The following is a 63584-nucleotide window of genomic DNA, read 5'->3' as shown; positions in this document are numbered from 1 at the left end:
CCATGGTCAGTCAATTCAAGAAAATTGTAAAGATGTCCTTTCTCCATTAAGGTCATTATAGAAGGCATTGACTAGGTTACATCAAGACCTTGCAAACACTTGTTCATCCAATGAGAATCTTCTTTGGTATTTGTATACAACATCAATACAAATTTGAACAATGAAAGATCATGGAAACCACTATAATTGGTTTCTACATAAGGATTGATATATTGAATCTCTTGATCTTATAATATACATAAACCATGCTAAGCTTTGCAAATAATGAAAGTACATGGAAAACATGGTATGCATACCTCAGGCCAAACGTATCATGGTATTCATTTTTATCAAATGTAGCTACAACTACCTTACTAGACATGATTATCAAATGTTGTGTTTCCAAGAAACATGTAGAAACATAAATGTATGCCCATATAGCAATGACTATAACGATCTCTAACAACATATGGAAAAACAATACAACTATATTCAAATCATTAAAAATAAACAATGTCAACATAAACATATGTTTTATATTCATATCCAAAAATTATGGCAAATAGTTGCCAAAAATATGAAAAATCCTTGCTCATATCTATCCAATGGGATGTGAACCACCAAAATTAAGCAAAATCTAACAGTTATAAAACTGATCTAAAAAGTATGTGAACAACAATAAAGGTACTAAAGCCCTAGAAACTTTATTTGAATGTATTCTCCTCTCTCTTCTTGGTTCATTATCAAGAACCCTTTGGCTCTATTAGGATCAACCACAAAGGTGTCAAATGTCGCAATCAACATACTAATACCAAGTCTAGAGTGGCTTTTAGTGTAGATTAGACATCTTGCAAATATTTTACCCTATGCTCTTCACCCAATTCGATAATTTGAGGCTTAAGGAGGGTCTCATTTAGATTATCGATGGAAAGAGAGTTTCCATCAATGGAACTAGCCAAACTTGCCTTCTTCCTCTTAGGCCTCCTTGATGATGATGTTGAATGGGTATGTTTGCCACTTGTCGCACTACACTAATTGGACATGGGAATAATCATATCTTCTTCATCCAAATTAGTAGCAGCTCAAATAGGTGTATGAATATCCTCATAACCATCTTCAACATCTACAGTCTCATCCATAGTGTGCTCCTCTTTCATTTCTTGGGTTGTTGCAGCAATGGAACCCTTAGCCATGTCATTGTCCACAATCAAGGCAAAGTCATTATAGTACTGAAATGACTGCCACTTAAACACTTTGGCAATTTTAAACTAATTCCTCTGCATGTTGGCATAAATATTGAATTACTTATTTGATTATCATTGCTAATAACGTAGATTTAAATAAAGACAAAACATTTGAACGGGCATGTTACCTTCAAGAGCTCTTCCCAAACACTGTTAATAACATCCATAGATTGTGTTGACTCGTTCAAAGCAAAACCACTTGTACTTTTAGCTCTTTCATTATTTTGTACCCTTGCTTCCATGTTTTCAGCTTGTTCTTAAAATCATCCCTGGACAAGTTCATGTTCAACTCTCCATTGAACTTTAATTCAATGCCTGTCCATGCTTTTTTTTTGAAGCCTCCCTCAACTTTCATTCTAAGAGTGTCTTGTTCATGAAGCAAGTCTAAAAACTTTCACTCTGTGAGTGGCTCCTAAAATACCTTCTTGGAAGAAGGTGTTTGAGCAACTTGATTCAAATAAGGTGTTTCAAGTGACATGAACATCATCATTTTCCACACTCATCGATAATGTTGTGTATGACATCAAGAGTGCTCAAGAAAATAGAACAAAAGACATGAAATTATTAAATCAAAACATCAAACATGAATGGCTGAGATGAAGGCTATGAATAATCAATTGCACGATGAAATTGACACCAAACAGACAGGGGTGTTGTATTGACCCACTCTAAAATAAATGAGTAAGATGAAGGCTATTAATAATTAGCTAGAATTAAACAAGAGATTAGATAACTTGTATCTCAACATAACTGGCAAGGATGAAAAGAGATTAGAATTCAACAAGAATGAAATATTACAACTAGGTAATCTAAAGAACAACAATAACCTACTAACCACAATAACTAACAAGATAAATTGTTGAGGTGAAACAATGTTTAATCTGTTCAACAACATCCACAATAAAAATAGCATGAGCTTAAACAATGATTATTTAGTTCACATAAAAAACAAAGGCATGAAAGCCTACTCACATACAAAATAAACACAAATGGATCACAGTTGAAGATCACAAACTAAATGACAACGAAACTCCTTGTTTGATATGAAGAACATCTGTTGATAATTTTAATGATGTAATGTAAATAAAAGAAATCCAGTATTCCATGAATGCATAAAAGAAAGGTTTCTTCATTGTTACTTTTCTCAATTCTAAGGATAGGAAAGCTATTCCCTATGATCAGGTCTTTTATTAGGAGAACCGCTTTCCTTTAATGGTTAAACCATGGCATCTAGATTTTAACCCTCAAAAAATCTTTCAAAATCCCAACTTGGGTAAGGCTTCCTAATCTTCCTCTTCATTTTTGGGTGAATTCTATTTTTATGGAAATTGGCAAGGCTTTAGGGGATTTCTGTATGGTTGATTCCCAATCTTTTGAGCATTTTCATTCTACTTATGCTAGGATTCTAGTGGATATTGATGTTTCAAAGGGTCTCCCAACTGAGATTATTTTAAGTTATTCAAAGGGCTCTTGGACTTAGTCACTTGATTATGAGGGCCTCCCTTTTAGGTGTAAAAAATGTTTCAATACTGGACATATGGCTGCTAAGTGTGAGACTGGAAAAACTAGAAATAAAAAACCCTCCTCCTAGTGGAAGGGTGTATTGGAGTAGCATTATTCAATAGTCAAATCATCTATTTCGGTGGATGAGGTTTCTAGATCTGTAGAGGAGGGGGCTCCATCCTCTATATTGGAAATTATTCCTTCTAAGATGGTGAATGCTAATGATTCCAAGATGGATGCCCAAGTTTCTTATGGGGTTGGTCCTTTGTCTGCTGGTAGTATTAGAACCTTTCAAAAGGAGGTTGAGACTATTTCTGGTCAAGGTGTTAAATTTGGTGTTCTTGGTGCAGACTCTGGTTGAGATAATTCTAGTGGTTTTGGTGTTGAAACCGCTAATTCTGGACAAGGTAAGTTGCATTGTGCTACAACTGTTGGAGCTGGTCATTGTATATCTGCTGGCTTTGGTAATATTTCTTGTGGTTTTGCTCTTTTTGCTATTGGAATTGGTAATCAAACTGCTATTATTAGTTCCAATCTGATGGAAGAAGTGATGACAGATAGTCCTTGTCAAAAGGATGAGTTTCATACTACTGGTATTAGTTCCAATCTGATGGAATAAGTAATGAGAGATAGTCCTTGTCAAAAGGATGAGTTTCTCTCTATTGTTGTTGTTGGAATTGGTAATCAGACTATTGGTATTAGTTCCAATCTGATGGAAGAAGTGATGACAAGTGGTCCTTGTCAAAATTTGGATGAGTTTCCCTCTATTTTGGATTCTCAAAATTGGCAGTCTAAGGCTATGATGGTTGAGGAGGGGTGGACACCTGTGACTAGGAAATGATCTAAAAAGGCCCTTCCTCAAATTAATATGAATTTACATTCTCACAAAAAGGGAGTGAAATGGAATTCTTAGTCCCCTTGGTTGGTTAAGAAGTTCTTATTGGTTTCTTTTCTGGTTTTTTTGTTGGTGCTGCTAGACATATAATATTTTTCTGTTGCAGCATGCTTTTGGTTTGGATCCCTTTGGGATGTTTGGGCTTTCTTTGAATATCTTTTGGGTCTATGATGTGAAAGGGTTTTGGGTCCCCTCAAAACCTATTTTTACCTTAATCTAAAACAAACATAATAATCACTCCTTTAAAATATTTGGACACAAAAAATCAAAGTTCTTAATCCTTAATTTTTTAAATGCTTTCTTGATTATCAGCTATTGATAAGGTTCTTTGTGTTTGCATGGAACATTATGTGTTAAAAAAATGGGAGAATCTATGTTTATTGTGACTCACCAAAGAAATCACTAACAAGATGAAACAAGTTTGTAATCTTCTTTTGTGTGGCTATTTTGACAAAGTCAATTAATAGTTGTATTTCTTTATCTTAACAGTGAGTTACAACAATTCAAAAATGATGGTTTTAACAATAGTTTTACATCTTTATTCATTTTTCCCCAAACAAGATAAAAACCTAAACAAAATAGTTGTAAATTAACTAGACTGTACTAAAGTTTATGAATGTATAATATTAAAATTATACATTTTATATGATAGTTGAACTACAATAACAAAAGTAAAAATAAAGAATTGAATATATTATATCAGAATAGAATTATTGTATTACAAACATGTATATAAACTTTTGAACACATGACATTTTTTCGCATAATTATGCTAGTCTATTTGATATCTAGCTAAAGATTCTTGACAAAAAACTCAATTAACTATGTTATTTTGTTTGACATCTAACTAAAGACTCTTGACAACCAACTCAACTATGCTCAACCATAGAAAGCAAAAATTAAACACAACTTGAGTATATTTCAGTTACAAATCATTTTCTATAGAATCAACAAATATGAAATAACAAAACACAGTGAAGTATTACAAAGAAAATTGTGGTATTCCAACAAGGAAGATGGTAGTTGATTTCTTTAACAAGATGCACATAGTTTACAACTAATACAAAATAGTATGCTTTCATGACTAAGATCAAGATTTGTAATCATCCCACATCCTTTTTCCTATTTCATCTCTAAACTTCCCCTAATCCTCTCTATCATGTTGAGTCATCCCATATGTCTCAAGCATTGGTACATGTATCCCCTCACAATCATCTTCCTCCTCAATGTTTACTTTGGAAGGAATCTCATCTTTTATGGTAATGAAGTTGTGCAATATGCAACATGCCAAAACAATCTTCATTTGGGTCATGATTTTATATGATGTTGCATGCCTTTGATAGGAAAGCATCACTTCAAAATTCCAAATGTGCATTCTATTACATTCATGAGCGAGGAGTGGCAATGGTTTAAAAAATCTTTAGGAGTGTTATGGGGTTTGTTCTTGAGAACTATTTTAGGTGGTAACATATTCAACAATAAGGTATGAGAAATCCAAGTACATTGGGATATCCAACATCGACCAAATAATATTTACCTACATAAAATAAAAATATCTTAAAATAACTTTGTAACGATTGTCATGTGCATCACTATATAAATATATTTGACATACCTGAGAGAACTCCTAATGGATTGACTCTTGACAAAGCCGATGTTAGAACATGACTATTTGCATCTGACCCTTCCCATCCAACGAGGATGTATTGAAATTTATAATTAAATAAAGACACATCCATAACATTCTTCGACAAGTCCCCTTTTCTATCACGATATGGAGCTTGATTGTTGACATCAACAGTGACTGGAATACGAGTCCAATCAATTACTCCCACACAATCCTACAATAGAAAAATTTATAACCCAAAGGGACATGCAATAATAGGATTTAGAGTCAAGAAAACAAAATTGTACAAATAGGATATCTACCTTGAAGTACGAATCAAAACGATCCTTCCCAGTAATGTTTGGAGGAATGGTTAGACCAGGATGATCGCCATGGATTGTTGAGATTGTTGTCAAAACCTTGTGGAAGTATCGACTGATTGTCTCTCCCAAGTGACCAAATTTATGGGCAATCTTATGATTCCTCAAATTATGGCCAAGGGTACGGAGGAACATCACTAGTTCTTCTTCCAAAAATAAGTGCACTGTATTTGTGATGCTTCCTTTTTCCCTAAGAATAGTTGCTAGATGAAAGAATGATCCTCTACTCATTTGAATTTGATCATGACAATCAGTCTCATTCAAATAGATAATATGTTTATAAAATGGAATCTCTCCTCTTTTGCGCTTATATATTGCTCTTCTACATGCTTGTGCAAACATCACTATAGATGTAGCAAAGGTAGCTAGACCAACTACAAGAGCACAAATCACTCTTCTCTTCCTAGCAATGTGTCCTAGAATGTGTTTATCTTTAGTAGATCCATCAATGACCTAAAACCATTGTAGAGACACATTTCATTATATCTATGAAATTAGTAAAATACAATTAATCCCATAAATAACAACTTTTGATCATTGACAAATAATTCAATGATGAATACTTTTCATGCAAGTCCAAGAGCCCCAAGATAGGAAGATGGCCTAAGGTAATATACTATATACCATACTATATAATATAGACTATAGAATAGTGTAAGGTAATATAATATAGTGTTAACATTATGCTAACATCATATTTGGATATGGAACCAATTTGCAAAACATTACAACTAACATGAGCTTTATCATAATTTTCATAGTAATGCTATTGTGTGACATTAAGATTGGTCTTAGAAAACCCTAATTTAGTACTATGTGAATTGGACCAATGATAGAAATTTTCTTATAAAAGTGTCATTTGTATCAAAAACCCAAATAATTTATAAGCATGGCTCATATTGGGTGTAACTTTATATGAATTTTTTTAATTTTTAAATTATGATTTGCATTCATGTGCTATAATTGTTAGCATACTTTCAACTTTATACTTTATCCTAATATACAAGATAATGATGTGTGATGTTGAGGATGAGGATTTTTTGGGTGGCTAAGGATGATCAACATATGACGATGGATGGTGCATGTTTTTCATCTTGATCTTTTTATGTTTCAAATAATTTGAGCGATTGGTCTAAAAGAGGCCCTATTGAGTAAAAACAAGTATAATCAATCAATAGGAATACATAACTGACCCTAACTGAGATTTGTCATTTCAACAAGGGAAGAGATAAGAGGATGCTTCTAGAGAATTCATATAAATCTATAGTATCAGGATATTTGAATTAGCACTACTATATATATTACTAGTGTTTCAAAATTTTAGCGTCAACATTATCTTCGATAAGCCTTGTGAATTGTAGCAAGTTTTGGTGTGCAAAAACATATTTTTAGCTTGAAAGACTATGGTAGCATTCATATCTTGTATCATTGAAGACTTAGGACTTGTGCAATAGTTTGTCAAAATAAACTCAAACCTATGAATTTTTATATTTGGGAAAGTTTATGTAGTCAAAAGCTGAAACAATAGAAGTTTTGGAGTTCTAAGTTTTCTAGAGGGATTGCCCTTGAAATTTGAGTTCTTAGAATTCTAGTGTAAAACTTTCTAGTCTACTTTTCAATCAATGAAGGGAAAACAATGCATACATGACATATGATTCACATACCTGAGACCATAAGGAGCTATATGCATTATGCAGGAAGTAAATATTTGTAATACACCTAAAGAACCTATAGTCCTAGTCATTGATACTCAAATCCAAATAGAACACGATGAGATCAATTCAAAATTGCTATGAAAAGGAGTTTTTAAAGGGATCTAGATCCTTATGTTTTTTAACAATGTAAGAATCTAGATGGAAAGAAAATAGTCTGACAACCTATAGAAGAGTCTTGGCTTACATATTGTTTTATTCTTCTTAAGGAGGAAATTGGGGAACAAAATTTAACACTAGAGATTGACGTAGGTGGAGTTAAAGTGTTACAAAAGTTAAGCACCTTACACATCAAGTAGTAACAAATTGACCTACTCTAATGACTATACCCCTTCACTCTTCTTGACCCTTAAAAAGCAAAGATATTGGTACATAAACCTTGAGATGTTGGTACAAAAGCCTTGAGACAAGGTTTGATCATGTGCAAGTTCTATACAAATATTAAACTCTCCTCACAACCTAATCAAAATGATTACTCTATTTATTTATGATGGAGGAACATTTCCCTTTTGACCTAAATCCATCCATTACTAAACCCCCTTTTTGATGATTGATGAAAAATGGAGTAATATATATGAAAGTAGGCAAGTTGAAACATGAGCTATAACTTGGAGGTGGTAGTAAGGAATATGATCTAATTGACATTTATTGCTAAGGGAAAGTGTTGTGGGTAAATTCATTTGCAAGGTCCATATATGATCGTAGAAACTTTGAGACCAAAGTAAAAATATTTCTAAGGGGAGTAGCTTGTAACTTTGAATCTACAATTGTCAAACAACATGTGCACAAATTCAGATTCAGTTCCACTGTTAGACAATTATGATTTCTGTTTATAACCCACAACACCAAATATTTCTTTATTATATTCCTTTTGACTCCATAGAAAAATTACAAATGACCCTAAAACCTTCATCTAGAAGACAACATGACTGTGTTGAAGAAGTAACTTACTACATGAAGACATTGGAGAAGTGATTTACCAAATGACTCCTACAAAGTTTCTATCGATGATAAAAAAAACCTAGGCATACAGAACCCTACAAGGTACTGATTTTTGGTTGAAAGTTACAACAAAATTTAAACTACGAGCTAAGAAAAACTAAATGAAGAGAAAACAAGAGCCCAAATGGAAAATAAAGAACACATACATGTGCAGAGGCCACAAAAATCTAGATGCAGCAAAAATTATTGAACAAAGCAATGTGCAACAAACTCAAAACATTGTCATCTCCTCCATATATGGTCTTTAGTTTATCCCACATTTATTTTGCACTATCACATTCTTTTATATCACCAAACTCAGCATAGCTTAGGGCTGAAGCAATCTCCAACATTGCCTGATCGTGTTCTTGCTTTTCTTTCAGTTGTTGAGCAGTCAGAGGAATAGTTGTTATCTTCACATATTCATTGTCCACAAAGTTTATTGTTGGATCTCTAATATTGGCTATGTGTAGCCTCATTAGTATTTTCCATGCAGGAAAGTTCTCCTTGTTCAACTTCAGTACCTACCTTTTGTAAGTCATGATCTTTTGCTTTAAGTACCTTCAAACTTCTCTTTATTAGAATTGTGGTTTGATACCAATTGTTAGAATGTTTAGAATAACTAAAGGGGGGGGGTGTGGGTGGGTGAATTAGTGAAGGTCCATAAGTACCATTTGAACAATCAAGCATTAAACATTATTTGTTCTGCTTATCTTGCTGTAACTCGGTCTCTACTGTAAATTTAGTAACAAAATTAACTAGTAGTTCAATGTCCTAAGATAACAAACTTTGTTGAATACAAACATGTAAATGTAAAACGTCATAAAACATTCAACACAAGTTTGACACTAGGATTTAACATGGAAACCCAATTTGGGAAAAACCACTAGCAATATGTCACCACTTTTTCACTCTTTTGAAGTGAGCTCTGTTAGGAGCCAACCCTGTTAAAGGTTACAATATGTACTGTTAAACGTAATATGGTTAGAGGATTTAATCACCCTATTAAGAGTGGCCTTGTCAGAGGACTTTGATAATTCCATTAGAATGTCACCTCACTAAAGGATTTACATAGACTGTTAAGTCCTTTAATGATTGTTAGGCCAACCTTTGATCAAAAGGATTTCAATACAGACTGTTTACAATGATTAGACAAAAAACAATAGGGTTTGATCTATATGAAACTCACTTTTTAGTTTTAGATCTTTGTTCAATTCATGTGTTGATTCCTTGAATATATCACCTTTGTCCTTGATTAGCTTGGCAACCCTTCAAGCATTCACCCTTCTCAAAATCAAGCCTTTTTCTTAGATTAGCATATCAACCTCAACAACTTTGTTTCTTCTTTGAAAACACATGCATATTCTTTGCTCTATTCTCTTCTTCATATATCTCATTCACACTCATAACACCCTCTTCATGTGCATATTTTTTAAAGTTCGGCTCTGGACCTCCTTAGGTAATTTTGGTCCTTTTCCATTTTCACAAACACTGTAGATCTTAGGGTTCACGATTCGATTCATCAGGTTCATTGTATCTATTCATCTGCAATGCCTACCCCTGCTTGACTTTTCTAATTTTATTGCTGAACTCTTTTAGGCCAGCTTTATGTTCATATTTGATGATCAATGACATTTACTTTCCAGATTGTTGGATATTACTTCAAATTCAATATATATATATATATATATATATATATATATATATATATATATATATATATATATATATATATATATATATATATATATAATTACTTTAGTTATTTTAGTTATCTCATGATTGTTCGATGATGATATATATGTTCATGTAGTGAATTTCAGTTATTTAATGATGTTAGTTAGATGAATGATTTTTATGCAAGTTCTATGGATACTTACCCTATACTTGCATGTGTATGGTGTGCGATGTTTTCTTTATGTTTAACATTTCTTATGTGGTTGAGGAAGGGAGTCGTAGTCACCTGCTAGTCAGGATCTACGTGATGTACCACTTCCTACCATTGCCTATTTAGTTTAGAATATATGTGTATGTACATGCACAAATTTTATGCAAATTGCAAGTACCAGGTATCAACTTCCCTGAATTATCAGGATGAGCATACCCTATCATAGTATTTCAATGGTATGAGTTGGGAGATAACTCTTGAGTCTGAATCTTATCCTTAAGCCAATTGTCCTAGAAAATAGGACAAGTATCTGAGTTAGTTTCACCTTTCCGAGTTTGTTAAATGACATAAATTCTTGACTTTGACCCAGAGTTTGACTTTCAGTTGAGTTGTCATATTTGGTTTTGTGGGTCTGTTGTGATTTTTTGTTATAATTAAATCAAATTAAAAGATAATTTAATGATTTAATTAAATGGAAATTTAATAAAAAATTCAATATTTAATTAATTGAGAAATTAATTAAATAAAAGAATTAAATTTAAAAGATCATATTAAAGTTCCATTTTAGATGTATTTATATTTATTTAATTTAATGATAAATTTATAAGACTTTTATTTTAATAATAAACTCTAAATAATACTATTAACTAAATTAATAAATATATTATTAAAAACGCTTCAAAAATTAATTAAAGAGAGAAACCTATTTATTTAAATAAAGATATGTTGTAATTAGATATCTAAAAGTTGGTTCAAAAGATAATAAAATAATAAAAGAAATGTTGGAATACTTTTAGAATAACTAAGAGGGGGGGGTGAATTAGTTATCCAAGGTCCAAATGTATAAACAAAACTTTTCATAGCTTAGTGAACCCATAAAACATTTTTTTTATCATGCATGCATCCATAAGATTATGTAATCACTTAAAACTTGTTGGTTACTGTCAAATCAATTTGCAAAAATGTAAACATGAAACATAATAGATTCATCAACACACATGACACAATGATTTACGTGGAAACCCAATTTGGGAAAAACCACTAGTAACATGCTACTCTTTTTCACTCTTCTGAAGTGATGCCCTATGAAAGGCCAACCTTGTTAAAGGTTAAAATAAACACTGTTAAATGTGACCCTGTTAAAGGATTTCAATCACCTTGTTAGGAATGAGCTTTGTTAGAGGACTTTAGACCATTCACTTAGAATGTCACCCGGTTAAAGTATTTACAAATGACAGTTAGGTCAACCTTAGTCCAATGAATTTTACCTTAGACTGATACAATTGTTAGAGAGTAACAGTAAGGCTTGATCTGATAACAACTTACAACTTCATTTGCAGATCATAGATCACTATTTCAGTCCTCATTCTACTTGGCCTTCATACTTTTCAGCTCTGACAGCTTGTTCACCCTTCAAGCATTCATATCCTCAAGCCTTCATGCTTAACATGCCAATGCAGTCTCTTCTCTTGGGTCACTTGATGAAGCAAAACCCTTTCTCACACTTAACCATTTTGCTTCTGACTAGCCATTCCCATAAATAGGAATTTGGGATCTTTTCCCGCTCATTCTCCATCATCCAAATTAGGGTTAGGATGGATTAGGTAGGATACAATGAATCCATCCCACATTCCATATCTCTTTTAGAAAATTTTGTTTGAATCCTCTTTGAATTTGCCTAAAAATGGTTTACCTTGAATTTTGTGCCACTAGCTCATAAATCTTATCTTCCAGCTAGTTCACACATTCCAAAAAAATAAAATTGTAGGCTTAGATCCATTGAATTCACGATCTTTTAAAATAATGCAGTAGCTCAACATTATCTAGCTTCTAATGCTCACACATTCTGCGTTGCTCGGCATCCTCTGTCAATTTACTTGGCACAAACTAAAGTTTACTAGTGCTTGACATCAACTAAACTTTACTTGGCATCCATTGTTCTACTCAACATACACTAAAATGAACTTTTACTTAGCTCCAACTGATTTTCTGCTTGGTTTGTACTGACTTTGCTCAACACCTACTTTCGAGTCGATCAAGCTTGGCAAACAATCTTTGTGTAACTTGTTCTTCTAAACTTTCTTAGTGTAACCAACCTTTGTAACATTAAGTAGATTATCACTACATCATGTTATCACTGTCTTAACTAATTCTTGTACTTCTTTACATAATTATAACTCAACCTTTCCTCTATGTGCTATTGTTACATCTTTTGATCAAATCCTCTTCATCAATCAACTAAGTGATAGTACTTGAATCATATAAGTAGTTGTCTTACCAACAAATAGCAAGTTTGACATCAGTGACAAAACTATGATTGAAACACATTGATCATACTTGTATGTTCTCAACAATTTCCCTCTTTGATAGTCTTCTTCAATCTAATATTAACAATCTCCCTCTTTTATTATTTTCAATCTATTCTCAACAATAAATTGATCAACGAGTTCCCTCTCGTGATTGCATAATCAGAGCCCCATATTTAAGGGAGAACTCTTTATCAGAGATTGAGAGTTCATGTTTCAGGAACCGGGTTTTGGAGAAGCATTTTTCAGAGAAGGAAGCTTTTCAGAAGGAAGGGGTTTTCTCGTGTGCTTTGCGTGTTTGTGTGTTTGCATGTTAGCATCAAATCTAGGTAGGATCTTATGGTTTAATTGTACAATAGATTTTCATTCTTCAAATTCCTATCTTCTTCGTGTCTAGATAAATCTATTTTCAAAAATTTTAAATGTGGTTAAAAACCCTTGTGTTGAAATCTTATTTCCCTTGTTCTTAATACATCTTTGAGCAAAGTAAATTGATTGAAATCCTTGTTGTATATTTTAATTGTTATTCGTTTGATTATCTATATATGAGAAATAGAGATTTGGAACCCTCATTCTTTTAAATTTTAATCAAATGGGTTTTGGATTAAAAATTGAATTCTAGAATGTATATTCGAATGCTTTTTCTAGGTCTCCCTATCACATTATTCACATTTTTGTTTTTATATATATATATATATATATATATATATATATATATATATATATATATATATATATATATATATATATATATGTAATTACATAGTAATTTGTAATTAATATGTAATCACATTATTAAAAAAATAAAAAATAAATTATGCGATTTTGTTGAAGGTGTTGTGATTTTTATTATATATATATATATTAGTGGGAGGTGGGGGCCACCACCCCTGACCCCCCTTTCTCCTCCCTATTTTTTTTTGCTGTTGACAGTTAGTGTTGCGCATGGCAGGGCTGTTATCGACACGACAGGTATTACTGATGCATACTTGCTACGGTGGTAGCAACACTGCCGTAGGTGCCCTTGGAAAGCCGACGGGCTTTAGATGTGGTTTTAAAAAAAGAGAGTTAAAGTTATTTTATTTAGTTTTTATATATTTCTTTATTTTTTATTATATATATATATATATATTTATTTATTTATATACAATAAATTGTATTAAATGTTAAATATGTTATTATTTAATATAATAATAATAATAATTATTATTATCAATCATTACTTTGTTAATAGATAAGAAATTATTTTATTAATAATTTAATCAGAGATTTATTTTAGTAATAATAATTACTTTATAAATAATTATTATCATCAAAAAATTATTGATTGTTATTGTGAGTCTTAATAATTTGTATTTTGAGGAAATTTATTATGGAGACATATTAGAATAAATTTGATAATTGGGAAAAATGGTAATTTGATTAAAATATTTTGAATGGATTTCGGCATTTCATTTTATACAAGTTTAATAACTTCTATATAAATTATTAGTCTTATTGAGATTTTATGTTTTATGTTTAAATAACTTCTATATAAATTATTAGTCTTATTGAGATTTTGTAAACTCGAAACCCTTTACAAGTTTAATACTTTGAAAAGACATAAATTGTAACCTGCTTGTATATTGAATATGATGTTTTGAATAATGAATTGAACTATGAGACAACGTTTAAACAACCTTTTATGAGTTGCTGAGTGTTGAGACTCGTGTGAGTTTGAGAACTTTAGCGAAACTGTAATACTTGAAAACAAAATGGAAATTGAAAACCTTTAATGAAAATTAAATTGTTGTGTTTTTTAAACCTAATATTTTGTGAAAGTTACTCTTGTGTGTTTTTTATGATGTCTGACTTTACTATTGGGTATCGGGTTGATTTAACACTTTGACCAAATCAAGATTTTACCAGAGGCTCAGGAATTTTGTTTTGTGATGTCATGATAATGTTTTGATCATGATCTTTTATACTCAACCATGGTAATGTGTCTTGTATGCTCTATGAGGTGTTTTGATCTATTGATTGTTATTGCTTTCCAATGTTCTTGTGTGAAACTGAGGTGAATGGTGTGACCTATTTGACATAATCTTTGAGTTTTCAATCAAATTGTATTTGGATTGCTTTTCAGTCGCTTGTATAGGACTGAGGTGTTTGTATGATTTGTTCTTGGCGATGTCATGTAATGACATGGATTTGGTTTATGTGTACTTGATTTTGGATCAGTCCTGTTAGGATGATTGTATTGGTGAAATCTATGATTTTGATCAGTGATGTTTTAGTGCTTTCCAATTGCTTGTTTAAGAACTGATGTGTGGTTTATAGTCATTTGAGATCTTTTGCTTTTGTTAAGCTTAGGGTAGGTTATCTATATGTCATATTGGGCAGTGGCTTGCAATGGAAGCTGAAGCCCTAAAGAGGCTGCCTAGGTAACTCATTATAGGTTATTTTAATAAGTGATAACATTTAATTAAATGGATTTAAAATGAATTAACAAGATATTGGTACTACAGAAAGAAACAAGGGGGCCGAAGGATTAAAAGACTAGCCGAGTAACCTTAGAGCTGACTCGTTAGAATGCCTTGTCAGTATGAAAGGATATTAGTACGGCACAGAGTCACTAGGGGGCTGGAGGATTAAAAGACTAGCCAGGTAACCTTAGAGTTGGCTTGTGCAATGACACTTGCCCACATGCATAGTAGATTCCCTACGTGTCATTGTTGCCTCTGGGTTTAGTTGTTACTTGTGTCTTGGTACCCTTTAAGATAGTTTGCTTTCAGGTGATTCTTTGAACCTAGATGTTGTTTTTGACTTTTGAGTTGTTATCCTATTTGGGATTTTAGTTTATCTCCTCAGCGTTGTGGGAGTGGACCTTTTTGGATTCCACAAGGTTGAGTGGTAGTGCTTTTTCTTATACCATTGATATCTAACCATCGAATGCTGTTGATATATGTGTTTGTGCAGATGTTCCTTTCTATCTATTCTTGTATTTCTATGATGGATGGTTATACTTAGTGCATTGTATTTGATTTCATAGATTTTAAAAGTTAATGTAATCTATTTCATGATGTATATTATTTCAGCCTCTCATATGCTATGACTTGTACAGTGGATGATTGTGCATTATCATTATTGCCAAGTGGCATTCAAGATGATTGTATACTATTTAAATGGTTTCATACTTGTATATTATTATTTGATGTGGATTTATTATAGATTGGATTTAGTGTTAATTAAAATTAAATGTGATTCATTATCATGGGACCCTTAAGAGTTGTAACCTGTTTATGTGTTGTTGATGTATGAGTATATGTTAATTGCTTCCGCTATATTATATTTGTTCTTGTTAAGTTATTATCTTAAAAAAAATGTTTGGCAAACTTAGTAAAATTTTAGGTTAACTTCTTTTGGGTTCCCTGGCGGGGTGTTACATTATCTTTCTTCTTTTCTAGAAACTTTTCATTGAATTCATTCATTAAGTATCTTATCTAATCCTCTCCTTGAATTAAATGATCCAATTGATCAATCTTATCTTCAACACGCTTTCCATCTCCCAATAAATCAACTGAGCCGACTGGAAATCATGATTTCTCATATGCATTCAAAATACTGTCACTTCCCAGTACTAAGTTCTGACATTCGATCATCATTGAGTTGCTCGATTGAGGTAGAACTTCTAGCTCGGCATCAACTTGTTTGCTTGGTCGATACTGATGCTCAGTCAATACTGAATTTGCTCAGCACTTACTATGGCTCGATTGACACTAGCATCACTAGGCATGAATTTCAAAGTTCCTTGATCTTTTACTCTATTGCTCGGTCAAGCTTTATATAAGTGATATATCTTGACTTGTACTATAAAGAATTGAACATCAACATGATATAAACAATCACTTTGTTTTGTCAAAATTTGACTAATCAAATGTCCAGTGTAACTTTCTTTTCATAACTCAACCTTTCCTTTAGATGCTTTTGTTATGAGCAATTTCTCAAATCCTCTTCATCAATCAAATAGATATGACATTTATAAAACATATCAACATGTCTCATTAGTAGATTTGACATTAATGACAATACAACAATTGTTGTTTCCAAAAATAATAAGCCAGAGTAAATGAGCAAAAAATAAAATAGGTTACATAGACCTCAAAAAGTTTTCATTTTAAGTATTGTGTAATACTCAATTTGGATAAATTTGAATTAAAATGAGAATTAAACCAATTCCACCTATTTATGAAATACCAAATCCAGGTTTTGGAAGGTAAATAGGCATATTAGATTCTAATTTTTTCTAATTCCAATTTTAATTCTAATTCTAATTCCAATTCTGATTTTACAAACCTAAACAACAGATTAGAAATTTTAAGAAATTTGAATGACATATAAATTGCTTCAAAGACAAGGCAACCTCAATCAAAGAGGAAGTCCGAGTTCGAGGCGTATAAACAAACACAATTGTGGGAGCCCACCTAACAAAATGGAGAATTATTTTCATGATTTCGACACGTGGGCCACACACTTGTTGAGATCCTTCCGCAACGATTATTCCAAGAGCTTTGACTAACCACAGTTAATTTAACCAGGGTCGATATATAAAACCAACGGTTAACTAACCACGGTTATCATGATCTGTGCATTTTCTACTATAAATCAAAGCAGGAGTCCAAACGTTGTTTAGTTGTTGTAGCTGGGAATTCATCTGCCATCGTTTCAGGTAGGGGAATATTTTAATCTCATTGGCGTTATCTTTAGTTCTTCAATCTGATTGTCCTTTATCTGTAGCTCTTTCAATCGGATTGTCCTTTATCTTTTGTTCTGACCTGGGAAATGGTGAGATATTGAACCAATTTTCATCTAATTTGAGCTAATTTCCTTGAATTCAAGCGACTTTTTGTTCAGTTTGAGCTTATTTTCGCTGATTAATGCACTTGGTGTAAATTATATACTTGCCGTATGTCTGAACAGATTCAGCTCTTCAATCAGTTCGGTCTGAATTTTTTTTCTTGTAAATTTGGGTTTTCTTAGCTGATATTATCTTGACCATTTTTCTTTTTCAGGTTAGCAAATAAAAATGGGTACGAGGGTACTTTCGTATTTTTTCTTGGGTTTGGTTCTGTTCTCCAGTGTTACGAGTGCTGATGAGGGTTTGGTAAGAGTTGGACTGAAGAAGAGGCGGCTGGATAGAGCTAGCTTAACGGCTGGTAAAATTTCTGCGTGTAATGGGAACTTTGCTGATGCACTCACACGCAAGTTCGGTCTGCAAGAGAATTCGAGGTTAGAGTCCGATGACAGTGATTACGTATCTCTGAAGAATTATTTGGACGCTCAGTATTATGGGGAGATTGGGATTGGAACCCCAGCACAGACTTTTACTGTTATTTTTGACACGGGGAGCTCCAATCTGTGGGTGCCTTCATCTAAATGCTATTTCTCGGTAAGAACTGCTAAGCTCAATTTGATTATTGATAGAAAATCTGGGGTATTGTCGGTGGAGAATATATTCAGTTATCGAGTCTATTCATGCGAATTTTCGTGGTATTGTTAGGATAATTTATGTGCATAGACAGTGAATACAGGATGTGAAGCCGTTTCTGAATCTAGGACTTATTAGTTTTGGATTTTGGATGGATTGCTTATAATTAATTTATCGAGTACATTATGGAAAATTCAAGATAAATCTATTTTGTACTGATAAATTGTTCTCCTCTTGTTGTGCAGCTCGCTTGTTATTTTCATTCAAAGTATAAGGCATCACAGTCGAGCACATATGAAAAAGATGGTATTTAATTTCAAACACTAACCTCATAGTTTACACATGTTTAAAATGAAATCTGACCAGTTGATTTTCTGTCGGATTATTTCTGGGTTTGTGCGTATGGCAGTATCGTCGTACTGTGTTACAGTTTAATAAATATATTGGTGTGTGCTGCTGGCTTCATTGATTCCTTACTTTTATTTTTTTACAGTTAGTTTGATACGTTTCTGAGTTTGAAATGTCTTGTAATCGTAATACCAAAAACTAATTCAAACTGAAATAGAGTTCTAAAATTTTACGCACCAAAATTGTTTGAAAACATAATACTCTGCAACACCTTTTACCACGTAAACATATTTTACTATCTACTTTGAATTCAGTAAAGGAAGTGTAAGTTTCAAGTAGAAAGCAGTTAATTTCAATGAACCTTTTGATTGACTTTTAAGGGTTATAAATTCACTTCTTACATAATGATTTGAATTTCTGTATATTATGTACTTTTGTTGCCGTTGCTTCAGAATTTTGCCGAAAACTTCTGTTATTTGCTATCTGTATATTTGATGTCCTTTGCCGAGAACTTCTGTTATTTGCTATCTGTATATATGATGTTATAAGTGAAAAGTGAAACATGAAGTAGGTTTCAAGGGTTGTTCCTCTGTGGCTTTTTGATGTGTTATACATCATAGTATTTTTCTCAAATCCAAGGCTGTTTTTTGGAGTTGGTAGTATTTCATTGAATTTGGAATTGTTTTGGAGAATAACTTCTTTACATCAGATTATTTTTCTTTAAATCAAGGCTGTTTTTTGGAGTTGGTAGAATTTCATTGAATTTGGAATTGTTTTGAAGAATGATTTCTTCCAGCTATAAGGTAAATTTACTGTTATGAAATTGAACTTATTTGCTGGTGTCATGCAGAAACATCTTGTTGGCCCTTTATACACTGTAATGTGTTGAGTTAGTCTTGTATCGATATTTAAAAATGTGGCTGAAATGTTTGTTCATCGATCTGGTGAGCTCACCACTTTGGTATCAAAATATGTGTTATCTTTCTTTTTACCTTGAAAAACCATTTATATATGCTTATGAAGCATTATGTTACCTGTTCAAATTTGGGTATCAAAATATATTACCTTGAAAAATCATCGAATTATTCTAATGAAGAACAATGTCACCTTTTGATGAAGTTTTCTATGCGCTCTTCTTTTTTCGGTTTATGTGGCGAGAATGTTCCTCATTTTTTTTCCAGTTGGTTTAGTTTTTTTATTAGCATTTTAGTAGTTTATTGACTTCTTGAATGATTATTCTTATTTACTAAAACATCTAGGTTTGTAGAATTTGGACATGTCTTTGGCTTACAAGGGTATGCACTTTTAGGACATGTGCTGGTTTCTGGGCTGTACTTCAACACACGTGGAAAATGTATTTAAAATCATTAACCTCTAGCTCTGTTAAACTGTTTTGCATTTTTTCTAGTTCAAAAGGTTTCTAGTAATCCTGTAATATATTGTCATTCATTAGTACTTGAACGTCATTACATGATATTGAACTGTCATTATTAAACAAAAAGGTCCAGAAAGCACATTGCCATCTGTTGATTCACTATCAATACGAAAGTCTCCAATATCAAACTGAAATATACTACAATAGTAAGTTAAAAAAGTGCAAGTATTTATAACCTGAAGATAATCTACTAAAACAATAGGTTCATCCCACCCTCCAAGATGAAATGGGAGCTAAATAGACAATTTATTCCTGTAAGAGATGGATTCTTGTGAATTGTGTGACATTGAAAATGTATTCTTGTGAGTTATGTGTCATTGAAAACTGACTTGAAACTATACAGTTGAATCCTGGTAAATTGTTGTTGAAAGAATTAATCTGTTGGATGTAATTTTACATAATGTGGTTTCTATGCACTGTTTGCTTTCTTTTATATTTTAGTATGGTGCATTTTGCTTTAGATTATTTAGTTTGAGAAGGAAAGTCTGGAAATCTGCTCCAAAATTCACGTGTTTTCATGTGTTGATCTTGAAGGAAAATCTTGTGACATTCAGTATGGGAGTGGTTCCATATCTGGTTTCTTGAGTAAAGATCATGTAACTGTTGGTGACCTTGTTGTAAAAAACCAGGTCTGTATTTTTGTTATATAAAGTATTGATTGAATTTTTTACCTGGGTAGACAAGTGTATGGAAGTTTAATTTCTGTGGTGCAGGTTTTTACCGAGACAACAAAAGAACCAGGGTTAACATTCTTAGTGGCCAAGTTTGATGGCATTCTAGGGCTTGGATTTCAGGAGATTTCTGTTGACAAGGTTGTTCCGGTCTGGTGAGTACCGTTTACCTTTTCTAATATGAACCGTTTGATTGTTTGAATCTCCTAGTTTGCTTCTTTGGTGCTAGCACGCATACTAATCGCACACTAATTTTTATCCTTGTTGTTGTGCTTCTTTTTATGATGCTCAATCTGTTATGCTTGATAAGTGTAAGCCTTTCATTACTGCAAAGTTCTGTGTGGCTTTCCAGTCTTTTAACTTCCTTTTTTTGGTTTCTCAACAGGTATAATATGATCGACCAGGGCCTTGTACAAGAGCCAGTCTTTTCTTTTTGGATGAACAGGAATGTAGATGAAGAGGAGGGCGGAGAAATTGTATTTGGAGGTGTTGATGCTAACCACTTCAAGGGAAACCATACATATGTGCCTGTTTCAAGAAAGGGGTACTGGCAGGTACGGTGTAGAATGATTTTGATGTTTTATGCAAGGGTCTGTGTATTCTTTTAGTAGATTATCCACATAAATCCTTGCACTTTTAAAACTTATTATTGTAGTTTATTTCAGTTTGATATGGGAGACTTTCTTGTTGACAGCGAATCTACAGGTGACTATGCTTTCTGGACCTTTTTGTTTAATAATGACAGTTCAATATCATGTAATGACATTTAAGTACTAATGAATGACAATATATTACAGGCTTCTGTGCTGGAGGCTGTGCGGCAATTGTAGATTCTGGAACTTCCCTGCTAGCTGGTCCAACGGTAAATTGTAGATCACCTTAAATTGTTATCATCAAATTATTTAGCAAATTAATCTTTAGTTTGCATTCATTTCTAAAGTGTGCAACTTTTGTGTAAAAGTAATACCGGAAGAGTATATCTTATAATTTATTAATCTTTTTGATTAATTTTATGCTCCCTTATTTAGAGGACAATATTTCTCATATAAGATTCAAATATAATAGGACAGAAATACTTGATTTTAGATTTTTAAAATTAAATATTTCTTCTGTGGTAGAAAATGGTTTGAACACTGCAGTTTAAAGTATTTAGTTGGTATAAGAGAAATGGATCATTTCATAGGAAAACCTTTCTGGATGAGTAGAATACAGGCAGATTTGGTAGAGAAGATTGGAAATGGAGCTTAGAAATCAAACAATAGCTAGTTAGAAACTGAACGTTTGACATGAGTGGATGACAATGTTGGTTTTATTTAAAATTTCGTACCACCCCCACCCCCAAAAAAAAAGAATATTATTTTACTCTTCATGTAGCTCTTATTACATCATTAATTTGTACAATGGCTATAACCAATATGGAATGCTAATATCAAATATTTGAATGATGAGTTGTTTATAATGAATAATATATAATAGATATAAAGTTTGTATAATGGCTGTAACCAATATGGAATGGATAATATCAAATATCTGAATAATGAGTTGTTTACAATGAATAATATGTGATAGATATAATTCTGTCATCAACATGTTTATGGGAGTTGAGATAAGTGAATCTTGTAATTGTTGTGGATTCTGCTTGAAAGCAAACTGTCTGAGAAGCATGTTTCTGTTGTTTGTGATATAGGGTATTGTTACACAAATCAACCATGCAATTGGTGCTTCCGGTATTGTCAGCCAAGAATGCAAAACTGTAATTGCACAGTATGGTGATATGATATTTGAACTCCTGATGGCACAGGTCTGTTTTTTGCGATTTAGTATGTTTTGAGTTATCATTTAGAACTTATAAGTAATGACAAATGCTTGACAAAAAAATGTGAAGATTTGTTTTTTAATTTTTTAGCATATTTTATTAGGACTTGTGTATTGCATGATATATTATGATTAGTGACAGTTGTGGTGTTTGCATGGTTATCAGGTTAAGTAGGTAGTCTCTTTTTGCTATTAGTAGAGTTGAATGTTGAAAGTCATTCTTGTGTGTTTAGGGGATATGGTTTGATTTTGTTGTGTTCTAAAAAAAAGCAACATGTTTGCAGACAAGTCCTCAGAAGGTTTGTTCTCAGATTGGCTTGTGCTCTTTTGATGGTCAAAGGGATGTCAGGTCAGATTCTGTTTATTTTTATTTGATAGATTTGTTTGCTATCATACTTGCTAAGATTACTTTTATGATATCAAAAACTGCACCTTTCTGCAATTGGTATAATCTTCGGAGCAATTTTTTAGGAAACTTTTTTAAAAACAGCTAATGAACTAGCTTTTCCCATTTGATCATGGTAATAAACATTGGTTTACTTATTTTGACATTTTGTTGACATTCACGATTCTTCCAATCTGAGATGGATTATGATCTTGGCAGCATGGGTATAGCTAGTGTTGTAGATAAAGAAACTCGTGAAACAGAGGCATCTTCTGGCTCCAATGATGCAATGTGCACTGCTTGTCAGATGGCAGTTGTGTGGATGCAGAACCAACTCTCACAAAACCAGACTAAGGAACAGATTCTCAGCTACATGAATCAGGTTATAAGACTTTCTTGTATTCTATTTGGTCATTTTTGATGTAATACGAGTTCTGTTTTATCCTATCTGGTCATAATCAGGGTGTAAGATTCCCTTTTTCTCTTGATTTAGTCATTTTGGATGCAATGCTACAATTAGGTTTTGATAGTTGATGTAGCATGAATAGTGAGGGTTTTTAGTTCTGAATATTCTGGGATGATGCTCAAAACTTTTGAATTTGTCTTCTTCAGCTGTGTGAACGATTGCCAAGCCCAAACGGAGAATCAGTTGTTGACTGTGATCAAATATCAAGCATGCCAACTGTTACGTTTTCTATTGGAAATAAAAAATTCGATCTCACAGCAGATCAGGTTTGTTTTAACTGCAAAATACTATCCATGGCAGCAATATTACCATCTTGTTTGTTTACTCATCTGGATTTTAAATAATTTCTTTTGAAAAGCTGCAATGCTAAAACCTAAAATGGTATATAAAAGGAATTAAAGTTTAAAAACTATGCATGTGTGGTAAGATAGTTTTCAACTTTTTGTACATAAATGGTTAGCACCCAAGTTTGCCGACTTGGGTATGAGTATGGGGTTCGGGTCACCCGGAGCACGACAATATTTCTCCCTTGGGTATTGGTATGGGTTTGTCTGTACACACACACAATTTTTTATTTTAATATATACGTGTTCAAGCATAGAGTTATAAATATAAAAGGAAATTTGATTTTCATAAATCCATAAGTGCCAATCAAATTAAAATAAAATATATCAAATGTTATATTCATAGTTTGGAAGTATTATAATATTCTCCTCTCAAAATGTGATCAAAATATGAAACATATTTAATATGCCAAATAACATGGGCCAATTTTTACAAGGCCCATGCAGATCTGCCTGCACTGCAAATGGGCCAATTCTCACAATGACTATGCAGATCCTACACCACCATTGCACATATTTGTATAAACTTTTGGGCTAACAATGACTTTCCTTTAATCTTCAGGGTATCAGAATTGTTTCGAGGAATTGTAAATCTTTGAAGAGATGGTCTAATTCAATCACATAATCAAAAATTCACTTCTGAATGTCACAAGACCTATATTATAACCCTAGAGGGATGCATCAGAGACAGGTTCTTTACTAACTTTAAACTGTGCTAATCTAACATGAAACAGCATAAAACTCGAATGGGTCAAAAACTCAACAGAGGATATGCTACCAGCATCCCAGTACTAAAAAGAGTTCCTGTACGTGGAGAGTGAGTAAACAACGACATGCCTTCAATCTTCAGTATATCAGAGTTGATAAGGAATTGCGAGTCTTTGAGACATTTACTCTGTGCCATGGTCCATAATTTAGTTTTCCCTTGTGCAGGTCAAACGATCTGTAATGACTGGGTTCATATTCCTAGGTATACATCAAACTTGAATTCTTCACTAGCTCTAGACTTGCATCTCTAAGCATACTATACACTAAATACCTCTTTATCTTCACTTTGCTACTGCACCTTACAGGAACCTTGCACATCTTTAATCCCCTCTTCAGACTAGCAAGAAGAGTCATGTTCTATGGACAACTCCTTTTCGGTCTGCTGCCTTGGATCTTCTCTTGTCTGCACCCAAGCATTGAAGTAAGACAGTTAAAATAGCAATGGTTAAAGTCCATATGTGCAATTCGAATGAGCTTGACAAATCATTCCCTTATTATTCCTCTGTCCTGAATTAACACTTAGCTGCAGCTATTTGCCCAAAACGGATCAATGCAGCTATGGATACTTAATTCCATAAACTTCACTTCATGCAGAGTTGCCGGAAACTCCTTTATCCCTCCTCAGGCACATGTATCCCTGTATCCAATTTGGAAACCCTGTATCCAATTTGGTAACATATCCGATACTCTGCTCGGATACACGTTGAATATTGTACCCATATCTGCTTAAAAAAACTTGATTTTCTAACTGTGCCAAATACTGATTTGATATAAATCTTCCAAGATTTAATTTAAATTTTTTTTATTAAAGCAATTTTTTTAACAAATGGTATAAACAAAATCAGCACCAAATGAGAGACAAATAAAATGTTTTTCTATTTCACCAACCCGTTTTATTGGGTTATCTCTAATGCAACTCTACTATGTTTACATATTGTCAAGTGTTAAATTAAGTTATAAATACTTATGTAGCATTTATGTGTCAATATTGCTTTTGAAGTAGTGAAAGTCTCCTATAATAACTTAGAAAACTGTGTTGAATATATGTGTATGTTATTTATTAATGTCGTGTCCAGTCGTATCCATATTGTGGGTGTTAAAAAAGTACCGTATCCGTACCCAATATCGTATTTGTATTTGTATCCGTATCCATGCAACTTTGTGATGAAGTTTTGGACCATCACTTATGTGATTATATCCATCCCTTAATGACCACTGCCTGGGCATGCTCACTGCCCCTCCTTCCTTGAGCTGGCTACAGCATTGCTGAAAGCCCAATAACAATAAGAATCACTCAGCAATAATAATTCCAACAGAGTAAGGATATCCAAATGTCTCACACAAGGTTAGGATCAACCACTCTTAAGGACCCTTTATGCTGCTTGGAATAGTAAATGAACACTATCACAGCTTGGTGCAAGTGGGCTTGCAGGGTGCACTTGACTGTAGAACCTCCCAGATCTGAATATTTCAATATTGTAACCATATTTATTAATCATTTAATTGTCTTTTCTATAATTCCTTATTATACTGTTTGTGTATGCACTAGATGGGAGCAGAGGTGTGGGTACAAAATAATTTATAAAGTGAGGTTGGTACAGTTACCTTTTCAACAGGGAAAAAGGGAGAAAAGGATACGGCAACCACAATGCATGCAGTCAGGTTTATATGATTACATTTTCCATAGGAGAGCGAGAAGGGTTTGTAGAGGCAATGAGTGTCGTTAATATTTCTAGTTGGAGATGGAGGGCAAATAGGACTGTAATTGAATGTCACTATGTTATCGCAATATGATGCCCTCATAGAAGATCCAAGGTCTAAAAAAGGGATCACCTTATGGTGGAGCATGAAATGCTTGCAATATAATTAAGTAGAAATCAGGATTGACAGAGTGAGAATCTTTCCTCTGCATAGAAAATAATAATCACCTGGAAGAGGACTGGATTTACCAATAGTGAGAATCATGAGTTGCTTGGATGTTGTCCTCGGTTAGGATGTCATATTTCTCTAGAAATGCATCTGCCAAGTGATATTTGCCCGATACGGTGGTTTTATTCTAGTTTTATTAGTGACATTTCTGTAGTGGAGCTGTCAGCTTCTGTTTTAATATGTTTTTAATCAGATGCATAAGTAATAATTGTTAATTGTGGCTGACAGTATATTCTTAAAGTTGGTGAGGGCACTGCAAGTCAGTGCATAAGTGGATTCATGGGCTTGGATGTTCCTCCACCACTGGGGCCTATATGGTATGGTGCCATGTACAATTCTTTATCCTTTTGCAAATCTAGATTTAGAGTACATAGCTTTTTAATTTACTTATTTGTGGCAGGATTCTCGGAGATATTTTCATGGGTGCATACCATACAGTTTTTGATTACGGGAACCTAAGAGTAGGCTTTGCAGAAGCTGCCTGACAGTGCACATCTGAATTGTCTACAGTGAACAATTAGCGTAATATTGCATGCACATGTTACACCATCATATCAAAACTTTTAAATTTATCTTTAGTTGCTTTGGATACCTTGTATAGAGTATCTTACATCTATGTTGTCTTAATTCTTCCCAGTTGTTCTACAATGTTACTGTTGTAAACTTATATATGTACAGAAAACAACCATGTGCGCTCCAGGAAGGAACTTGTCATGACTTGCTCATTCATCTGGATAGAGTTTTCATCCTTGGTTGTGTAAACAAAATGATAGCAAATTGCTTTTTGCTAAAAGTGATTATTTAGAATAATATATGTAAATGAAATCACTTTAGAATAATATATGTATATGATTTCTTTATCTTACAATTTTGCTTTTGCTTAAAAGAATTGTTTAGAATATATGCGATTATTGCTGCATCAAATTAGGCCCTCTGAAAACCTTCTTTAGAGTACAATGGCCCGCAGGGAGATTGCAAATGCAAAGATGCTGATTGTATATCAATTCTAATTCTAGTGGGAGTCAATGACTCGTTTATATTTCATTATGATATTTTTTTAGCAATTGTAGCTGCTAGGATTTAATGCATGGATTTGTGTGTTTCTGATTCTAAAGAGGTGGTCATAATGATCTATGCTTGTGATACTGTTAGATAAAATAGCAAAATGAGGGCCAGGTTATGTCAGAGATTTGGGGAGCAACCTAATGTTTTCACCCATCCATTTTGGGGATAACTTAGAATGTGGGGGATTCAAGGGAAACATCCCACATTGTGTCGCCATCTCCACTTCCTATTAGGTGAAGTCCCTGCAATGTCTTCTGCAAAAGAGAAGTTTACGGGGTGTTCCGTTGCGCTCAGATTGCAAAAAGACAGCCAGGTACACGGATGGGGTCCCTCGTAGGATCCCATTTTGCATTCCCAATCGGAAATTTCCAGGCATCTCCCACATTATATTTGAGCCAATAATCGATTGAACCTATTATTGTATGGCTGTATGACTGAGCGTTGGGACTAAGAAAATTGAGATTATTAGCCAACACTTGGATCGGATGAGTGTGAACAATTGCCAAGTCTTTGGTGAATACTAGCCCTCGTTATTTTGACTAATTAGATTCTTTATTAGCCAACGCTTGATCGGATGAGTGTGAACGAGTGCCAAGTCTCTGCTGAATACTAGCCCTCGTTATTCGACTAATTAGATTCTTTATTGAAAAAAATAAACTGTACAGGGCGTTTCTCCTTTTTTAAGAGTTAAAATTTGGTTAGAAATAGGAAGAATCTGGTATTGTAGAAATTATAGTAATAAAATTTGTAAAAATGATATTGTCATGGATATTAGTGTGAAAGGTCTTAATGTGGGTTTAGTAGTGGAAGCACCCTGTTCTCCACGGAACAGAGTTATAAAATTTGTAAAAATGATAGTGCCTCGTGGATGTTAGTGTCGAAGGTCTTAATGTGGGTTTAGTGGTGGAGGCACCCTGTTCTCCACGGAACAGAGCAGCAATTGAAAACCATGACAAATTAAGTGAAACAAAACTTTTGCTCATAAAGGACAGGAAAGGGTTCAACATGTCCCCAGATCTTGATTTGTGGCAGTTTCACTAGCAGAGTGACAATTCTGTCTGTTCAACTGCATGAGAGGGATTACCAACTACTCTTTTCACCATCTTAATGCATTATTTGTCAAGCCAAAAGATGAGTACCACTAATTTCAATCTCACGGTTTCTTGTTCTAGTTTGGAGGCGAAGAGGAAATACATGTTTTTGGAACATCTTTGCACGATTGGGAAAGTGGATAATCTCTGCTGTCACAAATGTTGATTGACAGAGAAAATGGGGGCAGTAAAGCGGATAAACTCTGGTACCACCACCTCATTTTGACTTACAGAGGAAATGGGGGCAGTAAAGCGGATACATTCTGGTGCCACTGTCTATCCTTTGTGACAAACGTTGATTGACAGAGAAAATAGGGCAGTAATGCGGATAAATTCTGGTGCCACCGACACATCCTCTATCACATATGTCTATTGACAGAGAAAATGGGGGCAGTAGCGGATAAACTCTGGTGCCATTGTCACATCCTCTGCCACAAACATTGATTGACAGAAAATGGGGGCAGTAAAAGTGGGGAGCGGCAATAGTTTCTGTGGCACAAGCAATATTGGAAACAAGGCTGTGAATTAATGCTTAGTTAGGGGGCAGTAAAAGTGGGAGCGGCAGTAGTTGCCTTGGCACAAGCATTATTGGAAACAAGGGTGTGAAATCTTTCGTATGCTTTTTATAGAGGTGCAATTTAAATTAATGCCTAGTTATGACTGAATTTGAGTAAACTCCGGTGTCACTGTCACAATTGTGACCGACATGGGAAATGGGGGCACCAGTAAAGTGGGAGCAGCAGCAGTTGACGTAGCACATGCATTATTGCAAAAAGGATGTGAAATCTTTCGTATGCTTTTTATAGTGGTGCAATTTAAATCAATGCTCAGTTATGACTGAATTTGAACAAAGTCCAGGAGACCAAGCGATCTAAGGGGCAAAGAACTCCAGCAAAATGCTTAAGAGCTTCAGATTTTTTTTACCTATTTAGTTCTGTAATCAAGAAAGTTGCCATGTTTCTTCAAATGACTTTGTTCAGATTATACAACTCTTAAATCCCTCATTATATTCAAATTGTTTATAAATGTTTTCATAAGTCACTCCATGATTAAGTGCTATTCATTCGTAATCACTCCAAATCCCTCAAATTATTTTCAAATTGTTTATAAATATTTTTATAAGCTGTACACTTCGTGATGAAGTGCTATTCATTCCTAATCACTCCACTACAAAAGTTGAAACTTCTTTCTTCCCACTCTTTCTTTGTTGTTTACTTTGTTGTTTACCCATGTAGCTGTTTTGAATCTAGAAAGATACTTCTTTTGTATATTCTTTCATGCCACTCTTTTGAGTCTACCTATTTTGCGTCTAAAAATGTGTTCTTCGGCCTTAGCTGTGCTATTAAGATTTTAGCCTTGCCTTCTCATTGTGTGCGCACGTAGGGTTGACTTCTTTGACATAATTGTGTTTTCAAGCTGTTTTGTTTTGTTCATATGGCAGTAAACAATCTTCTCGTTAGAGTTGGGACAATCTTGTCAATTTAATGCCCTATTGGTCCATTGAATTGTCATTCTGCTTTCTCTAAGTCGTCTTTCTGCATTTTGAACTCCTCTATAGTAACCAGTTTGGATCACCATTGTTCATCTAGGTAACTCGACTAGCACATTTATTTGAAGCCTTCGTCAGGAAGATATTTCCTAAAAAGATATCATAGGGGACCAGTGATCTGAAGATTTGGAGGTAGTAAGTGTTTGATTTTGAGGTGGTTAGTGATTTTGAAGGGTTTTAAAATTATCTCTACTTCTACTTCCTTGAACTTTCCAATCATGAAAGATAACTGAAATGACTAATCAATCAAATAAGATTTTCTTGTTTCTTTAGTCCTAGAGTTTAGCTTTTCTGCACCTGTTCTAAAAGGTAGGAAGCTCTCCATTCTTTTGATCTTCTCTGTTCTACATGTCTCCCCATTGAATCTGTTGTGAAAATGAACTCCAGGATATTTGGACTCTTCCCCATTTTCAAGGGATTTGGTTGAAAGATACAGTTATCCTGTTATCATTTCCACTTGAAAAATAAAAATGTGGATTGCCACATGTACATTGAGATTTTAATTTTTAATTTCCTTCGTCTAATAATATTGACAAACCCAAATTAATGTTTTTTGACTGTTTCATCTGTTCACTACAGCAACAAGCTGTTTCAGGGAAAACTTGTTAAAAATGGTCTCAACAAAAGCAAGATGTGCACTTATATCATGGTGCGCTGGTGTGCATCACTCCTTTTTTAAATTTTAAAATATTTTTAGCGTACCACGACAAGTCTCCTTTTTAAAAATATACATTTGTACCACTACAAGTCTTGGCCTTAATTACTTTTCAGCTAGCTTATTGGCTTCTTTCCCATTTTTTGATCCTTGTCACCTATTGTCTTCTTTCCCCTAATATCAATCTCTTTTTCTCCATTTTGTTGCCATTAACTTTGGGATTCACTTAGAAGGGTGGAACGCTTTTCATTACACCTTTTAAACACCCCTCACCTAGTGACTCCCCTTTATTGTTCTCTTTCTCCATATTGTGTGCCATTAACTAAGAGGGCATAATATTTATTATTTTAAATCGGCGTTGAGGTGAAAAAAGATGATTCAGTTTCTAATGGAAGATTGAAGAATGTGAATGCGTATAAAGACCACGATGTTGCCAGAGACAGGGAGGGAGAAAGAGGAGAGAACGATTGAATAGAGGAGATGGCGATGACGAGGGGAAAAAGTGCAGGTGAAATTTTTGATAGAAAGAGATTTTCTGTGAGCGAATCAGGATTATTGGAGAGAAGAGCAGACTGGAAATAGAAAGAAATGTCACTGCGTTAAAACTGAAAAGCGCCAAATGCTTGCCAGGAAGTTTGAAACGGCGAAATACAGCGAGAGCAAACGGCAAAATGGCAAGGCTGGGAAAAGAACGACATTCTTCTAATTGCATTCGTCTTAGAGGCAAGACATTCTATCCTGCTGTTCACGTGACGCCATTAAAGCAAGTATTCATTGAGAGTAACGAGGGATAATTCTTAAAATGCCTTTCCCATAAAGCAAATCGACTTGCATTAAAATTAATCAGGATATTTTATGTTCATATTTGTTATGCATTTTTTATGTTCGTCTTTATTCTGCATTATGCGGTGCCTCAAAAAGAACGCGTATTTGAATTGTTTTTGAAATTTTAATCATCTAAAATATTATTTTTTAATTTTGATTTTGATGTTGTTTTGGGTGTTAGATAGAGGTTTAGATTTAGGAGATTTTTGTCTTATTTCTATTGATGTTAAGAAGTCTTAATTTCTAGTGGGCTCATTTAGAATATTTACCTTCAATAGATCAAAGAGATGGACTTCTTATAATGACAATTAATGTGTTGATTATATATGTCAGCTTTTTAATTTTTAATTCTATCTTCACTACACCTCTTGTCTTCATACTTTGTAAAAGATTTTAAGATTAGAGTTTAAGTCTATCCTCACTACACACCCCTTTCCTTTGTACTTGGTAAAAGATTTTAACATTTTAATTCTTTTTTTTGATAAGATGGTCATTTTGTGATATTGTATTCAAGATTCACCTCTATAGTTTCTAGAGTAATTCATTGACCTATGATTTATGAGTCACTTGGCTCACAAGAACCCATATTTTATGAGAATGAATTGCACATTAGAATTCATTGCATTTAGGTGATGCTCACAGAGGTGAGCACCAAGACTACTTGACCGGTCCGCTAATTCTAGTATTATTGTAGCTTGAGCATAGCTCTCTAGCTTGAGTATAGCTAATTGTTTAAACCCCTTGCTTGCAACCTCATTTGCAAAATTTAAGAAGCCTCATGCATTATGAAACATTCATTAGAAAGCCCCTTAAATAAGGGGTAGGATAAAACCTCAAAGAAAACCTCTTTTCTATCTTTCTTATTAATAAACATATATTTTTCACTAATTCTAATTGTGATACTATTATTAGGATTGAACTTTGTAGTTTTTAGAGTCAACCCATTGATGAGACACATGGTAGACAAGAACCCATATCATGAGAGTGAATTGAACACTACACTTATTGCATCTAGGTGATGCTCATAGAGGTGAAACACTCTAACTCTCTGGGAGGTCACCTATCACAGTACTGTTCTAACTTGAGTGTGCGTAAAAGTTTCTTTCATGTTTATGCTTACTCTGGTTGTAAAGCCATCAACAAGTGTGGTACCTTTAACCATTCATTAGAAAACCCCTTAAAGCTCATTAATTGATAAATAGGAGATTCATCAATTGATAAGGCTTAACCATGGAAGAAACCTCAAAAGTTAAGCATGCTCAAGTTGGAGTAGTATTGGGATAGTGACCTCCCAAGAAGTTTAGTTGCTTCGCCTTTGTGAGTATCACCTAGATGCAATAAAGGGTAAGGGTTCCATTCATCCTTGTAAGAGATGACAATAAGTGCCAAGTGTTCCATTCTTTCTTGTATGAGATGGGTTCTTGCGACTCATGAAATATGGGTCAATGAGTATCTAAAAAAATTACATAGTTGAATACTAATACAAATATCACAATTTTGACTTGCTATGGAAATATACTAATAGAAATGTCACAATTTTGACTTGCAATGGAAAATATCTCCTACTTCGAGAGGGAAGATTTTAAGGATCTAAGTTTATAAGTAGTGGGTACAAGACAAGGGCAAATATTTTGGTAGACCTTTGATTAGGAACTTATAACATCTTGGAAATACTTCTACATCAAATTGTGACACTTACAATCGTTGCAATATTCTCAATTTAATGATACAAACTAACTTGTTGCATTGGTTATTCAACATATTTACTAGAGCTTGTTGACAAGCAATGTATATTGAGCTTTGAGTTGATTGAAAATTTTGTTGAAATAACCAATCCCCCCATTGTATAACATAGGTTGTAGAGCTTAGGAGTGAACTTAATCAAAACATGCACATTTGAGCATCAATAAGAAGATTATGAAAATTGATTTGCTTAAAATTGTGCATGTAGAATTACGAGAAAAAAGATCACGCTTTTCTCAAATTGATACACATTTTTTGTATGCTCTATCTTTCTTGATCTTTAAGATAAACTTAATTGCTACCAAATCTTTATATTAAATAATAAATGCAACCAAGGTTTAAGAGAATCATTTCCTTAATGTTATTGATTACTTAATAAATATAACAATAGATTTGTCAAATATCTACTTTACACCCAAATTTAACTTATTACTAATAAAACCCAAAAACCTAATATAAAAATTCAATTTTTAATATTATATGTTGGGAGGATTATATTGAAGAAATGCATCTTAACATCTTATCTATTTAACCCTAATATTAAACACAATGATAACAAATCAAATTTTCTCTAATGGGTTGCTTCATAATAATAGAAAAGATCTGACTAAAACCAATTACCTCTATTTTATAATCCCTTAAATCACTAAACTTGCGTTTTACCTATTGGATTTATCTTCTAAATTAAAATTCTTCTCCAAGACCCATATCCAATAGGGTTCCCATCCTTAAGAAGACTTATAAAATACCATGTATTATTATTCTCTAAAGTAAATATATCTCCTCGTACACAAGCTTCTTCCAAGGGCTCCTAACTAGTTTCTTTAGTTCCTCCTCCATAGTTCAATGGTCATCATCGTTACTACACAAAGCCAAAACAAAACAAATATGGGCTATACATTCCTAACTACTTTATTCATCAATGGGGTAAGAAGTTTTTCTAGTTTTTAACCCTCTAATTCACTCTTGGAATCAATCTCATAATTTAGTTCTTGAAACTTTGTTTAATCTTAGGTTGTCTTCTCAAATTTTGACTTCATATATGATGAAGGGTACTCTTATTAACACAAACACAAAACATGATAGAGAAGTAACAACAAATTGCAAGAACATGAAACTTGCTTTCCATTATCTCCAATGAAATAGAATTACAATATTCAGAAATATAACACACAAAGTTACTTGAGCATTTCCTTCCAATATTTTGCAAGCCAAAGCCACCCTACACATCCCCCAAAACTGACCTAGACAACCCTAAGAGCCTTCATTATATAGGCATTTTTAGCTACCTAAGAAGGTTCTAGAAATTTCAAACCTAAAATTTGAGACCTAACATCCCTAAGATATTACTATTCATATTTTATTACATTATAATAGGCTTTAACAACTTTTGGATCTCAAATGAAAATTTGAAATTCATTTTTTTCTATTTTAGTAGAGTATCTTTTGGAGGCCACAACTTATCGACAGTTGCTCCAATTGACTATTATGACCCCATTTTAGAAATGACATGAAGTGCAAGTGCATGGTTCGTGCTAATTCCAATCATTTGAGGTTTGACCTCTTGTCAGAGCCTCTAAAACCTTCAAATTTGAGTTTAAAATTTATGTAATGTGTTTGCTAATAACAATTTTTAAAAATGACTTCAAAACTAGACTTATCTTGAAATGAATCTTTACTGACAATACTACTATATCAAAAGTGAATCTATAGGGAAAAAATTGGAACATTATGAGCTCCAACAACCAACTTACCAAAAATAGTAAGTATTCAAAAATAACAACTCCACACTAAGATAACCTTATTGACAAATCGTATAATATTTGTTTGGGCAATGCAAGATTTCCCTTACACTCGTAATATTCTTGCATAAATATAACTCCATGTTTTATGCTCACTTTTAAGTTGCAAAGGAATAAAGAACATTTGACCTCCCTAAATATTGTGTTTTAATTCTATATTATATTTTTAGTCTCAAGCCTCCAAAACTTGTACCTCTTATCTTTATGATTATATTGACAAAGGCACATTTATTTAAATTTATATTTAAGTTGATTCTCTTTTTCTCTACACATGTATGTCTCAAAACACAAAAGTTTAACGAGTTATAATAAAAGGCTTATTTCTTGAGAAATATTCCTTAGATTCTATTTTACAAATAGTTGAAATATGTTAATTAAATTACATATTGTGTTCATGTTTTTTTTAAAACTAGCTCCATTGAGCATACTCTTAGCTCTCCCATTAATTTCTTACTCATCCTCTTTGTAACTTAATTTTTCAAAGGGTGTGTGGATTTGCCATGGGTCTTATAATTTGTTGTTTCATGTAAAATTTATTAAAATGTACTAGACAAAGTTCTATACCATTTTTCATCCTCAACATCTTAATATTATTATCTATATGGTTTGAGCCACAAAATTTAATTATTTAAACTTTAAGAAGACCTTATATTCTCATCCAATGAAAAATAACCATGTTTTGTTGCATAATCTATCGAAGAAAGAAATACTATACATGGATTTTCCTATTTAGGTGAATGGGGTTTTCCTTTGGATTACATGAGCATATGTATTTTGATTCAAACAATGGCAAATGCATACTAAGCACAAAAGAAGAACACAAAGTTTTTATTGTAGTTTAATGGAGTATAATGATTTGAGAATATGGTTTAGAAGTGGTGGAAAATGTGAATTTGTAACATGCACTAAACTATAACAAAGTAATGGCTAGTTTAACTTATAGAAAATATGAAATTAAATTAAACATGGAAAGAAAAATTCCCTAACATTGCCAATCTTTCTTTTGAAAAAAAAATCAATCCTATAATAATTTAGAAGCTAACTTTCAGGAAGAAACTAGATATACATTTCATTATTACATCATACGCAAAGTATACAAATGGAAAGATTCTTACTTTTATATTTAGCAATCGATAACCATTTTTTATCCTTAGCCTCTATTTACATCATAGGGGGAAATATATCATTGGGGCATTTATCCACCCAGCCATCGATAGTTCCCAATCCCCCTTTCTTACTTCTTACTAAAGTGGGCCCAACCCTCTGTAAGGGAATGGAACATGGTTATGTCAAGTCATGTGGGAATTGGTCTAAGATCATACAAAATTAGTTGGTTACACCCTATAGCTACTTATAACTTGGCATAATTCGTGATTGAGATTGTATCTAGGATTTTAGAAATTGACAAGCAATAACACATGGTTAGTTCATCTTCGGAAAAGATTTACTCTACATGGTTATCACATTGTAAAGCTCTCACCCTACCTGACTTGTACCCTTAGAGACATAATATGGGTTGATGGTAACCTCAAAGAGTAGGATGGTTATTTTTTCTTTACTCTCTATATGTTCCAAAACACTTGCGTTACATATAAACATTCACATTATATCTTGGTCATTTAGTTATTTTCTATTTTTTGAATAGAGTCAATTATAGGCATGTGACTCATTCAACATGGAATTGCATAACACAAACTCTCAAGTCGATGTACTCAATTAGGGCCCTCATTTGATCCTAAAGAGTACACGTGCTAGAGATTACCAAAAATAGTAAGTTTCCATAAATAACAACTCTACATTGAGATAACTCTTATTGGCAAACCAAAAAATATTTTTGGGTGATGCAAGATTTCCCTTGCACCTAAGATGCTCTTGCATCAAAATATCTCATGTTTTATGCTCACTCTCAAGTTGCAAAGGAATAACGAAGATTTGATCTCCCTAAAGATCATGTTCTAATTATACATTATATTTATGGTCTCAAGCTTCCAAAACTTGTACCTTTTAACTTTATGATTGTAGTTTTGATTAATGAAAAAATAGGTTTGGCTTGTTGATAGTAGGTAGACATCCCTTGTAGGGCATGCGACATGGTTTAACAACCTCCCATGTATTCTATAGGTCTAGATGTTGTATTTGGTATTAATAGGTCTACCTTTTGGTGCAACAAAAACACTATATTGTAGCAAGTGGTATTTGAGTTGGATCCTAGATTCAAATCCATACAAGCTGCGATGAGTGATGCTGGGAGGGGGGTCGGTAGTGGGCCAGTGTCCCTTGTGGGGTTTGCAACATGATTTAACCTCCTGTATCTTCTATAAGTCAAGTAGTTGTATTAGGTATTAACATGTTGATCTTTAGGTGCAATGATACCCTAGCTTGTAACATGACCTTTTTCATATCTTCTGATATGATACTAGCTTTGAGGTTCCTCTTAGATATTTGAGTTTCATTATGCAACTTTTCCTCCCTGTGTTATTGAAATTTTTATGTATGTTCTCTCTAACCTAGATTGGGTCTCAAATCTCCTATCCTTTAATTCATATTTCAAACCTTCTATTCCAAATTCCCTATTCAGGTCTGAGCCTCTTGCATCAATTGTAATAGCCTATCTAATTCCTTATTGGTGATCTTGGGATTTTAGATTGATCATCACTTCTTTTATTTTCCATTTTGGTTAATAATTCTAACACGTAGAAAAGAGGCTTGATTAAGTAACACTTGCATGAAGAAATATAATTTGCAATAAATAAAAAATTCAATAAAAGTACACATAACAATAATTATATTTTAATTCAATTCTAAACTAGTTTTCACCCTCTCATCAAGGGTTTCCACATACAAATCTTTGTGTTTAATGATTAATGCCTTTGTGCGTGAGTTTGCATACTTCCACTTTGCTGCATTTATCATTTTGTTGTTGTTTAAGTGGCTATTGTTCAATGTATTGATTAAGTAAAAAGATTGTAAGGACTGAGGTTAAAGAAAAGAAGAGAGCCTTTAGATTGAAGGTTAAAGAAAATGGGCAAATATTTAAGAATCCAAACCTTAAAATTAAGAGAAAAATCAAGAAGGGTAAGGAAACATTAGAAGAAGAGAAGAAAGAAGAAGATGGTCATAAAAATGAAGAATAAGTTGAGGAGAAGTCTTTGGACATGGTTCTAGAGGTAAAGAAATGGAATCCTAAGTTGATGAAGTTTTAAGAAAGAATTGATGATAATGGCAATTGAGGTATAATGACAGTGATAAGAGACAATTAGAGAATTCAGTAGTACAATATCTTTTGAGTTTCAAAAGAAATGTTGTTGAGTTGAAAGGAAGTATACCATATCTTTTATTCAATAAATTACAAGAAAGAAGGCCAAGAGAAATTCAAGAGGACAAGAAATTAAGAGAGGATACTGTTAGCAAGATATGCAACTTATATGTTATGAGGATTTGAACAATGTTCTTGAGAACATGAAACCTTTTTTAAAAGAAAATTGAGAACTATTGAGATTATGGTAGGACAGTTTGAGAAGATTGAAGGAGAACCATAGAATTCAACTCATAAAATTCTTAATGATCCTATAGCTATGAAATCTAAGAAGAAATATATGGGTATAACAATAAATGAGTCTAAAATGTGAGAAAAAATAATAAAGAAGCAAAGTAATTTGTCAGAACAATCAAACAACTAGATGTTTATATTGGTGGAGTACCAAAAATATTTGATACACCAAGAGAAGACTCATTCCAGGACTTGACCACTACAGATGTTGGAAATTTGCATAAAATCAACAATATTATGGAAAAAGAAATGCAAATGAAAAATGATATTAAAGATGATAGCAATGAACCAAGTCAACAAGAAAACAAAGATGTCAAAGATGTAGATATAAAGGATGGGAAAATAAAGATTCAATCAGAGGTTAAGATAATGGATATGCAAGATTATAACACTAATGTGTAGATAGGATTGCATAAGAAAAATGATATAAGGAATACAAAGCTTACAGAAGAACTAGGTAAGGATGATCAATAGGATAAAAATTTTTAGCAAGGTGAGGTAAGCTAGACAACTCTATGTTAGCCGTGGAAAATGAAGAAGGATATTCATTACACTTGTGATTTAGCTCCATAGAGAAAGTTTCATCTAAAAAAAGACTCGAAACAAAGAAAAAAGACTTAACAAGTCAGAGATAAGAGGAAGTGTGGAGGACAGAGGTAAAATAGAGATCAAAAGGAATAGCCTCGAATATTTTGACCACATCTCTTATGAACAAACTAACCAAGTTAATAGATAAAGGTAAATATATTTCTTGTACTCTAGCCCCCACATTTATAACACTATTAGAATGTCACCTCGATTAAAGGATTTACAAATGACTGTTAGGTCAATCTTGATTAAAGGATTTTGATTGCTACAATGGTTAGAAAACAACATTAGGTTTGATATATAAAACACAACTTTGCAAATTCAGATCTCCATTTAGCTCATGCTAGTTCATTGACTGACTTCCATCATGTTCTCCTTCTCAGATTTGCTTGGCAATCCTTCAAGCAATTACAATTCACCAATCTTCACACTTTTCTTCGCTACTTTTTTCTTCACAAATTTACTAATCAACTAGCCAAAACCAAGCTAAAACATCACTTATGCCTCCTTAATTTTACTGCTTAAACACATCTATAGATCTTAGGGTTAGGTTAGATTCATTGAATCCTTCCATCATTCTTCTTTTCCTCTCCTTTCTTAACACTTCTACAAACTTCTAGTAAAATCCCTTCCTTTGATCGCATAAAAAACTCAGTTCATGCATTAAATATGTCAACTCATCAATTCTTATCTTTTACACATTTTGACCATTTCAAAATTTGAACTACTTCAGCTTCAAAACTTGTTTCTTTCATAAACTGTTATTTTGCTAATACTCGGCCATTACTGTATTCTTCTGCTCAGTCATCATTGGATTGCTCGATCGTTACTGACACTCAACTTTAATTGGTTCACTCAATTATAATTAGCACTCAACTAATACTGTTCGCTAAGCTAACTCTTAAGTTCCTTAATCTTCTGCTTCATTAACCTTGTGAAACTGTCACTCAGTCAAGCTTAGAGTTTTACTCAATTTCTTGTCTTATCTTCTAAACATCAACTCAACTGTCTTCTTTACTTCATATAATTATTAAACAACATATTATCTTGTCAAAGACTAACTAATCAAGTGCCCATTGTATTTCCATCATAGTCACTCCTCATCACTCATCAACATCACTAGTTCATCTAGTTATCTCTCTTTTAAAATCCTCTTCACCAATCAACAAATATGACACTCAACACAAGTAGTATATGTCTCTCCAACAAGGTTTGACATCAATGAAAACTTAACAATTGTTCCAATTGTAGTTTCCAACAATATCCCTCTTTGACATTGATGGCAACACCTCAAGTTACCATGCAACCGAAAAAATATTCATTATGTCTTCTTTGAAACTTGTATTGTCCACTCCCTCATGGTTTGTCTTTTCTCTTTCTTAGTTTCATTTTGATTCTTATCCATGCCATCACCAATATGATACCAATGGTAATCACGACTATAATAGCTCCCACTATCACATATATCTCTGTCAAGCTTATGGCTTCCTCTTTGAGAACAATCTTCTTCATAACAATTCTCCCTCTTTTATTTCACAAAAATTCTTTCTCTGTCATAGCTCCCCCTTTCTCTAGATGGTAACTTAGCAGTATGTTCTCCCTTTTTGACAAAAATGCCAAAGACATCGTCCCATCTTCCTTTGTTGTTTCATATCATCATCTTCATATCACTATTGTGAACAATAGAGAAATGTCACTCCACCATTCATCTTGCTTCATAAGTCCTTGCAACTTCATCTTCTCATAGTTCAACTTCTTGCTTTTCACACCTTCAAGAAGCTCCTAAAGTGTGACCTCCTGCATCAATGTGTAAGATATTTTGATCACAACATTTGATGCAATACTACATCTCATCTCAACTTTCGTCAGATAGGGGAATGACCCCTAGCTTACCTCTTAGATATTCAAAAGTATCCTTAGGTAATGCCTTTGTGTTCACATATTCTAGTCTTACTTCATTCTCTTGAACTAGCTCTCTCAAGTAATGATACTTGATAGCAATGTGTTTTGTCTTTGTATGCATTACAAGATTCTTTGATATGTTAATAACACTTATGTTATCACAATATATCACCACAGGTTTAGTGATCTCTTCCTTCATTCCTTTCAACAATTGCTCAATCCACACAATGTTTGAATAATTAATTGCTGCAACAACATATTCAACCTCTATTGTAGATTGAGAACTACAATTCTTCTTCTTTCTTTTCCATGAAATCAATCTCCTTCCTAGAAAGAAAGCTCCTCCACTTGTACTCTTTCTATCATCAATGTTTCCTGCCCAATCAACATCTGTGTAAACCTTCAGTTCAAAATCATCATTCTTTTTGTACCATAATCCATAGTCTTATGTTCCTTTTAGATATCTCAGGATTATTTTTACTACCATCATATGATTTTCTCTATGATTAACATAAAATATAGCAACAATTCCAACTACTAATGCAATATCAGGTCTACTATGGACAATATATTGCAATTTTCCAATCATTGACTTATACAATATTATTTGATTCACCTTAGGAGAATCATCATTCTTTGAAATTTTATGTCCAGTCACCATAGGTGTTCCAACTAGTCTTGAGTCTTCCATTTAAAAGGCCTTCAAAATCTCCTTGATATACTTAGATTGTGTAATGTAAATGCCGATCTTCATTTGATAATTTTGCAAGCCAACAAAAAACTTGATCTCTTCAAACATCGACATCTAAAATTCCTTATTTATTTCTTTAGCAAATAACTTACACAACAAATCTTGTCTTCCAAATATGATATCATCAACAAAAATTTCAGCTAGCAATATCTTAATTCTAGATTCATTTTTCAAGTACAAATTTCTATTTGCATTAGTTCTTGCAAATCAATTTTTCATCAAATAAGTGTGTAACCTTTCATACCATGCTCTAGGGGATCGCTTCAAATCATATAAAGATTTGTGTAACTTACATACCATGTTCCTCTTACTAGGATTAATAAACTCTTCAAGTTGTTAAATATAAAATTCTTCCTCCAAGATTCCATTCATAAATGCAGACTTGACATCCATTTGGTATACTTTGAATCCTTTGTAAGCAACATATGCAAGCAATTTTTCACTTCTTCCAACCTTGCAATTGGATCAGAAGTTTCACCATAGTCACCTTCTTCTTGTGCATATCCCTTACAAAATAGTCTTTGTTTGTTCCTTGTCACTTCACCTTTCTCATTTAGCTTTTTTATTAAAATACACTTAGTTCTAATCACATTCTTATCCTTTGGACTTGGTACCAGTGTCCATGTCTTTTTTTTTCTCTCTATCTAATCAATTTCTTCATTCATTGTCTTAATCTAGTCCTCTTTCTCTAAAGCATCTTTAACTAACTTAGGCTCAAACTCACATAGTAAGCATGTATCATTTTTCAGTCTTCTTGTCATGACTCTTAAATCTTTGTTTACAATGATTTGGTATGGTGTGTAATTCCTCCTTACATAATTTTCTAAGATAGGTTTAGGTCTTCTTTCTTCTTGCTGTGGTTCACTTGATTCATCTTGTTCAATTTCTTCAATTATCTTTGACTGCAACTCAACATTGTCTATCTAGTGTTTGGTCTCCTCATTTTGATGTTCGACTTCTGCTGTCCATGGATTAGTTCCTATAGATTGATAATTGATAGTCTACTGATGCTCAACAGAATTGTTCTACACAACCTTGACAATGTGTGGATGCTAATGCTTGACAACAACCTTTTTTGGTTCAGGTAAGGTACTAGGTTCACCTTCATAGATATATACAAAATTTCTATAATATTCAGGTTCTTTCTTGCATTCTTCATCATTATTTTCTACAAACTCATCAACTCTAACATTTACACTTTCCACATTTGTTTTGGTGTTAGAATTCAAACAATTGTAAGCTTTTCTTATAGTGGAATAACCTAGAAATATACCTTCGTCACTTTTTGCATCAAGTTTTTCTTTTCTTGCATCCTTCAATATATAACATTATCTTCCAAAAAATTTGAAATAGTTCATATTAGGTGCATATCCATACCAAAGTTTAAAAGGTGTTTTGTGTGTACCTTTCTTCACTTGAACTCGGTTCAGAGTATAGCCTGTAGTACTTACAACTTCTCCCCAATACTTTTGTGAAACATTCTTCTCCATCATCAATGTTCTTGCACAGTCCATGATTGATCTATTCCTTCTTTTACCTATTCCATTTTGTGGTGAAGTCCTTGTGACACTCATTTGTCTCTTGATTCCTTTTTCATTGTAGAATATGTTGAACTCATCTAATATGAATTCACCACCTCTATCTAATCCCAAAATTTTTAGACTCTTTCTTGTTTCCTTTTCAACTCTAGCCAAATACCACTTAAACATTTGAAATGCATCAAAATTTTCTTTTCAAACATCACACTCATCATTCTAGAAAAGTCATCAAAAAATAAAATAAATTATTTTTCACCATAATAGCTTTGCACTCCAATAGGACCACATAGATTAGTATGAACCAATTCCAAAATATTATCAGAAGAATAGGTCTTTCTCTTGAAACTAGACTTTCCCTTTTTACCCATTTGACATTGTTTGCACATCACTTTATCAAGTTTTTCATATAAATTAACATTATCAGATTTCCACAATCCATTAATAATGAGAGCAATGTTTCTAGATTAGATTGTGTGAGTTTTTTTAGCATCAACGTTTTGGATCATACTACATGATCCATCATCAGGATGAGAGAACATTAGAATATGAAATGTGCAGACCAGGAAACCACAAGCAGTCCTAAAAGGAGAGGGAAGGAAGGGCACAAAAACCAAGAAGACCAAAAATAAAGACACACCTCTTGATAATCCTCTTACTTGTTTCATCTTACTAATGCTTATCAAATAATCAAAATTCATATGAAATAACCTCTTATGCCATAGCCAAACATCTTCATATTGTGCAAATAGACAAGTATCTTCATATAGGTCTAGATAGGACAAGTTACCTCTTGTTTGCTCTCCACTTCCAATTAGTTCACTACTAGCATCAAATATTTTTTCCTTCTTGTTTTAGAATTCAACTCGATAACTTGATATGATCAATTCTACCACACTCAACAAGTTATTCTTCAAACCATTAACCCAATATGCATTGTCACATTTGATCTTATCATTCAATATAATTGATCCTTTACCTTTCACATAAGATGGTGCATCATTTCCAAACTTAACACTACTTCCATTATAATGTTCTAGATTCTCAAACTTACTTGTATCACTAGTCATATGATGTGTGCAACCAATATCAATTATTCATTTATAATTCTCAATGCATACCAACATTCTTTCTTGGCTTGAACTAAATTTTCTTGGCTTCTACTGTTTGCTCGATCAGGCTTGGCAGACACATTTTTATGAAAACGCTTCTTCTCTTAGCTTAAGTATCCATTCTCTGTAGCTTTAAGTAGATAAACAATACATCATATCATTAATGCCTTACTTGGTCTTGGTACTCATTTTATACACCATATAACTCAACCTTTCTCTAGGTACTCCTGTTATCCTTTCTTTTCAAATCCTCTTCATGAATGAATCAAATGATATCATTCAAACCAAAAAGCAATTGTCTTACCAGCAGGTAGCAGGTTTGACATCAGTCACAAAATAATGATTGTTCTATGATAGGTTTCAACACATAAAGAATCTTCTCTTTTCAACAATCTCCCTCTTTGACATTGATGGTAAACCAATACCAACAACAATACCAAAAAGAAACTTAATACCTTGTATTGAAATATCTCCCTCTATCAGTATGTATCCTTCCTCTGTATAGGGTATTGTAAATTCTTTCTCAACATAACTCTTTCAATCTCTTCCTCAAGATAATGTATATCTCCCTTTTACTGTATAATTCCCTCTTAGAATTTTCAATACATATCTCCCTCTTTCACTATATATCTCCCTCTTTGGCCACAATGCCAAAGACTTGTCATCTATTCATCCATATATCAACAATTCAGGTTCTCCCTCTATCACCTTTCTTGTAACTATAAATCTTCTATTTCATCTCCTTCATTACTTTAGGTAGTTCCTAAAGTAAGATCCACTGCAACAAGTTGTAAATTATGTCATTCAACTCATTTGATGTAGGACACCACTCGTACATCTTTAAGTAGCTTGAGATAGGGTTATCACCCCTAGCTTACCTCTTAGATATTCATGTGCATCCCTAGGTAAAGCCTTTGTAAATATATTAGCTATATGTTCCTTTGTATCCACATATTCCATTCTCACTTCTTTATTCTAAACCAATTCTCTTAAATAATGATATTTGATTGCAATGTACTTTGTCTTTGTATGCATCACATGATTTTTGGATATGTTTATAGCACTTGTAGTGTCACAGTATATTACCACAACTTCATTGATTTCCTCCTTCATACCTTTGAGTAATTGTTTAATCCATACCACATTTGTACAATTCACTGCAACAACCACATTTTTAGCTTTAGCAGTAGATTGTGAGATACAATTTTGTTTCTTACTAGTCCAGGTAACTAGTCTTTTTCCTAAGAAAAATGCTCCACCACTTGTGCTTTTCATGTTATAAATGTTTCCAGCCCAATCAACATTAATATAGGTTCTCAATTCAAAATTTTCATTCTTCTTGTAGTATAGACCATAGTCTTCTATCCCTTTAAGATATCTCATTATCTTTTTGACAACTATTAATTGATTCTCCTTAGGATTTGGAAAACCTTGCAACAATCCTAATAACTAGAGCAATATCAGGTCTACTATGAACTACATATTGCAATTTCCCAATCATAGACCTGTACAATGTTTTATTTACCTCAATAGAATCACCAATTTTAGATAGTTTGTGACCTGTCACCATAGGAGTGCTAACTGGTCTTGAATCTTCCATACCAAAAGTTTTCAATATTTCCTTTACATACTTAGATTGGGCAATGTGAATACAATATTTCATCTGATACACTTGAAAGCCAACACAGAATTTAATCTCTCCAAATATAGACATCTCATACTCATTCATCATTTTATTTGCAAATGTCTTACACGATGCATTTTGTCCTCCAAATATGATATCATCGACAAATATTTTAGGCAGTAGAATTCCTTTACCTCCTTCAATCTTCAAGCATAGGTTGTTTTTGTTATTAGTCTTCTCAAAACCAATCTTCACAACATAGTTATGCAATCTTTCATACCATACCCTGGGAGCTTTCTTTAAATCATATACAACTTTGTGCAATCTACATACCATGCTCTTATTAGTAGGATCAACAAATGTTAGAAATAGGAAATAATGAGAGGGGGGTGGGGGTGAATTAGTAATTTACAAACTTTAGTCACCAACCGAATATTATTAATTAATTCGAACCATACATAAGAAAGTAAAAAAGTAATGCTGAACAGTAATAGTAACCATACACAAAGATAACTCATAACACCATATTTTGTTAACTAGGGAAACCTTGGCCAAGGGAAACCTTGGTGGGGATGATACACTAGATAATATACTGATATATATGTTCCTTGTTAGAGGATGAACCCTATTAGGAGTTAGTGAGAAAATTTAGTATAGAGAGTCTCTGTTAGAAGACTTTGAATCCCCTTTAGGAGTTGTATTACAATAGATGCAAGATGAGCCCACTGCCCAAACATGCACTTGCAATTACAAGAAGAGCTCACTACTCAAGCAAGTAATTAGACCTCTACAAATATCTCTTTTCTGTACAGTCCATACTAATGTGTGAGGTTATACACATCATCATCAACATATATACTATCTCCATCTAACTTTGCTAATCATAATATGATGTCAGTAGCAAGTTATGTACAAAACAATACACTATTGTAAACCAAATTCATACTTAGACAATTTTTTGAGTACCAAAATCTAAGTATCTTTATTTCTGAGGTTTCCTACAAGTATGTACCTCATGGGTGATCCCACAATAATGGGTTCCACTTTTTGACCAACTTTGACACTGAAATCAATATTTTTGAAACAAACCTCACATTCGAGTGACTATATCTCTAAAACTATAAATAATTTCAAGATGACATAAACTAGTGATTTTTAGTACTCTATTCCTACTTTGTAATCATATTTTTTAATCTAATTTTATTTTATTTATGTCAACTTTTTCTTCTCCTTCGAAAGTGCTACATAATAAAATTCAATATTTTTAAAGAGTGACAATCCGTTTGACACACATAACTTTTTTCCTAGAAAAGATAATGAGGTAATTCTTTTGCTGTTGGATTGGTAACATCAATATCTAGTGGATGCATTTGGTTTGATTCAATTTGGTTGAATATTGTATAGTTTATGAAGTTTTGAAGTGACACCAATCGTAATTCAGACATACATTCATTTTGACACAGATAACTTGAAGTCAATTCATCATAATTTTTTTTTTTGAATAGAAAGCTAACTCAATAAGCCATTTTCTAGATATTTTTCAAATTTTTTTTAACCTAATTTACTAATTTTTCCAAAGTGTTGAAGTCAATTGATGTTCAATCGGTAATGAACCTATGATGAGTTAAACTCATATTTGAAAGTCTTAATGATTAAAATATGTATTACAATTATAGTCATTGGAAAGCTTGCTCCGAGCAGCACATTTTGGCATTTTTTATTTTACAGTAGGAGACCATTTATCTGCAATTATGGGTGTCGAAAGAGAAAAAAATTTAAAAGAAAAAAGGGCCTCAAAAAAGTAATTTTGTATGTTCGCAGTGAACATAATGTTCATAGCGAACGTGCGGCCCAAAAAAGGGTAAAATAAGCATTTTAAAATGCTGGAAGTCGATGTTTCATATTTTCGTAGCAACATATTTATTACGTATGTTTGCTACGAACATACAAAATATGTTTGCTGTGAACATACAAAATATGTTTGCTGCGAACATCGTTTGAAATTTTTTTTGCAACGAACATAATAAGTTCATTGCGAACATATGGTAAACTCGATTTTCCATTTTGCAATTTTTTTTCATTTTTGTTTGTCCCACTAAAGTGGAACCCATTATTGTAGGTTCACCCTCATGTGTTGTCATAAATGACAACAATTACATATCATCATTAGCGAGTTGTCAAAAATCTCCCCCTTTGGCATTTATGGCAATAAAATAGGGAAAATTGGCTAAGTATCAAAAAACTTGTCAAAAACAATATAGTAGCATTACATTAATCACCTTTTACAACTTATCCATCTTACATATGCTCCCCCTTACAATATAATTTCATACCTTATAATTTTTTTAATCTTCTTCTCTTTACCTGATTTACAATTTTCTTAGGCATATTCTCCCCCTTTGACATCAATGACAAAGGTTGGAATGTCAAAAACTGTTGTCAAAAACTCTGTTCTTTTGTCTTAAACTGATAGTATCTTCACGTAGTCATCAAAACTTTCCTTAAGATTGGTTAAACCTTTTATCCATGTGTCCTTGGCTGATTCAGCAAAGGTGAGAATTGCACATAGGGCATATGATGCAATCTCAACTGCATTAAGATCAGAGTATAAAAAGTTTGAGTAGGTGCCCTCTATCTCTCAGCAATAGATTTTCTCAGAGCAATAGAATTTATGAAATCCAATATTCTCTTTAAAATTTGTTCTTTCTGAAGTTCTAGTTTCTTGATATCACAATGAATACTAGCCACTTATCCTTCAAAGACATCAACTTTGTTAGAAAGTTGCTACATCTGGCTTGATAGAACCTCTAGCTCACTCATCTTACCTTCAATCTAACTATCAAGATCCTTGGTCAACTTATGAGATAGGGTACACTTGATGTACAATACCTTTCCATCTCATTGATATTTTTGAAGTTCCTTGATACAAGTATCAAGACTTAGCAAATTGTTCTTGATGTTCTGACAAATGGTTCTAAATAAATTAGCATCATGTGAGATTTGTGCCTTTGATTCTGCAACATTCAATAAATTTGTAAATTCTTCATCAAAAGATTTCAATACTACTTGTGCCCTCTATTCAGGATTTGCTTCTATATGCTAGACTGCCAGAGTACTATGTAATATGTCAGTAACCTCCATCAAGGTTTTTTGTAGGCTCTTCTCTGTTCTATTCTTTTCAATAAGTTTTGACAAAGATGAGATCAAGTTAGTTTGATCATCATCATCAGTTCTCAGGCTAGCAAGTGAAAGCGGAGTAGATGAACTAGAAGGTTTAGATTAATTGTCCCTTTGCTTCTTTTCTGCTACCTCTTTGACTCTTCTTTCTTCTTCCTCTTTCTCTTCTTTTTCTTTTCTTTCTTTTTCTCTCTTTTCTTCCTCCTCTATTTTCTTCTTCTTATCTTCTTCTAACTTCCTCTTCTTTTCTTCCTCAACTCTTCCTTTTCTCTCTTCTTCAAGCAATTTCTACTTGGCCTCTTCTATTTTCCTCTTTTCTTCCTCTAATAGCCTCTTCTCTTCAATTTGTTTCAATTGATCTTGTATATCCTTGGTATGAGATTCAGGCTGTTCAAAACTCTCAAAGGGGTTAGTATCATCAATGTTAATGGTAACATTGGTATGATCAATTTGCATTATGTCACCACTTATTGACACTTTCGAAGTTCTAGGTGCTAGTGATGGTGCTGCCTTAGATTTTGTTATCATCTGATTGATGGCCGTAGTTGTTTCACTTCTTATCTTGTCTTTCTTATCCACCATAAACATAATTGGTCTTACTTTGTTTCTTAAGTAAGGTGCTAGATTGTTCAACAATCTCTTGACTTCTTCTTCATTATCAAACTTGCATATTGGCCTTACCATACACTTTTGAAGTTCTATATCTTCTTCTCGAGCTGGTGCCTTCTTCTTAATAATTATGTCATAGACTTTCTAATTTACTATGCCTTCAATATCTTTAAGTTTTAGATTGTTAGCTATTATATATCTCATAGTAGAGATATCAATTTTATCTTTCCCAATATTATTATACATGTCATAAAATTTGTTCATCTAAACAAAGTTTCCTTCATTAGTAATGACTCAATTAATCTTCTCTATTTTTTTCTTCCAGGGTTGCCGAGCTTTTCCTACTGACTGTTTAGAAGTAGTAACTCTCTTTGTCTGTTTAGCTTCTTGTTCTTGTTCTTCTTCTTCACTAGATTCTCATTCAAAAATTGTCAATAATGTATTTTGTCTCCTTCCTGGTACAGTGGCTTGTTGCTTGACCCTTTTTGTCTTTGTAGTCACAGCTTCCACTAATCTTTTTGATTTCCTCTTCGGCTCACTTGGCTATACATTTGACATTGCTGCATAGGGAATGCTCTGTCTAGAAGATATCTCTACAATAGACACTGATAAAGGTTGCACATATGTTATTCCCTATTTCATGGTTTGTCTGATTGCCCGTGACTCACTTTCTGTCATACTGACCTCAGTTACAACTTTCTTCATTATTGTTTCTATCTTCTTGTGAGATGCATTCTCTAAGGATGCCTGATGAGTTGATTGCATAATTTCTTCATAAGTCTCAAATCTATACTCATCTTGGTCCTTCTCAGATTTCAACAATAAATCAATGTATTCAATTGCTACTTCATCACTCAATTCATAACCTAAGGGATCAAGAAATGTTTCTTGAGGTTCTACTGCTTGAATATAAGTAAAATTTATGTCAACCATAACACATATATCTTCCTTAGATCTTTCTACAATTGCAGATGCAATTCTGAATCATTGTCTCATTTCATTCTAAAATGTTTTCATTATCAAATTTTCACTATCCAAAATTTTGTTTGTTGGATGTCTTCTACATACATCTGTACACCTCTCACTACTCATAATCTCTGTGACTGAAAAATATGGAAATATCTTAAGTACATGAAAGAATATATGATTGATCAGTGACTAAAATTTGAACACACCATTCTTAGTCCTCTTGATTTTATCCAAGTTTTCAAGAAGTTGCATTCTTAGAATTTCACTAAGGTTAACTTGTTCCTTCTCAACACATATCTTATAGGTTGCATAGATGAATTTGGTTGACAATTCATCAATCTTAGAACTTGCACATATAGAGTAGGCAATGATTCTACTCAAGAATCTTACATCATCTTGTTTAATGGTGTTGATCACCATGGCCTTCCCATTATAAACTACTTTTGTGTAGCTTTCAACCTTCTTCTTAACAAGTTTCTCACCTATAGGTACACTACCTTGTTTGCTAAGACTAGTTACCTCATGAATAAGGTCAGCTAAAATAGCAACTACATTATCTTCCATCCACAATTTTCCATCATGAATTCTACTTAGTATGATTCATGTCTATTCCTCAGTATCAAGTTCATGGTAGAAATGATATTTGAAAAGGTCTAATTCTTTCAAATGTTCAAATCTGAGCTTTACTGACATATCATGGTTAAAGACTAATTCCATATCTTTGTTCATATACTCACTCCCAATAGATTCAAACTTGCTATTAAGATAACTTCCTACATCTTCCAAATAAACTACATTGTTCGACATAATGGATAATGCAAAATTAGGGCTTCCTTCTACGGGTTTCACGGAAACAACCTTCAATTTTGATCTCTCCTCATTCTCAACATTATGAATTATAGATATATCCATGGTTCTATCAAATATAAACTTTATCAAAGAAATTCCACGAATAAATGATAAAATACCTCTTTCCAAAAATAAGGTTTTCTTTGAAATTGCCTTATCAAGTCGCTTTTGAGTGCTCTAAGCTTCTAATGTAATTTCAATGAAGTGGTAATCAAGTTTTTACTCCATTTTATTCATTCAACTCAAACTTGCATTAATTGCATACTATGCAAACAATGAAAAAGCTGTCAATTACATTCTGAAATTGAATATCTGCTCAAGATCTTCTATCCAATCTTCAGATGCTACTTGAGGTTTACCATAGCTTCCTTCCATCATGACAATGCTCCACAAAACTTCAAAAAATTCTCTATGAAAACATAGTTTTCATCTTCTACTATAGAATTAACTTTCTTTGTAATAATAGTAACTCTTAATTCCTTTATAACAAGTTCTGATAAGCTCCAAATTTCAAGTTAGCTTAGATACAATCTAAACTTATCTTGCTACACCTTTTACCAACTTTGCTACCCATAATTCAATTTCTGAATGAAGTTTCAAATTTTGGTGCTGTGAACAAGCTTAATCCAACTTAATTGAATCAAACTCGATTACTCACTTCGATCTTCCTATCTCACCATCTTCTAGCTTATCTTTTGAGATGTCTAATCCTTTTACAAATGCTTTAGTGAGTTCTTTTTAAAGTTCACTAACTACATTTATTTGTTCCTCATTGTCTTTCTTAGTTTAGGAGTTCCTTTCATGGCTCCTTCTATCATTTCTAACATTTCATCCAACATTCATTCTATTTCTAAAGTTTCATCCATTGTTCCTTCTATCTCTAAAGTTTCTGTCCATTCTACAATACTTTGTTGTATGTCCAAAGTTGTTGCATAACTAACATACTAGAGTTCTGCTTCTAGGATTCTATTCATCAACTAGGCATGATGATTCTAAGCTATGTGTCCAAAATTTTTACAATTATAACACATGATCTATATTCTTTCTTCACAAGGTCTTCCTTCTTTCGATCTCCTTTCATTTGATCTTCTTCTATCTGCAGGGTTAGTATTTCCAGACAATCTACAATTCTTTCTATCATTATCATATTTAGGTTTCCTACAATCAGTTGCTTTATGATCCATACCATGATGATTATGACAATAAAAATCCTTAACATGATTAAATGACTTATTTGTACAATCTCTATTCACATGACCTATTTCATTACATAAAAAACACTTACCTCTAAATTCATACCTGGTTTCTTTAGGAGATTCCATTTGCTTTGGTTTATCCAATATCTCAACTTCCTTGTCTTATCCAACTTCTTTAGTTTTATTAGAAGATTGACTGGATTCAATCTTATCATTAGATTTATCTTTTTCTTTTGCATCTGATATATTTTTAAGTTTCTTTGTAGACATGCTATATAGATAACCAAGACCAATCTTATCATAAGTAGCTCTTTGTATTGACATTGAATCATCAAGCTTTTCTCTACTAGAATAAACTTCTCAAGTTTTTTTCAACATTGAGTTAACTTTCCTTTCACAATAGTGTTGTACTTATGAAGTTCTTCATGATCTTCTTTCAATGTTTAAAATTTGGATGTCTTCTTCACTAGACTTGCTCTAAGATCTATATTCTTAGTCTTCAAATTAGATTCAACTTTGGTAGGGTCATTCTTCAAAGTCAACTTTAGATTGGTAATCTTCAATTCACACTTCAAATCTTTTACTTTGTCTTCAACTTTGAATAATCATCACCACTAGTTTTAGATTCAGTTGATTTAGGCTTGGATTTGAGATGTTCCATCTTTTCTTTCAATTGTCCAATATATACTTTGGAGTCTTCATATCTATCCTTTAGCCCTTCTCTTTCTTCCATAAGGAGATCAATTTGTTCAAGTGCCTCTTCAAAGTTCTTCATTAACTATTCCATATCCATAGGGATCTTACTCAAGCTGTCAAGCCTCTTCTAACTAATTGTGCTCTGATACCAATTGTTAGAAATATGAATTATTGAGAGGCGGTGGGGGGGGGGGGGGGGGGGGTGAATAAGTAATTTACAAACTTTAGTCATCAACTGAATATTATTTATTACTTTGAACCATACATAAGAAAGTAATAAAGTAACACTGAACATTAATAGTAACCATGCACAAAGATAACTCATAATACCATATTTTGTTAACTAGGAAAACCTTGGCCAAGGGAAAACCCCATTGGGGATGATACCCACTAGATAATATACTAATATATATGTTCCTTGTTAGAGGATGGACCCTATTAGGAATCAATGAGAAAATTTAGTATAGAGAGTCCCTGTTAGAAGATTCCAACCTTGTTAGGAGTTGTAGTACAATAGATGTAAGATGAGCCCACTGCCCAAACATGCACTTCCAATTACAAGAAGAGCTCATTTTTCAAAAAAGTAATTAGTCCTCTCGAATATAGATGTTGTAACTTCTTTCTTGATTGATCTCTGATCTTCAGCTTGATCTCGGATCACAAAAATAGCTTCTCAAAACTTTGCATATATCGCTTTCACAGAAAGTTTGCATATCACAATACATCACAAAATATTGCACTTCTCTTTCCAAGATGTCCTTTGGATAAATACCATGAATTTTCACAAATTACTGCTAGGTTGGCTAATACTACAATATACTTTTACAACTTAGAGTAAACATCTAGGATGTCAGCCCTAATTGGTCAAGTAATTATTTTGCAAGCAAAATAATCCCTTTCCTTTAATTCGGCTGTCTGGTTTCACTTGTAAAACACAAATATCTCTTTTCCATATAGTTCATACTGATGTTTGAGGTTATACACGTCATCATCAAGATGTATACTATCTCCATCTAACTTTGCTAATCATAATATTATGTCAGTAACAAACATACAAAATAATACACTGCTGTAAACCAAATTCATACTTAGGTAATTTTTTGAGTACCAAAAGTTAAGTATCTTTACTTTCGAGGTTTCCTATAAGCATGCACATCATGTTTTTCCATAAATGACAAAAATTACATATCTTCATTAGCCAATTGTCAACAAAAAATCCTTCAGACTGTTCAATGTAAGCTTCTTCTTCATGTATACTATCCATAAATGTTGATTTAACATCCATTTGATAAACTTTAAATCCTTTGTATGCAGAGTAAGCAAGCAGAGTTCATAATCCTTCCAATCTAGCAACAAGAGAAAATGTCTCTCCATAGTCAATTCCCTCTTCTCGATTATAACCTTTACAAACTAGCCTTGCCTTATTTCTTGTCACTTCACCATTCTCATCCAATTTGTTTATGTACACCCACTTGGTTCCAATAACATTCTTATCCTTTGATCTAGGTACATGTGTCCAGGTTTTTTCTTCTTAATTTGATCAATTTATTTATTCATGGCTTGAATCTAGTCTTTTTTTTCTAATACATTCTTTATAGATACAGGTTCATGTATGCTCAAAAAGCATGTATCATTTTTCAATCCATTCCTTGTCATTGGTCCATCTTCTCTTCCTCCAATGATTTTATTTGTAGGATGGTGTCTTCTAACATATTTGGATAATATTGGCTCTATTCTTCTTTCTTCAACAAAAGGATGTTTAGGAAATTCGATCTTAGGTTCATTGTGTACATCTTTGTTAGGTAACTCAACTTTCCTCTCTAGTAATTTGATCTCAACATCAAACTATAACTCAACTTCTGAATGCATCTCAACATCCATTGGATGTGACTTGATAGTCGCTAATTCTTGTTGATTGACAACTTGAATTTCATAATCATCAGTAGTCATGCCTTTATAGTAGTACAAAAATGTTTTGTAATCTTTAGGTTCCTCCTTTTGTTTATCTTCATGCATTTCTATATATTCATCAAATTTTACATTTGCACTTTCCACAATTTTGTTAAGTGTTAGTATTTAAACACCTATAAGGTTTTCTTCTTGTAGAATAACCTAGAAATATACCTTCTTCACTTTTAGCATCAAATTTACCTTTTCTATTGTCCTTTTAGAATGTAACACTTGCTTCCAAATGACTTAAAATATTTGACATTGGGTGAGCATCCATACCATAATTCAAAAGGTGTGATACTTGTAACTTTCTTCACTTATACTTGGTTCAAGGTATACATAGCTATGCTAATAGCTTCTCTCTAGTATTTGAAAGCAAATTCTTCTCCATCATCAATGTCCTAGCACAATCCATCACAAATCTGTTCCTCCTTTCAGCTATCCCATTTTGTGGAGGGGTCCTAGGTGCAGAAGTTTGTCTCTTGATTTGTCTATCATTGCAAAAAATTTCAAATTCATTTGATGTAAACTCTCCACCTTTTTCAGATCTCAGACACTTTAAACTTTTACTATTCTTTTTCTCAACTCTAGCCAAGTACCACTTAAACATTTGAAAAGCATCATATTTCTCTCCTAGAACAATCATCAACAAATAGAATGAAACATCTATCACCTTTGTAACTTTGCACATTAATTGATCCACATAGATCAATATGAACCAATTCCAAAATTGCATTTGAAGTATGAGTCTTACTCTTAAAACTAGACTTTTCCATCTTGCCTAACTGACATTGTTTGCAAATTACATTATCTAGTTTCTTCAGTTTTGGCAAACCTTTGATTCTCTTCATCTTACTAATTATAAACAAGTCGTCAAAATTTACACGACATAACCTTTTGTGCCATAACCATACATCATCAAATTGTATAGCAAGACAAGTAGCTTCACTCATCTCAAGATAAAATATATTACCTCTAGTCTATTCATGACTCCCAATGAGTTCACCATAAACATCATAAATCTTAGCTTTCATGTTTCCAATTCAACTTTGTAGCCTAAACTATTCAATTGTGACACACTTAACAGATTATAGTTAACTCCTTCCACATAGTAAGCATTGTCACACATGATCTTGTCTATAAGTGTTATTGATCCTTTACCTTTTATTAGATAGTGTGCATCATTACCAAATATAACATTATTTCCATCATAATGTACAAGGGAGTTGAACTTACTTTTGTCTCTAGTCATGTCATTAGAACAACCACTACCAATGATCCATCTGTCGCTCTTGTTCACATAAGATACTAATGTAGTTGCCTCATCTTCATCATAATCATCCTTCATAGAAACATAGCCAACTTCATCATCATGATCATTTGATTCTTCATTGGTTTCCTCTTTAGCAATGCAACATACCTTCTTTCCTTTGTCTTTATAATCTTTGCTGTTCTCATCTCTTTTACCTTTGTATTTTTCTCCACTTTTGTTGTTTTCCTTCTCAAGCCATCTTGCAGCAATATGACCAACTTCATTACAGTTAAAACATATGATGTTAATTTACTTTTGAATTTTCCTTTGCCTTTGTGAAATCTCCTAGCCAATAATGCTTCACTTTCTTCTACATCATCTTCATCTGTATCACTATCACTAGCAACATTTTTGACCTTTTTCTTACTCTTTTCCTTAGTTTATTTAAGTGTTAGTTTAACTTTAAAAGTAGATTCAACATTATTTGTTTTCAAATTATCAAAATTTGAAAGCTCAAAAGTAGTGAGTCTACCAACCGGTCCTTCAAGGGTCAAATTGTGACTAGGAGTACATCTTAGTTCTTATATAACAAAAAATCTAATATTATAGAAAACAACTGGGTTCTCAATACTTTTCTGATCATAGTCTCATCTTCAATCTTTCCATTTGATCCTCTGATGGCATTAAAAACTTTTTTGACTTTTGCACAATACTAAACTATATTCTCACCTTCTTGCATTCTCATTTCATCAAACTCTCCTCTTAGACTTTAAAATTTGGCTCTTAGCACATTCTTATCTCCTCCATAGATCTTCTTTAGGGTATCCCACATGTGTTTGGAAGTAGTAGACTCTTTTATTTTAACAAACTCTATATAGCTTAGGGTAGATGCAATCTCCAACATTGCTTGATTGTGTTCTTTCTTATCTTTTAGTTGTTGTGCAGTCATAGCTCCAGTTTCTTCCACAAATTCAATAGTCACAGTTGACAATGCAAAATCTCCAAGTCCTCCCAGATGTAGCTTCATCAAACTTTTACATGCTAGAAAGTTTTTCTTGTTTAGCCTGGGTACCTCCTTTCTACACATCTTGATCTTTAGTTGCTAGTACCTTCAAATATTTTCTCACAAGCACCACTGCTCTAATACCAATTGTTGGAATATTTAGAATAACTAAGAGTTGGGGGGGAGGGGGTGTGGTGAATCAATTATCTAAGGTCCAAATGTACAAATAGTTTTTTTTAGTACTCACCAAACATATAAGTGCATGCATTGATTAGATCATCCAATAAATCCATAACTTAGTAGATTACTATCCTAGGTCAAAATAACTTTGCAGAAATGTAAACATGAAACATAGCAGAATCATTCACACAATTTGACACAAGGATTTAAAGTGGAAACCAAATTTGGGAAAAACCACAAGTAACATGCTATCAATTTTCACTCTTCTAAAGTGAGCCCTGTGAGGATCCAATCCTATTAAAGGTAACAATGCACACTGTTAAATGTGACTTGGTTAAAGGATTTCAATCACCTTGTTAGGAGTGAGCCTTGTTAGATGACTTTAGAACATTCCATTATAATGTCACCTAGTTAAAGGATCTACTCATAACTGTTAGGTCAACCTTAATCCAAAGGATTTATCTAGATTGATACAATGGTTATAAAGTAGTAGTAGGACTTGATATGATAGCTGAAACAACTCACTTGCAAATTATAGATCTCTGGTTCAATCCTCCATTCTGCTTGGCATTCATACCCTTTATCTTTGATTACTTGTTCAACCTTCAAGCCTTCACCTCCTTAAGCCTTCATACTTAGTATGTCAATTGTAGGTTCATTCCTTTAGCCACCATATGAAGAAACACTAGATTTCTCCATTCTTGCTCACACATCTTGTTTTCTTCTAGCCTTTTATCTCCTTATATAGATAATTTTTATCTTTTGCCACTTAACCATAGTCATCCATTTTAGGGTTAGGTCAGATTCATCGAATCCTCCCTTCATTCCATTTTAGTCCATCTAGAAACTTCTCTTATAATCCTCTTTAGATTCACCTCAAAATGGTTAATCTTGAATTTTGTGCCAACAGTTCATCATACTTATCTTCAACACACTTCACAAAATTCAAGAAATCAACTTTGTCAGCTCAGATTCATCAAAGCTTTGATTAAACTCTTTTTGTTGTCACTCAGCATCTACACTGTTCAGTCAGAAATAACAATCTTTTGTACTTGACCAACATTGGGTTGCTCAGCATGAACTAAGTCTTCCTTGCTTAGTCACTACTATTATTTCCCTAATGCTTGACATATACTATATTTTACTTTCTTGGCACATACCAACTTTCTTGCTTGACCTGAACTGGATTTGCTTGGCTTCCACTATTAGCTTGGTGAGGCTTGATAGACACATTTTTATGAAAACGCTTCTTCTTCTCTTAGATTAAATGTCCATTTTTTTTAGCATTAAGTTGATAAACAATACATCATATTATCAATGTCTTACTTGGTCTTAGTGCTCCTTTTATACACCATATAACTCAACCTTTCTCTAGGTACTCTTGTTATCCTTTCTTTTCAAATCCTCTTCATCAATCAATCAAGTGATAGTATTAAGAACAAAAAGAAGTTTTCTTACTAGAAAGTAGTAGGTTTGACATTATTGAAAATTAATGATTGTTCCATGATAGGTTCTGACACATCAACATTATTTTCTTTTCAATATTCAAGAGCAATTTGGATAAGAAGCTTAAACAAGTGAAGATCTAAACTATGCCAAGTAGTTTAGAGGAGAAAAAAAGACTTCAAACCCTAAAAAAGAAAATGGAAGCTTCATCTATCATAGAAATGAGCCAAGAGGTTAGTAAAATTCAATTGGTGAAGAGTGACACTTGTCCTCCATAAAGTTTTGTGCTATTCCAAGAATTACAATGAAAGAAGATTCAATGGGTGCGCTATCCTTGATACTGTCCAAAGTTATGATGATCCATGATGTTAGGAGCTATAATATGTGTAAGATAAAAAAAGTAGGAGATTATGAGATAAGAGAAGAATATGAGAAGTTATGTAATGAAGGAATCTTGAAGGATGAATTTAAATTTTTTGAAAGGAAAGGGTTAACTTGTGCCCTAGAATTTCCAAAGAACTTCAAGATTAAATGGATTAAAATTGTTTTGAGTGAAATTCATGATAAGAAGTTTTGGTTACAAAATAGACCTATGGAGATCATGAAGAAATGATTCACAAAGTTACAAGCTATCCAACCCTAGAAAAGAAGAAAACCATGCAATGCTTGAGTTAAGAGGAAGTTGAGGCAAACATAGATATCGAGTGGAATGGATGAAATCCGTCCATTACAAACATTTTTGATCCACTAATAAATTTTTTTGTGAGGGTTATAACTCAAATTTTACTAGTCAAGAAGATTGAATAGTGTGTTGTGTATGGAAGTGGATCAAGCATGGAAGATAGTGATGAAAGACCATGAATATGATCTTGCCAAGCTTCAAGCTTCAAAGACTGCAATTAGCAGAGAATCTGTCATCTATCAAAAAATCAAAGAAATCATTGTGTAAGTTTGGATCCTTCATTATATGTATTTTCTTTTACATCCAAAAATATTTTTCTAGTATTGGTGATATTATGTGGGAACATAAAAAACCAGTGGCAAGACAAATAAGCAAATACATTACTCAATTAGGAATTTTTTTTGAGAATGACATGGATGCTTATTTTGAGGAATTCAAGAAAAGAATGAAGATGAGGATGTGAATACCCGAGGAATTGGTTGCAAGGTATTATAATGACATATGTTTTCTTATAGATATAGATAATACATTTGTATAGCTAGTAAAACTGAGGAAGGCCTAGTTACAAAGTTTTGATTATGAAACTGATAGTAATTTAGTGAGTACGAACATTGCTGCACTATTGAAAGAAGAAAAACACTAAGGCTAAATCTTTTGGAAAATATGAGAAAGATAAGGCTAGGATAATAGTAAATATCAAGATAGCTTCTAAGGAGAAGAAAAGGAAAATAATGATCAAAGACCTAGAAACAAAACTAGGCATCCTAGGCAAGGGAAATGAACTATTGTAGATTACACAAGTTCTTGGAGAGGATGAAGAAAAAGATAGTAGTGATGAGGAAGAGGAAGAAGAAGGAGACAAGGGTAAAGCTCTAGTTGTTTTTTCTCCACCAATTAAGAAGGCTAAAAGAACAAACAAGAAGCTAGTAGTGACAACCCTCTCTCCACCACTAAATAAGCCAAGAACTAGGGCAGCTACTAGTGCCAAGCAAATTGCAAAGAAAAGAGTAGTAGAGGCTACTAAGCCTAGTGCATCTAGACCAAAAAGAAGGATATTGGTTAGAGGACCACCTAAAGGGAAAACAAAGTCTATTGATGAGGCATGTGCAGATCTCTGAAGATCTTTAGGATTATCTAGCTTTAGATTTGTATAATATGATACACTGATAATTCTAACAGAACCAAAATTGAGGAGGCTATGGTAGATATGATTTCTAATTATAAGATATCTCTTAGTAAAATTGAGAATAAAATACCGAAATACTTGTATGATAGTCTGGAAAGAAGATGGTAGCAGGCAAAAGAAGAAGATAAAAAGATAAGGACTGACACTTTAGTTAGAGTTATGCCTAATCTGTCCCAAGATCAACATGAAACATTTTTGGCAAAGTAAAAGAACACATTTTTTCCTAAGTATAGAATGTTTTTGATTTTACAAAATAAAATGGAAGCTATAACACAATAAGATGAATTTCTTGGAAAATCATTTTTAGGTTATCAACTAAGGAAGTAGATAGAAAGAAAGAAACTCAAACTATGACCATTGACGGTGATCACAGTAGTGGAGAAATTTTAGGTGTCTTGATTCCACAAGGTAACATATCACCAGTATATGCTGACACCCTTGACACTCTAGAGGCTGAGCAATCAAGGTTCATAGTTATAGAGGCATAAACTGAATTGAAGGCCAGTAGTTTAAATAGTCAAATTGTTTCAACACCTCACGAGGAAAATAAAGATACAAGGAGAGATGAACTTAGTGCAACCATTTTTGTCTCAAGCACCAATGTACCATCATGAATAAGTGGTGAGACTCCCTCACCAACTCCTAAAGTAGTGCTGAGTAGTAATACTCCTTCGCTAAGTAAAAGACAAACAATGAAAGATATCACCAGATATTGAAGTGAGTCTGGATGAAGTAATTGAGATGCCACAGTTAAATTTGGAAAATCTCACCTTGGAACAAAAAAATTTCTTGCAAGAAATTTTGGCAAAAAAGAAAAAGCAAGAAGAGCTACAAAGAGAGCTCAAACAAAAGTAGGTACTTTATGATGTGAAAACCATTTTTGTTGATTCTTTTGATATTCAAAATTTTGATGAGGAAGTCCCAATTATTACCCATCTTGTAAATATTGGTGAACAAGTAAATGCTGGTAATATGGAATCAAATGAGAAACTAATGGATTGTTCAATAAGAAGATTCAAGAATAAGGTTGTGGATAAAGTTTCCATAACCATTATTGAGTAGAAAGTGCAATTACAAGAATGTGTATAGGTTATTATAGATTTTATATAGAGAGTACAATATTTATACAACATTTTGTCAAGTGTGCTATAGTGCCTCTCCTATTTGATTTTTATAAGTCATCGTAATGGATGCAACCATGTTGATCTTTTGTTGTGAAGAGATTGTGATTGGGACCATGAGTGGTCTACACTCTTGAGGTTATTGGATTTATATTACTGTATCAATTGCTTTGATTATGCTTATGGCTGAGTTATAAGATTATTATGTGATAGATGGTTCACTGAGGTTTGTGCTAATGGTTACCAGGATCGATGTTGTATCATGATGTTGTTCTATGATTACCCTGAGATGTGTTCAAAGATTGTATTGTGTATTATTATCCTGCTACACTAGACTAGGTTCATTTAGTAGTGTTTAGTCATGTATATGACTGTGTTTGCTTATGTGTTTTAAGTGCCTTTTCATGTTGTTTAAAAATCATTATCAAATTCTTAAATACTAAGAAATGAATTGTCTATCTTAGATTACTATGCCATTGAATTGATCATATCTACATGATGATGCTTCTTTTGAGATGATAGTATGTTTTATGATGATATCTGGTTATCCAATATTTGTACATATCTCTAATTATGTTAGATTTAGATTTAATGCTATGGTTATTTACTTCATTCTTTCTTTGATATGGTTAATTCAAATGTGAGTGATGTAAATTGATTATTTCAATATATTGGAATAAATGGTTAAACTGAGTATTTAATGAATTTATTTTTTCAGCTATGTTATTATATGAAATTGCACTTGATCATGTGTTAGTGTATAGGATTTATATCCCTGGTAGTGGTACATAGAGTTAGTGATTCAATTGTTCATATTTTACCAATGTCATTCCTATATGGTTGACTTATCTTATTTAATTATTTAAATTAAAACTTCTAGTGATTTGATAAATTCAATTTCATTTGCATTATGTGATTAGACCTGTAAACATGTCTCTAAATTTAGATGTTCACATTGTTGTGAAAGTTGCAAGGAATTTTTCAATTTTGGTTTAAGGGAATTTGGTCTTTATTATATGTAATTTTAATTTTTGGTAGCCTTGTCATAGATGAATTCCAATTACTTGGAATAGCCTATTTTTCGTTTTGGTTGATTCAAGATTTAACTAGTTCTCTTAGTTATTTTCCCTAATCTATTATTCACTTGAAAAGTGAATAAGTATCCAATTTTTTTTTTAATTCCTCACTTCTCACTTTTGAATTAGAAAGTTTGAGAGTAAAACCCAAAATCCTCTTCATGAGGAATTACTGTTCTATTCATTATGGGAGCTACGGGCATGGGATCATCATGAGATTGGTCTCGTTGGATCCAACTTAGGGAGACCTTGGATTGCCGCAATTTTTGGCTACTTCT

General features: G+C 33.0%; 1 protein-coding gene across 2 annotated transcripts; it reads left to right on the top strand.

Annotated features, from left to right (window-relative positions):
• The first annotated feature begins 17164 nt into the window (after positions 1-17164).
• LOC149570134 (aspartic proteinase A1-like) lies at positions 17165-26990 on the top strand. 2 transcript variants are annotated; one of them, XM_089822800.1, is made up of 14 exons: positions 17165-17202; positions 17546-17922; positions 18207-18267; positions 20279-20373; positions 20458-20570; positions 20801-20969; positions 21081-21120; positions 21213-21277; positions 22103-22216; positions 22515-22579; positions 22835-22997; positions 23228-23347; positions 26351-26439; positions 26523-26990. In XM_089822800.1, the coding sequence occupies exons 2-14, from the start codon at positions 17560-17562 to the stop codon at positions 26605-26607; spliced, it is 1542 nt and encodes a 513-aa protein (XP_089678926.1). In that variant the 5' UTR covers positions 17165-17202; positions 17546-17559; the 3' UTR covers positions 26608-26990. The 2 variants fall into 2 exon arrangements, with proteins under 2 accessions (XP_089678926.1, XP_089678927.1); XM_089822801.1 differs by having other exon boundaries at positions 17165-17318.
• Positions 26991-63584: the final 36594 nt, after the last annotated feature.

The sequence above is a fragment of the Cupressus sempervirens genome, chromosome 3, assembly GCF_028749045.1.
Source record: "Cupressus sempervirens isolate cs-2001-9-10 chromosome 3, ASM2874904v1, whole genome shotgun sequence".
NCBI classification, from domain to species: Eukaryota; Viridiplantae; Streptophyta; class Pinopsida; order Cupressales; family Cupressaceae; genus Cupressus; species Cupressus sempervirens.
The sequence above is the reverse complement of the archived record's forward strand: the minus strand, read 5'-3'. Positions and strand labels throughout refer to the sequence as shown.

Bases quoted from the DNA above. Each gene is read 5' to 3' on its own strand.
- LOC149570134 (XM_089822800.1), top strand. From the start codon at position 17,560: ATGGGTACGAGGGTACTTTCGTATTTTTTCTTGGGTTTGGTTCTGTTC. The intron at 21,278-22,102 runs GTAAATTGTAGA...TTTGTGATATAG, and splicing joins CCCTGCTAGCTGGTCCAACG to GGTATTGTTACACAAATCAA. The intron at 22,998-23,227 runs GTTATAAGACTT...TGTCTTCTTCAG, and splicing joins TTCTCAGCTACATGAATCAG to CTGTGTGAACGATTGCCAAG.